Genomic DNA, 72,089 nt, shown 5'->3' with positions numbered 1-72,089 from the left:
TCCCAATAGTATAAACATTACAACATTTTGGGCTAGAGGGCAAATTTCAAGATTCTTGTAATGGCCGCGCCCACACTGGTGGCAGCAATGTTACCGAGGGTGTAACGAAGGTGTCACGCTCTTTGGAGGAGCTTGTAGGCATCAGTGTAAAGGGGCATAACTCTGATTCCTAAATTAATAAACTGGGGTATATCGGCTGAGGCTTCACGTGTCAACCTGTAGTGTTCCCGGGACAGTGGGCGACTGTCGATGTCGCCGTGGTGGAGTTTGTGTCGTCACAGTCTGCTGTTAGCCTGTTCAAGTGTCTCGTTATCCATGGTAGCAATAATTGCAGAAGAAACCGTTAACTCGTTTGATATGAAACAGGTTCAAACCTCTTTTTATCTTTTTTAGTAATGCTTTTTTACAAATATATATTTCCTGACGTTTCATTATGTTGTACAAACTGTCACAACGAAGGGTAAGTCGGACACAGTGATGTGGTGTGATTGTTTCAGATAGTAGAACCATGTCCATCTAATCATCAGAGGGTTGTACGTGACATCCTGTGTCTGAAACATATGTTATGATTATCTGATTTAACCAAAGAATGAGACAGTTGTGTGATTGTCCTAACCTTCTGAAAGACAATGCCTATTTTCATAAATACCTGGTACCATGGCAGATATTTCTATGTAAGATTGTACTAATCTTTATAGAGATGTTTTACTATGTAGGGGTAAATGTATAGAACATATTGTTAACGATTGTTGGGTAGGACGCGGAGTCAGCAATTCACCGCTGAGAGAGGTACTCAAGGGAAACTGTTCTCAATGCTGGTAGCACCAAGGGAGACAACTCACAATGCTGGCGGCACCAAGGGAGACTACTCCCAATGCTGCAGCACTGGGATGTCATCGTACCTTGGTGGGATCAACGTCCGTATCATCATACACTTCAACGTCAGCTGCGATTCACATGATAGGCCTTGTTCATGCACGGTGGTATTGTGGATACTGTAATACACCGACAGGACCGCTCCGCCATGGATGTCCAAGTGTAACAAGACCAGTGACATGTGGTATTGGCAGGGCGGTCTAGAGTGCATGCAGACTATGATGTAGTGTAACAAGTCTTTATCTGAATCGTCTAAGTTAACACCGTGTGTTGGCTGACTGGTGCTGAGCATCATTGTCCCAAGGATGTTTTTGAAAAATTTTTAAACCGTCAACCGTACATGTATTTTTTTACCAGTGTGAGAACACAAAGTGTCATCAGTTTCAAAATGTGTGGATGTTGGTCCATGTGAGTACTGGCGTACGAGATCACATGTAAAATTATTTGTACGCAACGAATGAAATATGAATAAAATACGTTATGACAAGTCTGTCTGTGTGGTTTGTGGATAAGGCTGAGAGAAATCAGCCCCATGGAGAACCCGGTGACAGATTCACAGTAAACTGGAAACACTGAAAGAGGAGTCAGATAGATGCTGTCGGTTGTCTAACTTCTGTATCATCGGACCCCAGTAACGATGATCTAGCTTGTATACATGTCACTATTTACACGGCTTTCTCCCACTTCATGCTCAAATGTCATGATATGACTGAATATATCATCGACGTCAACCACACTCACTCACTCATTGCCCATCAGACGAAATGCTCGCCGCTAACACGTGGACAGCTTGATAGACATAATAGATCATTTAGATGTTAAGTTTGAACTGTAACATGCCACTATGAAGATGTGTACCCTGGTCACAGACCTAACATTGGTAAAGCAAGGGAAGTAATTCCTTCCATGTTAAAACAGTTTCCCACAGGAAGTCATGTATTGGCGACATTTATTTATTAAACAATGATTACACATCACTTTTCATTAAGACGTGTGGAGTACTACGTTTACACTCCAATTACAGAGCATTAATGAGACATGAGGTCACTACTAGTACCACGACAAGCCTCACAACCATAAGTGAAGCATCTGTCTCCGTCCTCTGACTGTGCTGACTGAAGCATCTGTCTCCGTCCTCTGACTGTGCTGACTGAAGCATCTGTCTCCGTCCTCTGACTGTGCTGACTGAAGCATCTGTCTCCGTCCTCTGACTGTGCTGACTGAAGCATCTGTCTCCGTCCTCTGACTGTGCTGATTGAAGCATCTGTCTCCGTCCTCTGACTGTGCTGATTGAAGCATCTGTCTCCGTCCTCTGACTGTGCTGATTGAAGCATCTGTCTCCGTCCTCTGACTGTGCTGATTGAAGCATCTGTCTCCGTCCTCTGACTGTGCTGATTGAAGCATCTGTCTCCGTCCTCTGACTGTGCTGATTGAAGCATCTGTCTCCGTCCTCTGACTGTGCTGACTGAAGCATCTGTCTCCGTCCTCTGACTGTGCTGATTGAAGCATCTGTCTCCGTCCTCTGACTGTGCTGATTGAAGCATCTGTCTCCGTCCTCTGACTGTGCTGATTGAAGCATCTGATGCATATGTTGCGACCTATTTACAAAACACATTCTGGAAAGTGAATAAATATTTTTCTATCTTACGCAATGTTTAATTGACAGTGCTTCTTGTGTGAATAAAGAACAAGGCGAATCAGAATCATAGCTTCAACAGGTAGAAAGAAGTCCTTCACATGAGAGTCCATCGGTTGCTTTAAACAGAAGAATACAGAGGCATTGCTTTACTGTGACCCCTGGTCAGACGCTGCCCTAGGGGTGCGGAAATGTTGACGTCTACAGAGACTTAAAACCGTCACGTGCGTTCCCGGATATACACTCCAGGGCATGGGGGACAACTCGGAGTGTAATAAGTAAATTTTTCATAAATAATATTAGCAAGCCTTTTTCTTTCTCATCAGTACAGTTTGCTGTCTACCTCTTCCTAGCACCGAACCTACCCAGGAATAATGTCAACTACATTCACCAGTCTACACCCACTCTCTCTTTATAAGGTGCATTACCCTTAATCCATGTCTCGTTATCCGGGCGATGTTTCTGTGAATGACACCGTCCGGATTAACGAGGTGCCACTGTAGTGCGAAATCTGTGGATAGCTCTTCTATAAATCAATCATGGAACAAAAATGGAAACAAAGCATTGTCGCTGTTGATATTTATTCAGCTCATTGAAGACAAGAGCTTACATATGAAATTCACGATCGTGAATACAACACGGTGCATTAAGATGGAGAAGCAGACCTATTCACATGTGAATAACTGGAAAAGTGTTCGCATAACAGCCACTGTTTTCAAGACAAACATACCAATGCCAAACTATCATATAACTGAGACTTCAGGCATTGTTGTTATGTTCTCAAACGTTTTGAAATACTTCTGAAACTTTTTGACTTTTGGAGTTTTGTTTGCGCCTTGAGATAACACAAGTATAGTACAATGAACATGACGACGACACAAATGGATGACGAAACACAGAATTGTCCTTAATCATGTATTGTCATGTGCACGCCACTGTGCAGAAATATAGTTAGTTAAGTTAAGCCTTGGCCATGTCTTCGTCATCCTGTTTGCCCAGGGCGATGTCCGGAGACAATCAGTCATAAATAAATAAAACACATATCAAGTAATGTCCTTCACTGGTGAGTACATCAGTCGTTTAAGCTTTGGCCATTTCCTCATCATCCTGTTTGCCCTTGACCTTGGCGGTGAAGGCCACGTAGTTGAACATGCCCTTGGAAATAGGGGCCTCCTTCCACGTCTGTTTGATCTCCTCCTTTGTGAAGTTATCTCCCATGTTCTCCAGGAGATCCTTGATGTACTCCTCGGGCAGCACGCCCTTGCCCTCCTCGTCAAACATGGCGAAGGCGCTACGGATGGTCTCCTCGCCATCCGTCCCTCCCATCTTCTCCCCGAACAGGTTGAGGAAGGTGGTGAAGTTCAGGGGCCCCTTGGCCTCCTTCAGCATCTCCTTCAGCTCGGAGTCGGCGGGCACTTTGCCAAGGTTGCCGTAGATGCTCTTCAGGTCGTCTATTTCGATGACGCCGTCTCTGTTGACGTCGATGAGGGTGAAGGCTTCCTTGAACTCCTGTACCTGAGACTGACGGAACATCGAGAACACGTTCTGGGGTGCCATTGCTGGATGAAGGAGCTGTTGGAAGACGACGTCAGGCTTCTAAACAAGATGGAAGTGAGAATGGTTGGGAATGAGGAATTCTTGTCGATATATATCCAAAAGCTACATCACGTGACATCCGTTACGCAGTATCACGTTACCAAGAGAACAGCATTTACCGGAGAGATCACATGACGTCTGGTTCCCCTATAGTCGGGTTTCACGTTACATGAAGCTGCACGCGCGCGTGTGATCAATGAGATCAGGCTGCAATGCCTGCCTCCCTGCTGTGCTGATGATGTGCATTAAGTGGTATCAGCATCAGTAATGGTGGACAACAGACAACTGAGTTAGGGTTATTTACATATCTTCATTTACCATTAAGGTGTCTTTGTATTTGACACGTTGTATGTCTGGTGCTGGGATGTAAACAATGTAAGACTAACAGTGTGTGTTTCAATAAAGAGGTTTTCATAAATAAAAGCGACAGACCCTTTCCATGATAATTAGAAATCACTGTTGAACAACCCGACTTCATAGAGGCATGTGTTAATATGTCACTATAAAATCGTGATGATATCTGGTGTTCGCAAATAGGTGAGCATATCCTGCGACAATGGTGGCGCCCGTCACAAACCCATACAGAGGCAAGTTAATTCATTTTCACCCTTACCAAAGCATCATTTTCCGTGAAATATATATATATTCAAAACAAACATTCATATTGGGATAGAACAATGTAAACAATGACTCCTATCCCATATTCAAAAGATTCATAATGCTCTGATATTTATTTGGGCTGAACCCTTTTACCTTCTTTACATTAGGATTAATTAAAGTTCAAACTAAATTTCGGCGTAGCAATGGTTTTGCTATGCTGAAATTTCTTGTCATACTTATTTGGTGTGACTTTCGTTTGAACCTGAATGCTCACTAAAGCAGCAAAACTGTTCCATTTCCTAATTGGTCAGTTGTGCACAAAGACGATTGATCAACCTGGACATGTATATTGTCTTTATCTTAAATCCGAATGTGCCAACATCCCAATTTGCCTACACAAATCACTAGAGGCGCATTGGGGACTCAGTTGCATCCCTGCTTATGTAAATGGACTGAGCCACGGTTGTTTGACTTAGGTTGCTGAGCGATAAGCGCCAGGATAAAAGAATAAACTGGCAGTAGTATGCAGCTGTGTGTGATTACAGTTATTTTTTTATTTAGTGTACATTTATTTGGCAATAAATAAGACTCAGGCAACATTAATAACATCCTTATACGTTTCAATATATTACAAATATATATGACATTAGTTTGATTCAACGTTGATATCGTAGTATATAATATAATATACTACACTGGACAACTTACATTCACTTCACAACTCCAACATCAATCTGTATATATATCCTCCCCACTTGTTTGAAGTAAGTTCTTAATTGTTGGTTGCAGTTGGGATATAACAGCCTTGGTACATGATGTACGTGATGTCGTTTTATTGATAAAAATGGTCATAAAGGATTTCCGAGTGAAACCGAGCGCCCCCCCCCCCCCCACCCCCCTGCCCCCGCTCCACTCCTCAAATCCAACCCATCCCCCGAACCCAATGAATAAGCATGTTGCAAACAGCCATATACCACATCTACTGCATTATGTACAATTCAATACAAGTTCGTAATGGTGAAATGATACGTCTGTTCAGTAACTCGAGGTATAAACGCGAGATTACATCAAGGTTTGCTGTTGCCATTTGTCGAAAGAATGCGTGAAGTGAATGACACAACTTCGTACAAATAACTCAAAATATAAAACAGTATGTACGTCGGCCCTCTTTCCAACTCCACTCTCATCAACAATGCTCCACCACCCGCATCCTGCCACGCCCCCCTTGATACCCCACCGAGACCTCATCTCTCCCCCTATACAGCCAGATGTCCATCGATGTTTCTGTAATAAACACTGTGTACATCTGCTGGTGCGCAGCCCCAGTGAACTGTGAACATCTGGGCGAAAGGCGGACGCACTTAACATTACACATAGATTATCACAATTCTAATGAGCTTGAATAAGGGTAATATAGTTTTAAACCATGTCTGTCAATCGTGAATTGTCTGACATTTAGGGTAGATAAATAGACACATTTGAAGAAGTATATGTGTGTTAGATTCTCAAGGAGACGAGTAAAAGAACACCGAGAATCTTCCAAGATCCTGATTCGACCCGTTTCGTTATCTCCATGATAGAAATAAATAATTATATGAATATACATCTTCATGTATGAATAGTTGATTAAAACAAAGTCATTGTCAGGGAATGTGTGAGACGAGACAGGGGTGAAGCGTGTACACATGGTATAAACAAATAGTTTCTTGTAAGGTATCGTCGTCACGATATGGCTGAAATATTGCCGATGTGACGTTAAACTTTAACTCACTCACATTGTAAGGTATCGCTACAAAATATAGTTGCGTTGTTTTGGATTGAGAGAATTCCCTACAATTATTCTCTAATGGATCTAAACATATTTATTTTCGAACGAATCCCTGATGTTAAGGACGCTCCATAAAATATGATACAATTATTACATCAGTGAAGATTGAATATAACAAATGAAATATATATAACCTGGCAGATGTGAATTTTTGATATTTTGTAAGTTTGTATTAATCAACTCATTTACTAAATTGAAAATATACTCTTCAAAAAACGAAACGCAAAGCCAGATTTGTGTGAGGTAGGAAAATACACTTATTCGAGGAACCGTACAAGGTATTGAGCTACCATCAATAACGCGTATGTCCTCCGTTAGAATCTCCTGCCCATGTAAGAGACGAGTATGCAAATCGCATCCTGGAAAATGGTAGCCAACTCGGCCTGCAACGCAAAAGACAACTGCTGCAACGTCTTGGGTTGTGGTTGACGTCGGCGTAACCGTCTATCCAATTCATCTTACAGGTGCTCTATCGGGTTCAAACCCAGGGATGTGAATGGGCCAGGGGAGAACATCAACGTTGTTGTTGTGTAGACAGGCTCTTGTGATCCGTGCTGTATGCGGTCGAGCGTTGTCCTGCTGGAATACACCGTTACCGATGGCTCCAGTTGGGAGGACGTGTTGTAGAAGAATTTTGTTGATGTATCGTTGAGCCGTAAGACTGCCCTGGATATAGATCAAACCTGTCCTGCCACTTCCTGTACGCAGTTTCCGCCGTGACGTTCTCCCCGACGTCTGTAGACACGTGCTCTTCCATCCCCTCGACGGACGAGAAATATTGATTCGTCGCTAAACCAGACATCTCTCCATCGCAGTTGAGGCCATACCCTGTGTTGACAACACCAATGTTATCGTTGTTGACGATGTTGTCGACTCAATATGCCTCGTCGACCTGCTACCCTTAAACGATTTCGTACGGTCTGGTCGGATATTCTGCGCAGTCCGGGTATTTTGGATGCGTTTGAGGTGGCTGTGGTCGTCCTTTCACGTAGGTCGCACAGTCAGATGTAGCGATCTTGGGCGGGGGTGGTTTCTCTTGGTCGTCCCGATCTTGGCCGATCACGTGTTGACCCATGTTGTGGAAACCGATCCCATAGCGTTGTGATGGTGCTGGGCGCTACATTGAAGACACTAACTAGACACTGGTGAATAATCGAGTCTGGACCAGACAATCCAGTGATGGGATATGATGACATGCATCAACTAAGTCAACGAGCCTGACCACCCGATCCTGTTGTCGCCTCTTACGACAAGCATGGGTTGCTGAAGACCTATTCTAAGTGGGATCTTCACGGGTTAAAACAACACTCATGCCCATTACCCGGCAGTATCCATCATCAAAATAACGGTACACAGAATTATAAAATAGTCTCGCGCACTTCTATCTTATTTTCATTGGAAACGGAACTGATGCGAGAAAAACCTTCTACGTTTTCCCATCAACAATACCAAGAAACACAACCGGACACACATTGAACTCGGCTTTTTAGTGCGCTGTCGTTAGGCATGTCATGTAATGTCGGTAGTCAAACATGTCACGCAATATCGGTAGTCAAACATGATATATAATGCTGCTAGTCTAGCATGTAATGCAATATCGTTAATCAAGCCTGTCATGCAATTTCGGAAGCATGTCTAGCATGTCACGCAGTGTTGGTAGTCAAGCATGGCATGCAATGTAGTTTGTCGAGTATGGCATGCAATGTTGATAGTCAAGCACGTTATGCAATGTCGGTAGTGAAGCATGTCTAGCATGTTACGCAATTTTGGTAGTCAAGCATGGCATGCAATGTAGTTTGTCTAGCATGTTATGCAATGTAGGTAGTCAAACATGTCATGCAATGTCGTTTGTCAAGCACGTTATGCAATGTCTGTAGTGAAGCATGTCTAGCATGTCATGCAGTTTTGTAATCAAACATGTCATGCAATGTACTTTGTCAAGCACGTTAGCAATGTCGGTAGTGAAGCATGTCTAGCATGTCACGCAATGTTGTTAGTCAAGCATGGCATGCAATGTTGTTAGTCAAGCACGTTAGCAATGTCGGTAGTGAAGCATGTCTAGCATGTCACGCAATGTTGTTAGTCAAGCATGGCATGCAATGTCGTTTGTCAAGCACGTTATGCAATGTCTGTAGTGAAGCATGTCTAGCATGTCATGCAGTTTTATAGTCAAACATGTCATGCAATGTTGTTTGTCAAGCACGTTAGCAATGTCGGTAGTGAAGCATGTCTAGCATGCCACGCAATGTTGTTAGTCAAGCATGGCATGCAATGTTGTTTGTCAAGCACGTAAGCAATGTCGGTAGTGAAGCATGTCTAGCATGCCACGCAATGGTGATAGTCAAGCATGGCATGCAAAGTCGTTTGTCAAGCACGTTAGCAATGTCGGTAGTGAAGCATGTCTAGCATGTCACGCAATGTTGTTAGTCAAGCATGGCATGCAATGTCGTTTGTCAAGCACGTTAGCAATGTCGGTAGTGAAGCATGTCTAGCATGCCACGCAATGTTGTTAGTCAAGCATGGCATGCAATGTAGTTTGTCAAGCACGTAAGCAATGTCGGTAGTGAAGCATGTCTAGCATGTCACGCAATGTTGTTAGTCAAGCATGGCATGCAATGTTGTTAGTCAAGCACGTTAGCAATGTCGGTAGTGAAGCATGTCTAGCATGTCACGCAATGTTGTTAGTCAAGCATGGCATGCAATGTCGTTTGTCAAGCACGTTATGCAATGTCTGTAGTGAAGCATGTCTAGCATGTCATGCAGTTTTATAGTCAAACATGTCATGCAATGTTGTTTGTCAAGCACGTTAGCAATGTCGGTAGTGAAGCATGTCTAGCATGCCACGCAATGTTGTTAGTCAAGCATGGCATGCAATGTTGTTTGTCAAGCACGTAAGCAATGTCGGTAGTGAAGCATGTCTAGCATGCCACGCAATGGTGATAGTCAAGCATGGCATGCAAAGTCGTTTGTCAAGCACGTTAGCAATGTCGGTAGTGAAGCATGTCTAGCATGTCACGCAATGTTGTTAGTCAAGCATGGCATGCAATGTCGTTTGTCAAGCACGTTAGCAATATCGGTAGTGAAGCATGTCTAGCATGCCACGCAATGTTGTTAGTCAAGCATGGCATGCAATGTAGTTTGTCAAGCACGTAAGCAATGTCAGTAGTGAAGCATGTCTAGCATGTCACGCAATGTTGTTAGTCAAGCATGGCATGCAATGTTGTTTGTCAAGCACGTTAGCAATGTCGGTAGTGAAGCATGTCTAGCATGTCACGCAATGTTGTTAGTCAAGCATGGCATGCAATGTCGTTTGTCAAGCACGTTAGCAATGTCGGTAGTGAAGCATGTCAGCTTGTCACGCAATGTTTTTGTCAAGCATGGCATGTAATGTCGTTTGTCAAGCACGTTAGCAATGTCGGTAGTGAAGCATGTCTAGCATGTCACACAATGTTGATAATAAAGCAGGTCATGCAATGTAGTTTGTCAAGCACGTTATGCAATGTCGTTAGTCAAGCATGGCATGTAATGTTGTCTGTAAAGCATTTTATGCAATGTCGATAGTGAAGCATGTCTCGCACGTTACGCAATGTTGATAGTCAAGCATGGCATGCAATGTCGTTTGACAAGCACGTTATGTAATGTCGGTAGTGAAGCATGTCTAGTATGTCATGCAATGTTGGTAGTCAAGCATGTCATGCAAATCTAGTTTGTCAAGCACGTTATGCAATGTCGTAAGTGAAACATATCTAGCATGTCATGCACGTTTGGTAGTCAAGCATTGCATGCAATGTAGTTTGTCAAGCATGTCATGTAATGTCGGTAGTGAAGCATGTCTAGCATATCATGCAGTTTTGGAAGTCAAACATGTCATGCAATGTTGTTTGTCAAGCATGTCATGCAATGTCGTTTGTTAAGCATGTCACACAGTGTCGGGGGTCAAGCATGTCACACAATGTCGGTGGTCAAGCATGTCATGGAATGTAGCTTGTCAAGCATGTCATGCAATGTCGGTAGTGAGGCAAGTCTCTTCACTATTAATCTGAACATCAGAACTTTGTAAAGACCTGACGACTTGTCAGGAAGCAATTATTTAGATGTTCTCTTATTATTTCGGTGTTTTAGTAATATTCTACATCTTTCCCAGTGACTGGAAAACTTACATTTCAGCGTCGGATGGAACATTTGATTATATGTATATACCAGATATAATATTACGGTGGCATTCATATTTAAAAAAGAAATATTTTGGGGCCATTATCAAGAAAGTATCACAAAATATTAAAAGTTAAAAATTTGCAAGAAGGTTGTTATTTATATCTTCGATTAACTATGACGGAAGGAAGGTCTGATCATGCCTTGTCGGCTGTTTTACAGCCTGTGATTATTGTCAGTGTACATCAAGACGAGTCTTGAATTGTGCGTTTAAACCATACAATCCATTAATTGACAATAGGAGCCACGTCCCGTGCAATCGATTTACGATGATGCTCAATCAACCAAGTCAACGAATCTCACCACCCGCAGTCCACTCGTAAGACAGGAAGAGGTTGACGAAGATCTTTTTCCTACCCTGAATCCAGGATATGAAATAGTATCACACAAAATTTCATATTTTACTACATTTATTGAAGTGAGATGCTACATGTACGTTCTACTACCTAAATAAGCTACCTGCATAGCAATATCATACATTCGGAAAACATTGAAAGACACTCAGTCAGGACAAGGATGTTTTATGACAACATGGTGTGTCTATTGTCCACTGAAGACCCAGGAGTATCTGATGAATCACATCCGTTAATAGTTTACATATAAATACGTTCGCCGTGTCTGTTGAAGACAGTGTCATGACAAGCCACTTTCTGTCACAGGATTCCCAGGGCGATGTCCGAAGACAATCAGTGTTATAAATACAACAAATGGCATGAAAAGTTTCTCACTTGTTCGTTCGCGAATTAGTCAAAACGTATTCACAGTCCAAATTGCAAGGTGGTATAAGCTTATAACATCCAAGGTGTTAATAGTTTTGGTGGTAGAATATGATTGATGTCAACGCTGCGCGATTGTAGTTCAACAGAGGTTGCAGCCGGAAAGTTGTTTAAGACATGAAACAGTATTACACAAGATGATGTTACAACATTTATTGAACTAAACTAAGAACCGCATCACACACAACATAAACAGCGCATCTATACGACATTTTCATACATTCCCGATATACTTGGTAAAACACAGCCATCCGAGCAGATAGGAGAATAACAGATTTATGATACACCTCAAGAAATGGTTTGTCTGCCACTCAGTTGCAACAGTCGCAGTTCAAATTACAAGGTGCTGTTAACTCATGTAACATCGCTGTTACATATAAGGTGTAGAATTAGTCTTTGTGAAAGAATACGGTAGATGACAACAAGGCGTGATTGTAGTTCAACAGAGGTTGCAGCCGCTCGTGAAGTTGTTTGACACTTATATGAAAGTCAGCTATCTACATACAGGACAGAACAAATACAACCACACTTAGTGTCAGACACGTCTCTTGTAGAAGTTGGCACAAGTCACTCTATCACAGTAATGCCCAGGGCGATGTCCGGAGACAATCAGTCATAAATAGATAAAACACATATCAAGTAATGTCCTGCTTTTGAGAATTCTTGAGTCGTTTAAGCCTTGGCCATTTCCTCATCATCCTGTTTGCCCTTGACCTTGGCGGTGAAGGCCACGTAGTTGAACATGCCCTTGGAAATAGGGGCCTCCTTCCACGTTTGTTTGATCTCCTCCTTTGTGAAGTTATCTCCCATGTTCTCCAGGAGATCCTTGATGTACTCCTCGGGCAGCACGCCCTTGCCCTCCTCGTCAAACATGGCGAAGGCGCTACGGATGGTCTCCTCGCCATCCGTCCCTCCCATCTTCTCCCCGAACAGGTTGAGGAAGGTGGTGAAGTTCAGGGGCCCCTTGGCCTCCTTCAGCATCTCCTTCAGCTCGGAGTCGGCGGGCACTTTGCCCAGGTTGCCGTAGATGCTCTTCAGTTCGTCTATTTCGATGACGCCGTCTCTGTTGACGTCGATGAGGGTGAAGGCTTCTTTGAACTCCTGCACCTGAGACTGACGGAACATCGAGAACACGTTCTGGGGAGCCATTGCTGGTGGAGTAAGTCTAGAACTTAAAGGTTCAGGATGATTGAGAAATCTGAATTATCTGGATAACCTTTCCAAATATTTTATACCCAGAATCTTCTATCACGTGACATTCTCTTGTCAAATCGTTGGATGCCACAGTAATATCGGCCACCCCCACCCCGTCCCCCCCCCCCCCCCCCCCCCAACCCCCCACCCGGTTACCGATACCTCGTTCGATCCACATCGTGACGGTCGTGGGTTAGAGGCCCCCTGATGCAGTAGTTACCTGATAGGTATAATGGCTTTCCCCAGAAGAGAGGAGCCCCGCCGTCATGGGGTTCTTGCGGTTTCAGATTATCAATATTGAAGCTAAGTACATGTTGTAATATTGCATGTACAAACAGCTAGAGGCCACGTGGGAGGAACTTGGCAGGAATCAGAAAACACTGCGAGCTGTGATCTCTGAAAACCTGCTTGTGTTCATTCCAGTATCACTGACTGAGCTCCATGCATGTTCCGTCTCATATTCGAAATATTACACGTCAAGGCAAGATAAAACCAGTCTTGGTTGTTCACCAAAAGAAATTCCATTGGGAGTTAAAGGCAAAAAGGCGATTGAAATGATATAAATGGATCACTAAAATTCAGTGATAACACCAGTCGTTTGGGAGAGGAGGGTGGCGTGGGGTCGGGTGGATTATGGCGGGAGGAGGTATATCCGAGGAGTTGTTAGGATGCGGCATGGTTTAGTTTGGAAAACGTACACCGTTACCTCGGTGTGTTATTGATGTAGTTGACGTACAATGATGTCGGTGTCCTGTTCAATGTGTTTTTGCAGTTGATAGTTGACAGAGTTATAACAGCTGTTACGTTGATTAAATTCAACCGTTGTGACCTATTGTTTACTTTACACATGTGTATGTTATATAAAGAAAACACAGTGATCATTATAACATACTCTGATTTTAGAGATCTGACCTATCATCCCGGTATAATTAAAACGACCGACTGTTAATTCAACAGTAATATATACAGATCAGTTCATGCACAACTATATACTGTCTACGAATAATAATATATGCCTACAAATCAACAATCAGCTCTTACCATTTTTGTTAGGAAGGTCACATGAACATCGGAAAGCTTTAAAATGTATGCTAAAACTGAACAGAAGTAGAAAAGTACAAATGTCGGGGATTGTTGTTGGGGACTGGGAAGGGTGGGGGGGTTGGTGACCTGTCTTGAGTTTTTTGTGCTAAGCTAAGTGACCTGAGCCTTGAGTGAATGTTTTGGGCTAAGTAGGGGCGAGTGACCTGAGCCTTGAGTGAGTGTTTTGGGCCCCGTAGAGGCGAGTGACCTGAGGCTTGAGAGCGTGCTTTTGCTCAGTAGAGGTAAGTGACCTGAGCCTTGAGTGAGTATTTTAGGCCTTGTATAAATAAGTGATCTTAGCCTTGAGTGAGTGTTTTGGGCCCAGTAGAGGCGAGTGACCTGAGCCTTGAGTGAGTATTTTGGGCCCAGTAGGTCGAGTGACCTTAGCAGTGAGTGAATGTTTTGGGCTTTGTAGAAATGAATGACATAAGCCTTGAGAGCATGTTTATGGTCCAGTAGAGGCGAGTGACCTGAGCCTTGAGCGCGTGTTGATGGTCCAGTAGAGGGGAATGATCTGAGCCTTGAGAGCGTGCTTTGGGCCTTGTAGGGGGGAATGATCTGAGCCTTGAGAGCGTGTTTTGGGCCTTGTAGAGGGAAATGACCTGAGCCTTGAGAGCGTGTTTTGGGCCTTGTAGAGGGGAATGATCTGAGCCTAGGCTGAATGAACTGTAGAGTGAACTCTTGAGGGATTGATTCGAGCCTGCTACACAGGTCGATTATACAACCAGATGTATAGGAAACTGGATTCAATATCAAACGTCCATATTAGTTCCTTGGGTGACACAGTCTTTTAAAATATAATACAGGCATTTGCAAGTACCAGTAGTAATACATCCCCAACTGCTGGTAACACACATCCGCCGTATTTAAATGATGCATACAAGCCACGCAGAAGCTTATTAACATTAAAATATGAATTGCAAAAAACTCGAAATCCACATTTTTGGTGGGAGAGGCAATAAGCCTAGCGGTTAATTGGTTTGCTCGTCCCACTGAAGGCCCAGTCTCGATTGCCCAGATGGGTACAATGTGTGATGACAGAGGTTTGAGTGTTTCCGTAATATTGCTACTGCGACGTGAAGCACTACTCACTTACATCTTTAGCGTACCTTTGCAGGGATCATTACTGACACATTAACACCATTTACATGTTCTGAAGAATTGCATAGAAGAATTGTATACAATTAACCAGTATATTTCGTTCTGAAAAACCCTATTTAAAGTAATTTTGTCAAAATTATCAAACGATTGCCTTAATCATGAATGCCCATTAGAATTAACCTTTAGCTTTGCAGAAATATTTGTATTCATGCAGCCATTATATTTTTTATTCATGGTCTGATTTCTTTTCGGTCCTTTGTTACTGTTCCAGAATAACAATAGATCTTCTGACATCAACGACAAAAACTAACTGAGATGGTTGGCACGTTAATATATACACAGTTATACAGAGTAAGACCAGACGTTAATAAGGTCAGTCTGTCTACCCGACTGCCACCCTCTGACGCTACATTCACCGCGTGCCACCTGTAGGTCAGAAACCGCCCAACCCCAACTATCCACAGAGTATGAGGATTATAGGCCATTTATCATGACGCGAACATTTTAATCTGTCCATCCAAATTACTGGATTTATCGTATACTGTGCAACATTTACCTCTGTTACGGGAATGCGTTTATTTCGACGATGACCGCGTTATTGAAACATTAGGACGTATGCAGTATATATACTAATCGAAAAATAGAAATACGTAAATTACGTTATTTACATATTTTATTTACATGACAACATTTGAATTACAACATAACGAGTATGCAGAATGCGAAAATACGAATTCAGAACAAACGAAAATACGTCCGTTACTAGATTAGAAACCGCCTGTAATCCACTCGTGTTACTGGTGCCGAAGTCATAGCAGCAGGGATCCATGCATTAAGAAACGTAATCTCATTGCGCAAAAGTGCGAGTGCAGATTGCCGCTATGTCATTCCAGGTTACAGACACGAGACCACGTGACGTCCCCGAAGCAGGAAACTGTCTGGTACAACCTTTGGTAACGTGATACCGCTTAACGGACGTCACGTGATGTAGAATATAGACATAAATCTACAGCAATTCCTCATTCCAGTCATTCTCACTTCCATCGTGTTTAGAAGCTTGACGTCGTCTTCCCACAGCTCCTTCATCCAGCAATGGCGCCCCAGAACGTGTTCTCGATGTTCCGTCAGTCTCAGGTGCAGGAGTTCAAGGAAGCCTTCACCCTCATCGATGTCAACAGAGACGGCGTCATCGAAATAGACGATCTGAAGAGCATCTACGGCAACCTGGGCAAAGTGCCAGCTGACTCCGAGCTGAAGGAGATGCTGAAGGAGGCCAAGGGGCCCCTGAACTTCACCACCTTCCTCAACCTGTTCGGGGAGAAGATGGGAGGGACGGATGGCGAGGAGACCATCCGTAGCGCCTTCGCCATGTTTGACGAGGAGGGCAAGGGCGTGCTGCCCGAGGAGTACATTAAGGATCTCCTGGAGAACATGGGAGATAACTTCACGAAGGAGGAGATCAAACAGACGTGGAAGGAGGCCCCTATTTCCAAGGGCATGTTCAACTATGTGGCCTTCACCGCCAAGGTCAAGGGCAAACAGGATGATGAGGAAATGGCCAAGGCTTAAACGACTGATGAACTCTCCAGTGAAGGACATTACTTGATATGTTTTTTATTTATTTATGACTGATTGTCTCCGGACATCGCCTTGGGCATCACTGTGATAGAATGACTTGTGCCAACTTCTACAAGAGACGTGTCTGACACTGAGTGTGGTTGTATTTGTTCTGTCCTGTATGTAGATAGCTGACTTTCATACATGTGTCAAACAACTTCACGAGTGGCTGCAACCTCTGTTGAACTACAATCGCGCAGCGTTGTCATCTACCATGTTCTACCACAAAGTATAAATGCTGCACCTATGATGTAACAGCGACTGTGACCATTTCTTGAGGTGTATCATAAATCTGTTATTCTCCTATCTGCTCGGATGGCTGTGTTTTACTGAGTATATCGGGAATGTATGAAAATGACGTATAGATAGGCTGTTTATGTTGTGTGTGATGCGGTTCTTAGTTTAGTTCAATAAATGTTGTAACATCATATTGTTTGATACTGTTTCATTATGATAAGAATCTCTAAAAGTGTTATTTGGAATTTCCAATGTGAAGACCTCCCAACATACAGTTCCCCATAAAGACACAACTATCTCCTCAAAGCCAGTGGTATAAATAATATGACACACAAAACATTTAATCTATGTCTTGTATACATCTCTGAAGTGAGTGAAAACAGAAGTAGAGCGTCTATGTAAACACTATAATAACTTCTTGGTTCCTTGTTACTTATTTGAAAAACATTTCAACTACAGTTATACAAGCATCCAACTTTAAAGTGGGGATTTCTATCAGACATCAGGCACAGGGCCATAGCACAGAAGAAAGCCACAACATTCAGAGTTACCTCCCTTAAGAACAAATGCAATTTGAAGAAGAGTGAGTAAATGTTGCTTTAAGCCGCATCAGCAATATTCCAGCTATTCGCGGCTAGAATTTGAAGAAGAATGTCCCCACGCAATGTTACAGTTGATGATTTGTAGTTCCGTTAAGTATGCCATGACAACAAAATAGAACTTTTATATAAGCATCCATTATATATATATATAATTAAACTGCCATAAGCCCGACCTTATACAAGAGACGACACACCCACGTGCATGCATGTCGCTATGCAAGTGCAGTAATTTTGAACGCACTGCTAAACCCAATTTCAACTCACCGAACCTCTAGTGTGTTTAACAAGAATGCAGGGCGGTCGGGTGGCCTAGTGGTTAAAGCGTTCGCTTCGTCACGCCGAAAACCCTGGTTCGATTCCCGCCATGGGTAGAGTGTGAAGCCTATTTCTGGTGTCCCCCGTGGTGATATTGCTGAAATATTGCTAAAAACGACGTAAAACCATACTGACTCACTCACTTACCTGTCCTCCCGGGACTTTATATATCTAATACTGTTCAGATCACATGTGATGCCACACTGGGCTATGAGGCATTAGCAGCAGTAACTATTGACGTCACCGCGGCCCCTTATTCTGGTTCTTCTGAATGGGGAACACGCACACACACACACACGCACGCACACACACACGCACGTACCCACGCACGCATGCACGCACGCACGCACGCACGCACGCACGCACGCACGCACGCACACGCACATACACACACACACACACACACACACACACACACACACACACACACACACACACACACGAAATCCGGTCCTTAAATAAAACTGTTTGTCAAATAATCAATTAAAGTATGACAGTGCCACCATCAGTGTCGGGATCCTTGTTGTGTGACGCCGCGCGCTCAGCAACGTCCCAGTCCATGATGGCGGCCTGAGCGTGACATACTCTGAAACAGCAAGCCATCGATCTATGTTATGATCAACGGCTCAGGTCGTCTTGGTCTGGTCTGATGACGCACAATTCAACAAGTCACCAAACCGCACCATCAGATGAACTTGTCGCGTTTTAAGGCACGCACATGTCTCTGCGGCCTTCACCCAACCCGGATCACTCTGGGTAAATCATCCTTTAATACCAGACATATGACGCATTAACGATTTACAGCGTTCTGCAAAAACTTTAAATCTGTAAATGAATTTGATCAACCAAGTCAGCAAGCCTGATCATCTGTTCCCGTTAGTCGCCTCTTACGACAAACATGGTTTGCTGAAGACCAATTCTAACCCGTGTCTTCACGGGTTGTGCAAGATGATATGAAACGGTATAGATAGGTATGGAAATTATGATATGGAAATGTATGATTATATGTGTATTAAGATATGGTAAGATATGTATGTGTGTGCACTAAAATATGGTAACGTATGTATGTGTGTGCATTAAGACATGTAAAGATATGTATCTGTGTGTATTATGATATGGTAAGGTATGTATGTGTGTATATTAAGATATAGTAAGATATGTAAGTGTGTGCACTAAGATATGGTAAGGTATGTATGTGTGTGCATTAAGACATGTAAAGATATGTATCTGTGTGTATTATGATATGGTAAGGTATGTATGTGTGTGCATTAAGATATAGTAAGATATGTAAGTGTGTGCACTAAGATATGGAAAGGTATGTATGTGTGTGCATTAAGACATGTAAAGATATGTATGTGTGTGTATTATGATATGGTAAGGTATGTATGTGTGTGCATTAAGATATGGTAAGGTATGTATGGGTGTGTATGCTGGATAGTATGCATGTGTGTTGTTTTGTTGTTTGTTTTTGTTGTTTGTTTTTTTGTTTTTTTATGTGTGTGTGTGTGTGTGTGTGTGTGTGTGCGTGAGCGTGCGCGTGTGAGAGAGAGAGGGCCGCTGATGCGTGATAGTATGCATGTGTGTTGTTTTGTTGTTTGTTTGTTTGTTTATTTTGTTGTTGTTATTATGTGTGTTTGTGTGTATGTGTGTGTGTGTGTGTGCGTGCGTGCGTGCGTGCGTGTGTGTGTGTGTGTGAGAGAGAGAGAGAGAGAGGGCCGTTGATGCGTGATAGTATGCATGTGTGTTGTTTTGTTGTTTGTTTGGTTTTTTTGTTTGTCTATGTGTGTTTGTGTGTGTGTGTGTGTGTGTGCGTGCGTGCGTGCGTGTGAGAGAGAGAGGGGGCCGTTGGTGAGGGGGGGTGTTGGGGGGGGGGGGGGGGGAGGGTCGGGGTCTGCAGGGTGACTGGATGCGGGGGTAATGTGGTCTCTAATGTCCAAAATGAAACGCAACATTAAACTTACTTCATTCTATAGCATGTCATGGAGTTTAAGCATAGGATTAAAGATCAAATACATATATATTTCTTAACACTCTCTGAAACTTTCGATAACTTAAGATATACACAATCATACAGGGGACACATCACAACACCAAGCTATTAATTGTCAGATGTCCTGAGAAATTCGACAGTTTAACCATACACACATAATGTATACCCATGCGTGTTGTTGTTCAGAATGTATTGCGCTACTTGTGCTTAATATACAGTGATTCGCTCTAGTTATCAGGTTGTGTACAATGTATTCGACGCCCTTCCACCTACTGAACAATACTGTGTATTAAAATTACTACATCCATTGGCATGATCTGAAAAACAATTTACATATTCCTTCTGAAACAGATTGTACCAAAGAAATGTCCCTTAAACGTACTGCATGTATCTAATTGTGGAGAGTATAAACGTTGCTAAAAGTCTTCTAAACACAAGTGCTGACATATGCTGTCACGGCTAAGCAGAAATAGAATTAGCAAATACACACGCCAATAAGACCTGGTTGAGTCATAATTATTATAACTCAAGAAGCAATTAGACAACATTACAGATGCTGAGATAGATTCTAAGCTCATGATGAGGGACCAGGCATCCTTGCATGTGTACTTACACTACAGGGCGTCCTGGTGCACGCGCAGCTTCCCGCTGTGTAATTGGGTCGCACGTACATTATCATCATATGACGTCATGGGAAGGAGCTGTTGGTAACGTGATACCTAAGGTCACGTGATACACATTTCGGACATATATCGACAGGAATTCCTCATTCCCAACCATTCTCACTTCCATCGTGTTTAGAAGCCTGACGTCGTCTTCATCCAGCTCCTTCATCCAGCAATGGCGCCCCAGAACGTGTTCTCGATGTTCCGTCAGTCTCAGGTGCAGGAGTTCAAGGAAGCCTTCACCCTCATCGACGTCAACAGAGACGGCGTCATCGAAATAGACGACCTGAAGAGCATCTACGGCAACCTTGGCAAAGTGCCCGCCGACTCCGAGCTGAAGGAGATGCTGAAGGAGGCCAAGGGGCCCCTGAACTTCACCACCTTCCTCAACCTGTTCGGGGAGAAGATGGGAGGGACGGACGGCGAGGAGACCATCCGTAGCGCCTTCGCCATGTTTGACGAGGAGGGCAAGGGCGTGCTGCCCGAGGAGTACATCAAGGATCTCCTGGAGAACATGGGAGATAACTTCACGAAGGAGGAGATCAAACAGACGTGGAAGGAGGCCCCTATTTCCAAGGGCATGTTCAACTACGTGGCCTTCACCGCCAAGGTCAAGGGCAAACAGGATGATGAGGAAATGGCCAAGGCTTAAACGACTGATGAACTCTCCAGTGAAGGACATTACTTGATATGTGTTTTATTTATGACTGATTGTCTCCGGACATCGCCTTGGGCAAACAGGATGACGAAGACATGGCCAAGGCCTAACGTAACAAACTATATCCGCACAGTGATATGCACAGGACAGCACGTGACAATGGCATTTCCTTATTCCTTTATCAGTGTCCTTTCCTTGTCATGGTGCAATGTTCCATTACTTCTGCTAATCCACCGTGTCGACTGAATCCAACAAGTCATTTAATTTCAGAAGTATTTCAAGACGTTTGACAGCACAACTATGCCTAGTGTCTACGTTACATGATACCTTGACATTAGTATGTTTGTCTTGAGAAAGATGTCTGTCATGCAAACACTTTTTTTCAGTTATTCACATGAGAATATGTCTGCCTCTCCATCCTAGAACACTGTGTAGTATTCTCGATCGTGAATGTCATATGTGAGTTCTTCAATGAGCTGAATAAATAACAACAGCGACCATGCATAGTTTCCATTCTTATTCCATGATTGATTTAAAAACGAGCTGTCCACAGACTTCACAATACAGTGACACCTCTTTAATCCGGACGGTGTCATTCACAGTAATATCGGCCGGATAAGGAGACATGTATGAAGGGTAATGTCCGCTGTAAAGAGACTGTCGTGACAGGAGATGTAGTTGAGCTGGGCATTATTCCGAGTAAGGTTCGGTGAAAAAAAATATGTAAAAACAGCAAACTGCTCCAGATACTGTTTGTAATTACACTTCGAGTAGTTCTCCCCGCCCCTGGGGCAGTGTCCGCGAGATGAGGGTGACTGCGAGTGTCTGCCACCCTCAGTGTTTCCCTCACCCCTGGTTAAGTATACTAGTGCCCCTGGGGTGTATCCGACGAGAGGACGGAGGGGTCAGTCTCAGACCCTGCCTCCAACAATCACATGAACACTGTCGTTAGAGGCGACTAACGGGATCGGGGGGTCAGGCTCGCTGACTTGGTTGATGAATGTCATCGTACCCCAATTGTGTGGACAGATGCTCATGGTGTCAATCACTGGATGGTCTGGGCCAGACTCGATTATTTACAGACCGCCGTCATATAGCTGGAATATTGCTGAGTGCGGCGTTAAACAACAAACAAACAAACAAAGCATACAAAACGTATTTTCTTTCAAAGCATACATTCTATCTTATGAATACAATGATTTCAACGTCCAGACAAAATCTGTTTAAAATGTTTAATGTGTGCAATCATATACAACTTATACCATATACAGAAACAACGTGAACACTAGGAATATCCGCATAAGTTCAGCAATCACGTTTAATGTCACAAATAAGTCACTATTTACAAACACAGGCACAAACACGCCCGAATCTATCACGTGACAACGACACGGGACAAATCAATTTAATTTGAGTGATTCTGGATGCGATTCATTTATACAGACAAGTCACATGTCGCTATATACCCGAGGGGTGGGGGTAGCCATGTGGTTAAAGCGTTCGTTCGTTCGTCACGTCGAAGGCGCGGGTTCAACTTCCCCCGTGTGTACAATGAAGTCCAGCCCGTGCTGTGGCAGGAAAAGTGCAAAAAGCGGCATAAAACTCACTCACTCACTCATTGACTATATGGCTGAAATATGCTTATGTGGTGTTATATTGTAACTCACTCACAAATTCGGTTTTAGTAACTCTGGTTACAATAATGCTATAGCAAGCATTTGTCAAGCGTACAATAACCGTTAAACCAACTGAAGATGATGAATATATGGACCTTTCACGGGAGGAAACTTCCTTCCTATCTTGTCCCTCCGCACAGGCAGAAACAGCAATCTTTATTATATACAAGGTGACCTGCGTAATCGGGACACCGTGCAATACGGACTGAAGTACGTGATGACATGACCTCATGTAATAGACAGTGTAGAACATGTTTGATTAATAAAAGATACACATGGGCCTATGCTTGCATCGTATAGGTTTCTGCGTGTACGATGTGGATTGTCCAGGGTGGATTATACGCCCAATGAAGTCTGTTTTAGCGGATAATCGAGACTGGTTAATCTCTGGCGTTGACGTTTTATTTTTATCATAATCATAGCGTGCCTGTTAAATGATGGACCTTACTATAAATTGTTTAAATAAAATGTGCTTAATTGGATAGAATTTGTGGTGATAGATTCTCATCATTTCCCCACTTTCTCTTTCCATTGGAGTTGATATTGTTACCAGACACTATTGTGCCGTAACCAACTACCAGCTTGTTAAGAATGAAATAAGTACTAAGTCTTGTCATGGGAAGATTTGTTTTTTAAGTTATGTAATATTTTGTAATCCGTTAGTTTACAAGATATTTACACGTACAAAGATAACATCGACATTTGCTTGACACAGAAGTAAATTACATCATCATCTTAAAAGACACTATTTAGTTTGCCATAAGCGTAAATACATGATACATGTGCTCGCAATAACCGTGTTCAACTGTACACTCCGTGTTCATAATGGCCACAACGTCTTGTACCAAGATTGACGTTACATGATCACTAGTAACCAAACTAACGAACACCTCACCGCCGATAGGGGCGCTCAGTTGGTGTTCCCATAGCAAACGGAAGAATTACTGAACAGGGATAAATATATACTGGAATGATATAGAATTAAAAGCTGGATGTCTAAATATTGATACGGTCGACAAAATGGCGGTTGGGTGACGTGGTGCACGTGATGTCATTACGTCATGTCGACCCAAACATTCCCTGTACATCCTGCTGATGTTATTCCCTGCACGGATATGCAGGTCCGCAGATTCAATTGTCTGATTGTTCTTAGCCTTTTGTTCAGCGGTAATCTCAATGAGAGCTGGAGAGATAGGGAGCCGTTGGTCCCGTCTCTTGATAATTCGTGAGGTCAAGGTAGGAGGCAGTCTCGGACTGGGGGGTGTCGTAGTCGGGGACGGGGGACTCGTTGTTCATCATCCTCCTCCTCGTGTTGGGGGTAAAGCTGGACGCGGGGCGTGGCATGGGGACGGGCAAGCGGTTGCCCGTGCCGTACATGGGGTTCGGGATCTCAGAACCATCTGCAAAGTTTTTTCTTTGAGGATCAGGGCTGATTTTTCGAAAGGAAATATATCTATTTGCTGTCTCGTCTGAAGGACCAATCTCATCATATACTTCATCTGGTTTGGTCACTGTGATGATGGGGTCCGTGGAACACATGGCGGAGAGCGACGGATGCCTTCTATTGTCAATTCTACGCCTGGGACAGAATACATAAAGGACGGTATTAACAACAGTTGACTTAATAATGTGATTAAATTGCGTACTTCAGTTCGGATTTGTTGACTGGTATTTCCGGTGTTACATGATAGCAGTGATCAGCTGATAATGTTTTTTGAAATTAAGAAAATCAGTGTAAAACTTGAGTTTATTAAAAATGTAAGTAAATGTTTGGAGCCGATTTATATGGAAGGGCGCAATAGCTCTGTAGGTTGATAAGCAACTGTGTAGAGAATAGATACATACTTAAAACATGATAAAACAGCTTGATTAGAGAAACAAGATAAATTAAAAATTACATTTATTACGTAAACTAACATCAATTAGTTTCTTGTTAAAACGACCCCCTTCGACAGAGATATGACTCCTTGTATTACAACTGTGGAGTCATTATGACCCCTAGTTTTAAGAGGCTTGGGCAACCCCTATTAACGACGTACCAAAACGGCACGAACATGGGGTCCAATAATAACCTAAAACAAGGATGACTAATGACACACAAGATTTGGAGTCTCTGTTTCGTGTGAACGTGGGACTCTTGGACTTGTCATGGTCTGAACTTGTACAATTATGTATTCATTAGAAATATTTGTTGGGCAAAAATTCCAAACATAGAAGACGTTAATTTGAGTTGTTGATGAGAAGGTAGAGAAGATAGTTTGCCTAGCATCCTACCTTCTGATGTAGATGATGACAGCGAGGATGATGATGACAACAGCAACTGCTGCAACGCACCCGCCGATGATTGCACTTGTGTTGGAAGACGACGGCTGAGTTGTTACTTCTGTAAAGGCATTTGTTTAACTTACTTATTTCACAAGTACATTCATGTCATTTCTCTGTATTTGTCAATATATCTGCACCAGCTTATCTCACCACGCGGGCGGAATGAAAGCCTTGTGGTTAAAGCGTTCGCTCGTCACGCCGAAGCCCCGGGTTCGATTACCCACATTGGCAAAATGTGTGAAGCCCATTTCTGGTGTGCTAATACATTTCTAATAGTGCTGGAATATTGCTAAAAGCGGCCATAAACCATACTCACTCACTAACACCACGCTCTCTATTTCACCATCAATGGAACCCAATCAACACCAACCAACCGTACCTATCCTAACGCAAAAAATCCATCCCAACCCAGTCCACCACAGCCCGACACATTTAGGTTTGGACGATTCCGCCTATACTACACGGGTACTCGACCCACGGTTCCCCGACCCGACCCGCTACCTGCTGACTTACATTCACAGATAAGTATGGTTTTACGCCGCTTTTAGCAACAGTCCAGCAATATCACGGGGGGGGGGGGGGGGGGGGGCACAAGAATTGGGCTTAACACGTCGAACCCAAGTGGGAAATCGAACCCCAGTCTTCGGTGTGATGAACGAAAGCCAAGACCAGAAGCCACCATACTCCACTCCGCACTCATCCAGCCTCATCACCTTGACCCTTGTGCCGCTCCAGCTTCCTGGTGCCATGTGACTCTTTCAAAAACTCATAAAATCAGGCTTCGGTATTTGAATGTACAATGATATTTAGAGGTCCCAAATGTCACCGGTGTTTGGACAGTACAACATCACACAAACGTTCATGGTTAATCTACCAATCACGGGGTTGTGTCATCTGAGCAGGCTGTGCGTTGTAGGGGGACTGTTTTAGTTTATTAGTTTATTATTTTGTCATTATATGACTTGCAGTGATTATTATAATGTGTCAGTGCTATCATCCCTCAGATATGTTTGATATTACAAACAAAGAAATCAAAGCTTAAACTATATGTTAACTAACTGCCACTAAGACACACTACAAGGAACGAAGCATTTCTCTCTACAGAACAGCGACGCAATGATCAATGCTCCTCTGCAGGGTCATAATGTCAAGCGTGTCCCACTATTTTTAGGACCTATGACGATCAGGCGTAGAATAGGTCTTCGGCAACCCAAGCTTGCCATAAGAGGTGACTATGCTTGTCGCAAGATGTGACTAACGGGATCGGGTGGTTAGGCTAGCTGACTTGGTTGATGCATGTCGTCGTATCCCAATTGCGTAGATCGATGCTCATGATATCAATCACTGGGTTGTCTCATCCAGATTTGAGTATTTATAGCTAAAATATTGCTGAATGCGGCGTTAAAAAATAAACAAACAACAAACATTATATAGAATCCCCGAGTTTACCTGCACAGAGCAGCTCCTGTGAAACATTCCACTGTCCGCTAGCCATGCAGGAGATCCGAGAGGGGAGGGCAGACCTGTATCCGTCACTACACGTATAGCTGCACACCCTGCTGGGATATGGGCTACAGCCTTGTGTCAGTGCTCCATTCGTCATGGACGTAGGACACACGGTGGCTGTTGAAATAAACTTGATCATTTGTTTGGTTTCTAGGTCAACTCTTACCTTCTTGTTTAGTTTCATTGTTGTAGCTAAATCAAAGAGAGAGCAACGGGAAAAACACTTAGATTTTTAATCTATTTGTTTTCTTCTGAAAGCGTTTCTGTTTCCTCCGGCAAATTCCTAATTTTAATTCTTTATTCAAGACATGGTTAACGCTTCAGCCATGTCGACGCTGACTGGGCATAATACATAAATACGCACCGACAAAAGAAGCGCGAATACCATACATGTTGGTTAATGTATGAAGAATTATTCATATTCAAGAGATATTAGATTGGATATTATATGCACAAACGAACATACTGCTCTTGACGTCATAGATCCATGACTCGAGATGCACCATTTGCATCGTGCAGGACTAGCTGTAAAGTTTGGAAATCACGTGCAGCATATCGTAATAAGAATAGTGAGTGAGTATGGTTTTACGCCGCTTTTAGCAATATTCCAGCAATATCGCGGCGGGAGACACCAGAAATGGGCTTCACACATTGTACCTGTGTGCGGAATCGAACCCGGGTCTTCGGCGTGACGAGCGAACGCTTTAACCACTGGGCTACCCCACCGCCCCGTAATAAGAATAAAGACACTGTAGCAACATTTGACTGTAAATTTTGTCAGTGCTACGCATTGGAAACATATCTTCTTAACGTACATGCTGTTTCTATGGTTCGCGTTTCTTTTGGCGGTGAGTATACTTGATGCCGGCGTCGAATGCTTATGGCGTCGAATGTATATGAGGTATATACGCGTCTTCGTCTTATACATGGAAACAGATACAACTATATGTACATAACTGCTTACCTCCGTCACAGGTCTTCCTGTCGTCTTTCAAGTCAGTTCCGTCTGCACATGCGCACACCCTATCGGAAGTTGTAGGCAGACATAGAGTACTGCAGTCGCTGTTACTGGCCAGACACCTGTTGTTTACTGGAATAGACACCTGATTTAGTACACGCCATTGCTCCCATCTTGACACAATCTCAATGTGTGTAGGAGGATCAACCGTGGTTGCATTGTGTAGACCGCATGAATTACAGAATGACACACAGCCTTGTTTACTGCATGAGATATTTCTGAGTTACTGCATGAGATATTTCAGGATTAATGCATGTTTTATTTCTTACTTACTGCATGGGATATTTCTGAGTTACTGCATGAGATATTTGTGAGTTACTGCATGAGATATTTGTGAGTTACTGCATGAGATATTTGTCAGTTACTGCATGAGGTATTTCTGAGTTACTGCATTTTTTTTTCTGACTTACTGCATGAGATATTTCTGAGTTACTGCATGAGGTATTTGTGAGTTACTGCATGAGATATTTGTCAGTTACTGCATGAGGTATTTCTGAGTTACTGCATTTTTTTTCTGACTTACTGCATGAGATATTTCTGAGTTACTGCATGAGATATTTCTGAGTTACTGCATGAGATATTTGTCAGTTACTGCATGAGGTATTTCTGACTTACTGCATGAAATATTTCTGAGTTACTGAATGAGATATTTCTGAGTTACTGCATGAGATATTTCTGAGTTACTGCATGAGATATTTCTGAGTTACTGCATGAGATATTTCTGAGTTACTGCATGAGATATTTCTGAGTTACTGCATGAGATATTTCTGAGTTACTGCATGAGGTATTTCTGGGTAAATGTATGTTTTATTTTTGAGTTACTGCATGAGCTATTTCTGAGATAATAATGCAGGAGACACATTTTGAGACATTACTTGACACGCTCCACTGGTTACAGCTTGCGCAACTTCGGGATGGCATGATACTCTGCAGAGATATTGCAGCCTGCATCACACACTGCATGGCAACCTGCAAGACAACCTGCATCACACACTGCATGACAACCTGCATGCAGCACTAAATATTGTTTGTTTTTGTTTTTGTTTGTTTTGTTTAACACTTAGCAATATTCCAGCTGTATGACTGCGGTTTGTAAATAATCGAGTCAGGACCAGAACCAGTGATTGTCATCATGAGCATTGATCCACGCAATTGGGATACCATGACATGCATCAACCAAGCCAGCGAGCCTGACCACCCGATCCCGTTAGTCGCCTCTCACAAGCATAGTCGCCCTTTACAGCAATCATGGGTTCCTGAAGACCTATTCTACCCCGGATCTTCACGGGGTAACTGCACGTGCCTGGGGACACGTGTGAGTGCAGGATGCAATACCTACCCAGGCGGGTGTCGTCGTTGTAGTCGTACAGAGCGATGAGGTGACCAAACTCCGCAGCATTAGACGCGGGAGATCTTTCAGCTCCAGTAGTCTTGTCTATAACTTTTATACTCCTTTCAGCAAAACAATGTGTAATTAATCAAAGTTACGGAAGTATAACTATTCATATATTCATAATATTAATATATATATATATATATATATATATATATATATATATATATATATATATATATATATATCTGTGTGTGTGTGTGATATATTAAACTTAAAATATTTAAACACTGCCGTTTTAACTTAAATCACCCGAAAAGGAATAACCACCTGTTTGAATGTATAAATCACACCCCAACTAGTTGTTATGAGTGTGTGTGACATAGCCTACCTCCCAGATCTGGTGATGTAGTACAGGTTGTCTCCCCTTGCCGCCAGGGCAACGGGGAACTCCTGGGTAGTCTCGCGTAGTTCCTTCAGTGATCGAGTCTGCAGGTTCATACTTTGTATCTTGTCTCCGCCAGAGTCAGCTATGTACAACGTTGTTCCTGAAACACGTTCACGTTCACTAACATGTCAAGGTCATGTCAAGGTCATCCACTCATGACGGCGCTATTGTTTACTTTGAAATATTATGGCTTAAAGCACACACCTTGCATTGTAGTCGGAAGTCACTCTTTCAAGACCTTCATGTCGGACAGGTAGGCAGAATTGCCTCTGGTCGTCGTTTTCTCGTACCTTAGATTCGTTTATAATGAGGGACGGTAGGGTAGCATTGCGGTTAATGCGTTCGCTCGTAAGGCCCAAGACCCGGGTTCGATTCCGGTGTACCCTGCCGTGGTGTTGCTGGAATATTGCTAAAACGGCGTAAAACTATACTGACTCACTCACTCCTATTTGTGAGCTGCTGTCACCACTATTCCACAAGAAATTATTTCAATATGACCTTATTCCTTCTCTGTGATGCTTACATGTAGAGCTTATCAACCATATTATTATACACTTGGTGTTGAAGAGGATATCTTATCATTGTTATGTATAGTTCAGAATGCGTACCGTCAGGGTCGATCTTAAGGTCGCTGACGTTCGTGAGGTCTGATGAACTCAAAGTCGATATGCCGCTTCCACTCATGTCTGCCATTTTGATCTCAGTTCCCTCGACCCAAACAAGCAGCCTGAAAACAATAAATATAGATCCACCCTTTACGTTGTCTCACATCGTGTCTGAAACACTGACGATTTGTTTTCAATCGAAATTACGATTGTTCGTTTTCGTTACTTCGATTATTTTCTCCTACTTTCAAGTATATTTTCCAAAAAAGATATACAATATTAAAACAGTATTAAAATTATGAAAGCATAGTAGATGTAACGAGAAGTAAAATCAAAATTTCGAAAAAAATGATAAATAATTGATTAAAAGGAAGTTTTGAATTAAAAACAATTAATAGTATGCTACCATAGTGGCACCATTAGGCTTTCACTACACATATACACAGTGTACATACAGCAGACAAGGAAACTCATTTAGACGGTGATGCAGTCGTATTTCCATCTAAGTGGACGTTAGATATACATTGAACCTCCTTGAACAATAGACCCGTGAAGATCCGGGTTAGAAGAGGTCTTCAGCAACAAGTGCTTGCCGTAAAAGGCGATTATGCTTGTCGTAAAAGGCGACTGACGAGATCGGGTTGTCAGGCTCGCTGACTGAGTTAATGCAATGTCATCGATCCAAACTGCGTGGATAGGTGCTCGTGATATTGATCACTGGATTGTCTGGTCCAGAATAGATTTTTTACAGACCGCCGTCATACAGCTGGAATATTGCTGAGTGAGGTGTTTAACAACAAACCAACCAACCCTGAATATTAGATGCCACTGTGTTTACAATTACACAAAGCCAGCAAGACGGATTTGTATTTCGTTAATGTCTTCATCCCACAGCATACGTCTCTGGTCAACAAATTTAAGTGCTAAAAAATTTTAGCCGCTGCCCCAAAATCTGTAAGGTGATGAAGGGCAGAAGATGGGACCGATGGTTATTTATTTATTTCACAAGCGTTGCTTTTTATTGGAACCCCATTCTGACGGAATTACTGGTTCGCCTTGCGGACGGTGGGTTACACCAGGTCCCCAACCTATGCTGGTCGAAAGAGGCGATTTCATGAATCCAGTGGTCATGCGTACCCCGACGGCGCGCATCGTTGCTCATCAATCACTGGATTGTCAGACTGGTATGTTTACAGTCATATACTCATTCCGCCCTGACATATTTGTGAGTGCGGCTAAACATCAACAGGAAAACAAACAACAACAAACCTCAGTATATGGTCAGACATCTGATGGCGCTACTGTCAGCACTTACCCTGATCGGGGGTAGAGAGTTAGTGCCCCGGGGATCTGCGTGGTGGTTCTAAGGGTCCTAGTCGTCGCGCCGTCGGGGGTGACGACGTATACTGCCCCGCCGCCGCGAGGGGACGACACGGTGTAGAAGATGTTACTTGTGGAGGGGTCAATCTCCATGTCCTTCACAATCAGCGTTTCTAAACAGGGATACTCGAAATATTTTTACACATTTACGTATCTTGAGATTCTTCGTAATAATAATTCATCAAATACCAATTTCCGATAGAGAGAAGAGAAGAGTGCTCAGAACATAACTTACATGACAGGCAGAGAGTGAGTGACTTTAGTTTACTGCCGATATGAAACTATTTCCGCTACTGCGCGTCAGCCTGATGTGAGAGGAAAGCCCAAAGCCTTAGATGTTTACCTCGATGGTGAAACACATGAAACATACGGCTTAGCTGATGTATATTTGTACTCTGTGTCTTATGATCTGTTCCTCGTGAATTAACAGTTAAATGTTGGGGATGTAAGACACATTACGCCCTCGTTCATTCACTGACATCATCTACAGGAAGTACAAGCTGGGTGAGCCCTGAAGACGAACGTACCGGTACTTAGGACAGTGTTTTCGTCTGTGCCGTCCAGATTTGCCTTCTTGATGATGTGTCTCGTCGCGTCATACCACACCACCTTCCCCAGCCTCACGTCGAACGTGACGACACTGGGGTTGTTGTCCTTGAGAACGGGAACGGCATGCACGGTGTCATCTGCCTCGACTACTTGATGGATACCCATGGTGGTCTCGTCCAACACCAGGAAGAAGTCTTTCCGAACAACATCTGAATACAACATGCTGACTGAGTTAATGTCGTCAACACAAATAGTCATCTTGCCCTGATAATGCTTTAAGTCATAGAAGGTAATCACTAGTAAGTTGGTTTGGTTTGTTGTTTTACGCCGCACTCAGCAATATCCCAGCTATATGACGGCGGTCTGTAAATAAGTCTGGACCAGACAACCCAGGGATTGATATCATGACCATCGATCCACGAAATTGGGATCGATGACATGCTTCAACCAAGTCAGCGAGTCTGACCACCCGACACTACTGTGATGGGAACATTCACTGTATAATGTAAAAAACAAACTTAAAGACAAATGCCACTTACACATTATGAGTTCTAAAAGTGACATGGTATTAAGAAAGGTCAAGATTTCGGCTAAGACGCGTAGGATTCTGTTTTTAAATATTTCAGGCGACCCATATGTTTTGTTGGCAAAATCTGAGGGTAAATGTTTTTCCGAGTATTTTGTGGAACAACTCCTCCTCTCGCCAAACTGACTTGGATGGAGGCAGTAAGTTTTGAAAATATATAGTAAAAATATTTATTTTCAAAATTTATTTTCAAAACTTACTGCCTTCTTCCAAGTCAGTTTTTCGAGAGGAAGAGTTGTTTCTCAATTTCAATATTGAATTTGAATCTCAATCATCTGAAATTAACGTTATATATTATTGTGTACCATTGAGCACCACATAACACTGTTGACGCGGGGACACGTGCAAGTTGACATATTCAAGGACCTACTTGAGCGACACGTCTTCTGGTCCGACTGTAGCCTGTAGCCAAAGTTACAGTAGCACTCGACGGTGTCCTGTACTGGAAGACAGAGCTGATCACATCCGCCGTTGTCAACGTCGCAGAGGTCTGTAACATCGTATACATCGGCATTATTACAACACTACAACGGTTACGTCAAATCCTGATTCCAATGACCAAATATTTGATTTTCATCGGTTTGTAAGAGACGGACGTCTGTGGTCGGGATTGTGGAGAGAACGGATGACACCATTACAAGGGAACTAGGTAGCGTATTGGTAGCACGAGCAACGCGTGAATGTTGTTCACTGTCGTAGTCACCACTATTCCTGACGTTCACAGCCGCTGTATATATCGGGTCTGGGCAATGCAAACCGTTGGTTAACATTATGAGAAAAGTCTGGCGCCGTTGTGTTACGATGACAACCAAATCACTGTGCAATGTAGTCACTTATTTCCTCCCACATGAAGAAGAGTGTTGGGCCCCGATCATAAAAGCGCTCGTATGCAAAACAACGTAGTCGTACGACAGTCGTAAGTCAATGCAAAATAACGACAGCCGTAGAACTACGAATGATTTGTGGAAGGGCCCTGTGCAGGATCCCAAAGGGGTCACATAGAAGGCAGCTGGTAAGATACCGAAACATCTTCCTGGGTGGCGTTCATGTCACTGTTCAGACACACTTCCGAATACACTGTGAATGAAGTGGATGTACAGAAGGTCAGTGATTTCGTGAGACTTACTTATTACAGAAGGATTGTCGTCGATGTCGTAGGCCACGATGTCCGTCACGAAGGTCATCCCGGGGACGATGAAGGGTGTGCTGGCCTCGAGATTGTCACTGTTGATAACCGACACATTTATCTTCACTTCATTGTCGAAGATGGCCGCCCACAGGAGGTAGTTCTTCAAGCAACACACAAGGTCAGGTCAGCCACAAGGTCATGTAAGACACAAAGTCATTTCGCACACAAGGTTATGTCAGGCAAAAGTTAAAAACATAAACTTAAAGCGTAAGGTCAACTTACACATATGGTTATGTCAAATTCAATGTCATGTCACATACAAGGTCATGCCGCAAGGTAATGTGACACACTAGGTCATGTCACACACTAGGCCATGTGACATACTATTACGCTGCTTTGTGTATTAACAAGGTTCTCCCACGGACTCCATTACGATGATGCACCCTTGCTGATATATATATTGCACAACAATACATATGACGATGTATGCGTTATTGTCCAGTATATTTCATCAGAGAAGCATCTTTTTCCATGTAAGATATCTGTTACAATTGCAATGAGGATAAAAGGGAATAAATTGAAAACATTTTATTTTTGGAAAATTATTTTCGCTTCTTTGAAGTTAAAAACGATAGATACCGCTTGAACTCAGGAGGAAGGTTTCATTGACTTACCTTGAAAACCGCCACCCCAGTGTATGCAGGTAGAAGGTTGGATAGGCTTACCTTGAACACAGCCACCCCAGTGTATGCAGGTAGAAGGTTGGATAGACTTACCTTGAACACCGCCACCCCAGTGTATGCAGGTAGAAGGTTGGATAGACTTACCTTGAACACCGCCACCCCAGTGTATGTAGGTAGAAGGTTGGACAGGCTTACCTTGAACACCGCAACCCCAGTGTATGCAGGTAGAAGGTTGGATAGGCTTACCTTGAACACCGCCACCCCAGTGTATGCAGGTAGAAGGTTGGATAGACTTACCTTGAACACCGCAACCCCAGTGTATGCAGGTAGAAGGTTGGATAGGCTTACCTTGAACACCGCCACCCCAGTGTATGTAGGTAGAAGGTTGGACAGGCTTACCTTGAACACCGCAACCCCAGTGTATGCAGGCAGAAGGTTGGATAGGCTTACCTTGAACACCGCCACCCCAGTGTATGCAGGTAGAAGGTTGGATAGGCTTACCTTGAACACCGCCACCCCAGTGTATGTAGGTAGAACGTCGGAGGGGTAGGCTCGCTTCCCGCTGCCGTCTGCACTGATCGTCCCCACCCGACCGTCCTCGGTCCAGTACAATCTGCATGTACACACAGTTGATTAATGAACAAGAGGAAGTAGCTATTTGGGCCATGGTAACTACTGTAACGGTGTATCAAATCTAACAGTCAACACTGTTGTGAAGACATGGCGCACAGTTGAGACTCTATGACGATATCAGTGCGATAGTAAGTTGCACAACAGTGAGTGCGTGAGTGAGTATGGTTTCACACTGCTTCAAGCAATATTCCAATATTACTGACGGGGACACCAGAAATGTGCCTCACACATTCTACCCATTTGGAGAACTGAAAAAATGGACGCTTTAACCACTAGATTACCACACCTCCTCCGTTGAACTGAAGTGTAACGGACATAAAGCGAACTTATGAATTATATAATAAACATAATTATTTTTCTTACAAATATTACCTTACATAAACAGATGGCGTTAGTTAAGGTAAGCTGTATCCCTGTCCCCCACGGTAATGTACGCACCTGTTCATGTGACGGTCAAACGTGAGCCGGACTGGTTGTCTGAGGTCAACACCGACCAACTCCGATGCCGCACCCCCTTCCACGCCCCCCTTCATAATCCGGGCCGGGACAGACGCAGATATCCAGTAGAGAGTGCTGAAACATGCCACCGTTATTGACATGGAACAGTACTTTATCATACAGTTGGAGACATCTGTGTCGTACTGGCTGAAACAAACCTACGTTATTGACATGGGACAATACTTTATCATACAGTCGGAGGCATCTGTGTCGTACTGGCTGAAACAAACCTACGTTATTGACATGGGACAATACTGTATCATACAGTCGGAGGCATCTGTGTATTACTGGCTGAAACAAACCTACGTTATTGACAAGGGACAATACTTCATCATACAGTCGGAGGCATCTGTGTATTACTGGCTGAAAAACGACACCGTTATTGACAAGGGACAATACTTCATCATACAGCCGGAGGCAGTCGATGCATGCGTTTTAGTTTTTATCTTTGACAAAGAACTAATACAGCCCGACGTCGTTGAGTGGAAGCCACCGGGACAGTTTTACTCACCGGTCCTTCGAATTGAGGGTGAGGTCTGCTGGGGACGCCAACCCTCCGAACAACGTCCTTGAACTTGAGTTGGCGGTTGTTCCCAGCGCCATGATGGCGCCTCCTCGCTTCTCCGACCAGATGACGGTGTTCGACGTGTAGTCCAATACCAAACCTGCAAATGTTATAATTCTATTATAGTCAGTCAGTGAACTGGTATGACGTCACTGTGGACAGTATTTCAGTCTCAGTTGTCAGCTTCACGTGGGAGACAAGCCTAACATAACGTAACGGTCTACACCTTGGCTGACACCCGCGTGGACAGATTAATTGAACAATGCACCATCTAAGCATGTTGCTAATATAACGGACAACAAAACATGAATAGTTTTGTGCATTTTGTGATTAAACATATAGTAGGTAAAGGACAAAATTAATTATATCTATTTTCTGTCTTTCTTTGTTGTTTAACGCTGCACTCAGCAATATTCCAGCTGCATAACGGCGGTCTGTAAGTAACTTTATATGGACCAGAGAATCCAGTGATTGATATCATTAGCATCGATCGACGCAATTGGGATACATGCATCCACCAAGTCAGCGAGCCTGACCAACTTATCCCGTTAGTCGCCTCTTACATGAAGGGTAAACAAAGTATCGTCTATGTCTCGAAGTTACTTGTTACCAGTGATCTCATTGGTCGTTGTTGTGACGAGGGAAACTGTTCCACCAATGATCTGTTTCAGAACAGATTTCCCCGAGGTGTAGTATATGGCCGACGACCTGACGTCCGGCTGCATGAAGGTGATGTTGACCCCGGAAGCAAAACACGTGACGTCTGCGGTGACGTAGGGATGGCTGTTGATTGTGGTGACGGGGATGGAGCAGATGTTGGTGCGGTTGGAGTAGATAATGCCCTTCCATAGCGTCGTGGATGTGCTTGCTGCAGGAATAATTATGTTGAAAATAATTGCAATAATTTATTTTTCTGAATGCCATTCACCATTTCCTAAACGTTCCTTCGCAAAGTTCAAACACATATTATCCCAGTCTTCAGCAGCCACTGCTTATAGTATGAGACATTAACAGAATCGGGAGGTCGGGCTCGCTGACATGTTTGATACATATCATCGTATCCCAGTTTGATAGATCGATGCTCATGATGTAATTACTGGATTGCCTCGTCAAGACTAGATTATTAACAGACAGTCGTCATTGAGTTGAATATTGCTGAGTGCGGCGTCAAACAAACTAATAATAAATAACTGCATGTCTTGAGCTATGTCCCATAAGGTCGTACTTCTACAATGCACGTTACAATTATGAGATCGTTGCGACACAGGACAGATGTAACAGATGGCAATAGAAAACGCCAAATTGCAAGCTTCCCGTGGTCCGCAAAACTTGATATGCGCTCTCTTAGTCGATTTCGGCCCAAATGAATTGTGACATATCCTTTGAAAATTGCCGTGACCGCAAATCTGCATTTTATATCATGTAATTGTAATAAGTTTTAATGTATGGCGACAATGACTTAGAAAGAAGTATTTTTCTATAAATATTAGCTTCCGCGGCGATGCTACAATCAAAGGTGGTTATTGTGATTTGAAACCTCTAAATCCTGGTAGATTTATTCATATTATCCACGACCACAGTACACATTAGTAGAGAAAGTACATATCGTGAAATCACGTTCTTTGGTGCATCAAACATACAGAATGAATCTCACCGAAATTCTTTTGATATCGTATATGTCAACAGTCAGGAAGAGTTTAAAACGCCGCAATCTCACTCAGATTAGATGTTAGTGCTCACTACCGCAAAACAAATATATTTCCTTATCGGTAGCGAGAACCAGGACCTGATTTTAATGTGATTTAAAGAGGTTTTAGTGTGTAGAGATATCTCTGACCTGTGCATGTCTTCTGATCAGCTTGTAGAGTGAAGCCCCCTTGACACAGGCAGGTGGCGCCACTAGGTTCATCAATGCAAATATGGCTGCACCCCCGGGTGTCACAGTCGCCTGCAGCACAAGGAGTCATCGATCTGAACGGGTGACAATTGTCACTTCGACTTAAACAAAAGTTCAGTCATGTCACGACGCACGACACAATGATGTTTTCCACATGTGGAACAATGACGAGCCAACTCATTGTGAATTTTAGATATCAATATATCTATTTGTGATATCTGTAAATAATCTTTTGGAAAAACGCAGATTAGGAATATCATAGAAGCAGAATATCATGTTTAGCGTATTAAAGGACAAAATGACTTGACATATAGCGTTAACAAATCACATACAAAAAATATATCCAAAACGTTCAATGTGTGGTAGACATGTGTGACAATATTATTAATATTATATATCAATAAATGAATCATTCATATTTTTAAACAGGTAATAAATAGTGAAACGGCGTTTCATACAGGCATGCATCAGAGTGTAAGTATCCGCTGAATAAAACATTCACCTCGAAAAAGGTTCAGCAAAGTTTACTAATAATTTCAATTTTACATATTTAATAACACAACACATTTAGTATTGTTTACAAGGTGACATGCCCATAATAAAAAATAAAATATAGAATCATATATCGATTACCTAGTGTCTTATATCTCAATTCTATTCTCACAAATATCCTGGACCTATTGGGACCGTTTGTGACCGATTCGATGGCGACATGGTAAGGAGATACGTCCAATGAAAGCGCGCGAAAATCCGTGCTAAATTTACGATTTTAGCGGTGCATGTGGTGACGTCACTTCCGATACGAAGCTATGATGGCGAAATAGAAAGGAGATATATATAGTAGACTGGGTTACCGATGATGCTGACTGTCGAAATCTGGTTTTTGTGGCTGTGTTTGGGGTTTCAAATCAACTCTACCCTCTGCATTGAAGAATAAAAAAACCATGTTGTGACTTACTTTGTGTAAATGGCTGCAAGGACTGCGAAAACACCGCCACACCTACAGGCACTTCCGGCAAGACCAACTGACGTGCTGACGTCACGCCCGAGTTCTTGTTGACAACATTGATGGATCTATTATTGGCCTCCGTAAACACGAGATGCTCCTGAAACAGGTGGGGGTGTACTCAGGTATCACTTGCCCACACATTGGAAGGACGCAGCTAGGATAATTCGTAACGCCCCCTTCTAGTTTCGGTTTGTTAAATACTTGCTGTAACCAGGGGAAAGATGACCCTTCGTCTTCGGTTTGTCAGCACCATACCCAAACACGTGTGTTTCACCGAAGTCCTCTGCATCACTTCGGATTTCCCCCCGCATCAACTTACATCCGATATCAGTCACATAATATCAACATCGACATCGAACCCCACCCACTCACTGACTCGCTATGGTGTACCATTTCGGGAGTTTGTTCGGCTCATCTTTTGCCCTCAGCTTTCCTTGCCTCACAACAATTAACTTTGCTCACTTGTCTTGGGTTTACGTTACTTCATTTTACTTCACCAAACTTAAATACCTGTAACTTTATATCAGTCTACTTCACTCTACTTAAGTACGTGTTACTTTACTTCAGTCTACTTCACTCTACCTAAGCACGTGTTACTTTACTTCATTTTACTTCACTATACTGAAGTACGAGTTGCTTTACTTCAGTCTACTTCACCATACCTAAGCACGTGTTACTTTACTTCATTTTACTTCACTATACTTAAGTACGTGTTACTTTACTTCAGTCTACTTCACTATACCTAAGCACGTGTTAATTTACTTCATTTTACTTCACTATACCTAAGCACGTGTTACTTTACTTCAGTTTACTTCACTATACTTAAGTACGTGTTACTCACTTCAGTCTACTTCACTATACCTAAGCACGTGTTACTTTACTTCATTTTACTTCACTATACTTAAGTGCGTGTTACTTTACTTCAGTCTACTTCACTATACCTAAGCACGTGTTACTTTACTTCATTTTACTTCACTATACTTAAGTACGTGTTACTCACTTCAGTCTACTTCACTATACCTAAGCACGTGTTACTTTACTTCATTTTACTTCACTATACTTAAGTACGTGTTACTTTACTTCAGTCTACTTCACTATACCTAAGCACGTGTTACTTTACTTCATTTTACTTCACTATACTTAAGTACGTGTTACTTTACTTCAGTCTACTTCACTCTACTTAAGTGCGTGTTACTTTACTTCATTTTACTTCACTCTACTTAAGTACGTGTTGCTTTACTTCAGTCTACTTCACTATACTTAAGTACGTGTTACTTTACTTCAGTCTACTTCACTATACCTAAGCACGTGTTACTTTACTTCAGTCTACTTCACTATACTTAAGTACGTGTTACTTTACTTCAGTCTACTTCACTCTACTTAAGTGCGTGTTACTTTACTTCATTTTACTTCACTCTACTTAAGTACGTGTTGCTTTACTTCAGTCTACTTCACTATACTTAAGTACGTGTTACTTTACTTCAGTCTCCTTCACTCTACTTAAGTGCGTGTTGCTTTACTTCAGTCTACTTCTCTATACTTAAGTACGTGTTACTTTACTTCAGTTTACTTCACTATACTTAAGTACGTGTTGCTTTTTCTTGGCGATTTAGGGTGCGAACAGGTCCATGTTTGTTGGCCAAATATATACGGTGGGCAGGTCAAACGAATTGCAGAATTTGCGTGTCATCGTTCTCCATGACCCAAGCCTTAGCCCATTTAGTTTGTCCAGGCTCGATTAGTTTCAGGCGACAAACAACAAACATTTTGCAGTTTTGAGTTTCGAAATTTCGAATTTCTTTTGCGACAAGCTTTCACTTTGGGTATACTGACTCGCTCTTACACGCAGTACAGTTTATGTTTAAGCGAAGCCCTAATATCCGGTATGTAAGTTCCTGGACATATAGTCCGGGTTGACACATGTAACGGTTTTTGGTAGTCAGTACATGGACGTTCCGACGAGAAGGGTTTCTGAACTAACTAAGTCTGGATTAGAGAGGTTTCATTGGATAATTTCGATTTGAGTTGAATTTCATTTAATGCCCTTGTGTCATCAATGATTTTCAGGGACCAATTTCACATATGTGTCTCCACTATTTTCCCTTTTATAATCACGCCTAATCGAGTTCGGGATCATAATCGCGAATAATCATACTTATTCTCTGGCGTGTACATACAAGTACTGGATGTCTCACCTGGAACACCGTCACACTCGTCAGACTGTAGCCAACACGTTGTAGTATCACCAGACGTCCTTCACCCTCAAAATTGCACGTCTCCAGGGTGGCACGTGCATGGTCGATCCAGAACAGCATGTTGGTTTGGGGGTCGACGGTGATGGCCATGGGACGCTGCAGCCCTGTCCAGATGAGCGGCCGTCTCCCCCCGCCCTGCAGAGTCGCGCGTTCTATCCGAGGCTTGCTCCCATGGTCCGTCCAGAAAATAAATCTGAGGTAAAATAAGTAGAAGGTATCTGTCTTAGATGCTGTTAAAAGTGAGTGAGTTGGGTTTTACGCCGCTTTTAACAGTATTACAGTTATATCTCGACGTGTCAGCTTAATGTGGGAGCAAAGTGATGCAGGTCTCAGACGTTTACCACTTCGGCGAAACCCACGAACACGGGTATGGTGCTGACAAACCTAGAAACATAATTGGGGGGAACCGGGATTCGAACCCACAATCATAGGTTTCTGGCGTGCCCAAGGGACGCAACTCTACACAGCGAATCGCGGCGCCTTAGACGACTAGGCCACCCGTGCCCCAGATGCTGTTAATAACGAGGGGTAGAGGATTACAATGATAGTGTACATGAAAACATATGGTCACCATTGTTGTGTTTCATTACACATGACTGTCTGAAAAAAGGTTATTAAAAAGTCCAAATCTAATAAGGCTTGATGATATTGGAGATCGGTATTGGAAGCTGCTTTCTTGTATCCAAACACGATAAGTTCACTGTTGTGGATGTAGGGGATGTTCTGCCTTGGTTCAGCAAAGGTCAAACAAGACTTCGGGCCTATTACTTGTGTGAATACACAATACAAAATATTCACAGGGTGTCTTACAGATCTTGTGTCATCCTACTGTGCTTCCAATGACATGACGTAGAACGGAACCAGAAAGGGACCAGAAAGGGACCAGAAAGGGATGTTGGGGTTGTAAGGATGGCTAGTTGAGAAAATGATCCTTGAAGAGGCTAAAACTTACCACCGTAACCTCTCAATGTGTTGGACTGAACAGACAACCTTATGATTCTGTACCTCATGAATGGATTTTAAGGTCACATGAATGTATTGACCTCCCCGAGCGACTACATGTTTTTACTCAAGTCTTTGATGAATTGCTGGTCAACTCAACTTGAGATATGTTCGCAGGGGCAGGTGGTGACTTCGGAACCTATTTGTGTTGAAAGAGGAATGTTTCAGGACGATTCTCTTAGCCCTTTGTTTTTCTGTTCGTCACAGAGCAAAGAGGAAAGTTATCAGCCCGGACCTTAGCACAGATCCCGAACACCCCTTACTCACCTCCTTTATATGGCTGACCTTGAACTTATTGCAAATGGAGGAGGATCCACACTAAAAAACAGGTTCTCATTGTCGAGTCTTTTTCTAATGATAATGTCATGTCATTTGGACTCGACAAATGCAACAGTCTTCATCTTAACTTCACATGCTTGTTACTTATCATGATTTCACTCCAATTTGTTCAAGAATGGCAGCCATATAGTAAACGCTATTTATGAAAATCAATTTTCAGGAAGGGATGACACTGGGTACATGTATACTACAACGCAAATTCCGCGGATAATTGGAAAATGATTTGCGAATATTATTATTGTTAGTTTATGATAATAAATAACCAGGTTTAATTGTTCTGACGTTTGGTATTTACGTATTGATTATACACGATATACATGTAGTTTGTACACTCCAGTGAAAATTCTTAACTTTCGCAATCCCCCTATTTATATTTCGAGTTAAGCCATTGAACTTGTTTTGTGATTCAGTTATCATCACCTCCCTTATAGGAACATTTGATTTCCACCCATGTTCATTGTGCTGGAGAACTTGTACACTATCACACGTAACCGAGTCACAGACACAGGTGACAACAACTCCAACAACAAGATAAGTACACTGGAGTTGACACTGAACTTTACATTGGAGGCATACCATGTACATCGGCAATATCTGGGTGCGGGCATGCTACACCATTGGTGATATAACATTCCGCCTACTGATGAAAAGCTGAATGAATATCGGTACACGAATGAAACATTTTTATGCATTGCCACTTTTGATTTAAAATTGGGAACAATTCAGAAAAAACAAACAGCTTTCTTATGATCATTTCCATAATTCTCCTTAGTACGTTGTATGTCTTATCTGTAAGTGAGATCCTTTATAGTAGAAACTGTCTATAGTTTTTAAAAAAAAATTTTTAACGGCTTTATAATTTGTTCATGAATACACGTACATGATGTCAGTAATCGGAATTCTCAGTATGTGCGGATTGATTAATGCCTTCAGTACAAATCTCTTCTTATAATTAGGTCAATTTACTCTTGAATACACAAAGTAACTCGCCTAAGAGAAAATTGTATCTAATTACAGAGTCGGCCTTATTTACAGGTGAGTCTACAATACCTACTCTCGTTCAATGACAATCTGCCACATCACACGTGAAAAAACAGTTATGCAGGTGTTGCTGTGGGCAAATACCTAGCCTGTATATTTTTGTTGATACATGTATTACATATTTTCGTTATTGGGGATATATTAGGCACAAAGACACAAACATTTATAAAAGAGGAATTGGTGCCTTCATATACAACAAAGAAGGAATCTTGTTTTTTTCTCAGCGTTCCTGTTGTGTACCATCGTTTAGCGGTTCATTCTAATACATGTATGTTTGGAGGCGATATCAAAGTCGCAGCCAGGCAGACACAGACAGATTTTGCGTGAACTACCATCCCATTTCCCCACCATGTCAGTAAAAGTTATGTAATCGGTACACAATAACTTTGTCAGTATGGGAGGAGTTTGAATCACGTCAGTCAAGGCCACAGAAATTCTTAAAGCACAGTAGCATTCTAGAAGGCCACTGTCGTTCAAATATAAACTCTCGTCCACAACGGCTGGCAATCTGCCTGCTTCGGCTACCATACAATCCTCCCTGTCACAACTGTCGTTTAAGTGACTGACGTATGTCGTGTACAGTCCTCGAATTTAATTTTTTTTAAAACAGTAAGAAAGATAACCAGACGATGAACTGGATTTTACATCCCTTATATCAGCTAACGTTCCTGTTTTCGAACATGTGCACTAGACATAAGATCTGAAGACTAATAAAATCAATTTTAAGACCGTACAGACAATAAATACAAATAAATTATTCCTTGGCATCATTTGGTGTGTTTTAGATGATGGTTATGATCTAAAATGTTATAAAGTTAGAGTAGGAAGGAGAAACATGAAAAGTGTTTGATGATACACAAGATTTGGGAACACTGACATGAGCAATAAATTAAGCAACATAAACATGCCTAAAAGGACATAGAGAAAATGGTGGAAATATACTGAAATAGATTTTAATAAAAACATCTTGTGCTTAACAACTTGCCTGTGCAAGGTTAGGATATTGCATAGACGACACAAACTTGTTTGACTATTTTCTGGCCATGCGTTTTCTTCCATATGCACATTACACATTCAGATATGCCACCTGTGTGAAGCATTATGAAGCTGAGAACTGAGATGTCAAGTATTACGTGCATTCACACACAGAAGCAATATAGTTTTTATGTGTATGCCCTTTCCTCTGAAAAATGTAACACTAAAGTATTTTGAATTGTAGTACATATATTAATATAAATATAGGCAGCTTTGATTAATAGGGATTGTGTACATGTAGTCACTTTCTCTAATTTGTCTGCTAATTAGAATTTTAAGTTGTCATGTTATAGCACTTTTACTAAAATCCGGCTGTTTTTGTTTATCGGGTGTGAATAAATGATTCGCCTGGTCATACTTTTTACGACTCTTACCCGATCAAATGATTAGTACCACATCATCCCAGCAGAGAGATATTTTTTATTATTTACATGTATTGTTAATTGTAGTTGATATTGACATCACTGTATCTTAGAACGCAGAACTGATAACATCCAAACATAAAAGGGGCAATTTATCTCGCAGAAACTCCGCAGTAGCTGCGCGGAGTGTCTGCGTAGCTACTCAGAAATTTTACAAACATTCTGCGTAGACCCCGCGCAGCTCCGCAAAGTTTTACAAATTATTATTATCTACACCAAGCTAGGCGTGCCTGACGGTGACGTGGAAACAACATTGGGCGTACCGCTGGATGAAGTGCTCCCTCTACCATCATGGTTCTGCCACTAATCGGTCTCGTCCCAGGAATTGATAGAGCTTTTAATGTTGCAATCTGTCAATGCACCAACCGAATATGGTTGTCTTGGTGAGACGTCACAAGTGGACGACCGGCCACTGGCAAGTCATGAGTGTTGCACTGTTGTAGAAAACGTCTCCAAAGAGATGATAATGTGTTTCGATGAGCATAAAAATGTCTGCCAACTTCGTTTTTCGACATTCCTGTTTCCAGCATCTCCACAGCGCGTAGACGTTGATTTCAGCAAGCCGTGGCATTGCGTAAGCGTTATTGATGGTTAAACAAAAGTGTTTTATGAGCATCAGATACCTAACCAACCCTTGCGAGCTGTTCACATGAGCATCATGCTCCGAACAAAAACGCAAGCATTCAAATTGTGAATCACAATTTTAAAGTCGAGGGGATGTCTTTATGACTATGTATTGTAAGATGCATCATATAATTTCAGAATACCTTTTTTTTAACTTTCTATGAAGAACGTTCCTTTGTTTCGTTAGTATAGATAAAGACAATAAGATATAAGGTACAATATTTTGGGTCACACACTTGCTCACTGCAACAACTCCGACCTACCGAGCAGGGTGTTAGAGTGTGTGAGTATGGTTTTACGCCGCCTTTAGCAATATTCCAGCAATATCACGGCGGGGGACACCAGAAATGGACTTCACACATTGTACCCATGTCGGGATTCGAATCCGGGTCTTCGGCGTGACGAGCGAACGCTTTAACCACTAGGCTACCCGACCGCCCCTAAGGGTGTTAGAGGCGAGTTTATGGATTGTGTGTCAATTTCAGTGACTTGAGTGAGTTTTGGATATTGAACTCAACAGTGTCGATCGCTGCTCATAATATCATCCCCTGGTTTGGATTGCTGGATTTACAAGCAGTCTTCATATAACAACAAACAAACCCAGTTTTATTGTATGAGTTGTACGAACCTGTGTTTAGGGGCCACGGCAATACCATACGGCTTCTCCAGCGACTTCTCCACAACAATCCTCTGTTTATCATTGAAACTTATCCTGCTCGGGTCACGTGGAAGGGCCTGTAAGCCAATCCACGAATAGACACTGTCACACCAGTACACGTTGAAATTAAACCAATCAACGGCAAGTTCTCCTATTCCATGGGACGTGCCGACATGGGCGTATGTAGCAACAACACTTGGCTTGTCCTTGTACAGGAAGATAGTCCCGGCGCCCTTCTCGCCGAACAGCAGATAGTTGCTTCTGTACAGAAAGGATGCTGAGGCAAGGTCAGTGTTTCCGAAAGTCACCGTCTGATGGCCAAGGGATGTATCCCCGGAGAGCCAGTCGAGAGTGTTGTTGATATACCGAAGGTTGTTGCCATCACACCAGAAGAGGGTGTTGTCTCGAAAACCTGAAAACAAGAAAACATGATACCGTGTTCAGATGTCATGGACATTTTGTTGTGAGAAAATATTAAAGTGTTTCTGCTCCTGTCAATGAAAAGGGTTGGATGTCCACAAATTAAATGGCGTGTCCTTAGAACGATGCTGATCACTGTTCGCCCTGCGCCGTGATGCTAAAATGAAGAATGTATTGCGGTGACTGACCCACACTATTCACCCTGCGCCGTGATGCTAGAATGAAGCACGCATTGTGGTGACTGACCCACACTATTCACCCTGCGCCACGATGCTAGAATGAAGCACGCATTGTGGTGACTGACCCACACTATTCACCCTGCGCCATGATGCTAGAATGAAACATGTATTGTGGTGACTGACCCACACTATTCACCCTGCGCCATGATGCTAGAATGAAACATGTATTGTGGTGACTGACCCACACTATTCACCCTGCGCTGTGATGCTAGAATGAAGCATGTATTGTGGTGACTGACCCACACTATTCACCCTGCGCCGTGATGCTAGAATGAAACATGTATTGTGGTGACAGATCCACACTATTCACCCTGCGCCAGGATGCTAGAATGAAACATGTATTGTGGTGACTGACCCACACTATTCACCCTGCGCCATGATGCTAGAATGAAACATGTCTTGTGGTGACTGATCCACACTATTCACCCTGCGCCATGATGCTAGAATGAAACATGTATTGTGGTGACTGACCCACACTATTCACCCTGCGCCATGATGCTAGAATGAAACATGTATTGTGGTGACTGATCCACACTATTCACCCTGCGCCATGATGCTAGAATGAAACATGTATTGTGGTGACTGACCCACACTATTCACCCTGCGCCATGATGCTAGAATGAAGCATGTATTGTGGTGACTGACCCACACTATTCGCCCTGCGCCGTGATGCTAGAATGAAGAATGTATTGTGGTGACTGACCCACACTATTCGCCCTGCGCCGTGATGCTAGAATGAAGAATGTATTGTGGTGACTGACCCACACTATTCACCCTGCGCCGTGATGCTAGAATGAAGCATGTATTGTGGTGACTGACCCACACTATTCGCCCTGCGCCGTGATGCTAGAATGAAGAATGTATTGTGGTGACTGACCCACACTATTCACCCTGCGCCGTGATGCTAGAATGAAACATGTATTGTGGTGACTGACCCACACTATTCACCCTGCGCCATGATGCTAGAATGAAGAATGTATTGTGGTGACTGACCCACACTATTCACCCTGCGCCGTGATGCTAGAATGAAGCATGTATTGTGGTGACTGACCCACACTATTCGCCCTGCGCCATGATGCTAGAATGAAGCATGTATTGTGGTGACTGACCCACACTATTCACCCTGCGCCGTGATGCTAGAATGAAGAATGTAATGTGGTGACTGACCCACACTATTCGCCCTGCGCCATGATGCTAGAATGAAGCACGTATTGTGGTGACTGACCCACACTATTCGCCCTGCGCCATCAGTAAGAATAGTAGCGCATGTGCCCTTGGGATGTTACTGCAGTTTAGGACATAAACCCGAAGATGCATACAATAGGTGTCGGACCGAATGGTCGACGAACCCCCAAAAACCTGCAATACCAGACTGTAGGCTAACTATGGCTCGATCACTTCTCTTCTAATGACGTGTCTTGAGAAATAGGGAGGCCATGTTGGTGTTTATCTGTATACGTGCAGTGTTTGAGGTCATAAAACTTTAGGCTTTTGTTTCTTGTTGTGTATATAATTGATTATTTGATAATGGTTTTGGTATTTGCTACTAAACCTGTCTCTGGCCTTTCTGTTATCGTTTGGTGCGGGATCAGCATGCATTTTTTTTCCGTACTCGTTCTGCTAAAAGTCGGATGTCTTTACTATAAACACACGCGACAACACTGCCCATAATCATACACAATCTCTGCTATGAGCTACACAGGTTTGTCATAAGCATGTGTTTATGAAACGTTATCGATTAGTGATGATACCTGGTGTCTTCGAAAAGGAAAGCCCTTGGTTCACCTCAATAACCACGGGAACATATGGTACAAGTGAAAACAGAATTGCATCAGGCATCATGTCACTTATTTGTCAAATTTGGAAATTGTATCCACGGGTCTATCATAATTCTAGTAGCTTGAATGTTGTAATCCTGACCAAACAAATTGTGTTTATGCGTATGTCTCTATGACTCAAACAGCCTGCTTTGTTATTATAGTCCACAGTCACACACTTGTATCATCTGACACAAACCGTCATCTTTGTCGCCGCTCGTAAACCAGCTGTGAGTGCGAGCTCCCCATTCTAGACTAGGAAGTGTTTTAAACATATTTATTTCACAGAATGCGTGAAGCTGGATTGGTAAACAAGTAAAGACTTATGTCAATACCGCTCCAGTAGTCATAATATGTTATCAGTTATAACGCAGTCATAACGGGGTAAGCTGGGCGGTCGGGTAGCCTAGTGGTTTAAGCGTTCGCTCGTCACGCCTAACACCCGGGCTCGAGTCCCGACATGGGTACAATGTGTGAAGCCCATTTCTGGTGTCCCCCGCCGTGATGTTACTGGAATATTGCTAAAAGCGGCGTAATACCATACTCACTCACTCTCAAGGGTAAGCTCTAAGGTAATCATTTTGCATAAAACCACACTCTGAACGTGAAGTAAAATGCTGAAGCAAGAATGAGTTACGACAGTTTGCATTTAGACCAGGAAGTTGTCTGATAATACATCTTATCATATAATGGGCAGGTTTCTCGGCAGGATAAAGCCAACCGATAAAAACGATATCCGTTGGGGTCATATGCGGATTGAGATGCAAATATCAAAGGTCAAGTAGGACTACTTTCACTGTTTATAAACAAACATGGCGTCGCCCTCGTCATTCGGCGATCGAGTCAAAATTAACCATCGGGAATCTGGATAAACTACAGGGATAATTGCTATCATTATCAAAAGAACAGTCTAATATACTGAAAATCAGTGTCTAACTGTGACGTAGCTAAGGCATTTTATAAGTTTTGGCTACTTTGGAGGTATAAATTTCGAAACAATTTTGCGAGGGCGCGAGGCCTAGCCAAGTGGGATCAGTAGCAATATCTTGCTTGTAGACCTCTGCGACTTGAAACCTTCTCCACAAATTAAAACAGTTGGATTTGGCCGAAATATGTTTGAATCGTTACCTTGTTTGGTGTTGTCGCTGTGTGTACATCTGACTACACCTCGTTATCACAGGACAGACCGACTGTCAACAACGTCTGACCTTGCCCGTGACGTCTCATAGACTAGGGTTAGAGTAGCTTCCCTTTGACAAAGGGCAGTTACTCTAGCGGACAGACCGATGGATTGCCGCGAGAGGCAATTAAAAACAATTGTTGTTTTGCGTATATGTTGCTTCGCCACTGTATAAGAAACAGATTTCAGTTGGAACTATATTGGCTACCGTCACTGTCCGACTGACTCATCACTTACCCTGTGACGTAATAAATATTAATGCGCGCATTCCAGGAAAACTCGCAATGTTTCGGTAATGTTTGTGAGAGAGGGATAGCGATTTTAAAGCACAGAATTAAAGCATGACATTATATGATAAAGAGGGTATCACGCTTGTGTGTTTGGGGCTGGTAAATATCCTGTATTAGGAGTAATCACTATATATTTACTGTTTATTCCTAATGCAGGATATGTACCATCCCCAAACACACTCGCGTAATAACCTATATATATTACTCACAAATACGCCACTATGCCCTCGCACTCATGCATGATATCCGGATTATTAGGTTACCGAATTCACACAATACCGGGATGCTACCGGAGAAGATCTCACGATCTTAGACTGATCTTTGTTAAAAGGAGGAAGTCACGTGACAGATGCACTTTATATATCTTGTGTAACACCGTCAGTAGTTGCACACTTAATGTAACAACAGTAGGCATTGTTTACTATGTTTCGGATAACACAACGTTCTCGCAATATTTAGTAAAACGATTTAGTCAAAAACTAAAATAAAGTTGAGCTATACTTCGTGGTCATGGTGACACGTTTGTCATCTCCACGTAGTGTTGTTTGTTAGTTTGTGGTTAAACGCCGCCCTGAAAATTCCAGTTACATGACGGCGGTCTGTAAATAATATAGTATGGACCAGACAGTACAGTGATTGACATCATGAGCATTCATCTTCGCAATAAGAATAGATGACGTGCATTATCAAGTCAGCAAGCCTGACCACCCGATCCTGTCAGTCGCCTTCTATGAAAGGCAAATGCAGGAGAGGTGGTTAACGGAACATTGCAAAGCAGCATACCGACACGAGGGGAAGCAGCATACCGACACGAGGGAAAGCAGCATACCGACACGAGGGGAAGCAGCATACCGACACGAGGGGAAGCAGCATACCGTCACGAGGGAAAGCAGCATACCGACACGAGGGGAAGCAGCATACCGACACGAGGGGAAGCAGCATACCGACACGAGGGAAAGCAGCATACCGACACGAGGGGAAGCAGCATGCCGGCACGAGGGAAAGCAGCATACCGACACGAGGGAAAGCAGCATACCGACACGAGGGGAAGCAGCATACCGACACGAGGGGAAGCAGCATACCGACACGAGGGGAAGCAGCATACCGACACGAGGGGAAGCAGCATACCGACACGAGGGAAAGCAGCATACCGACACGAGGGAAAGCAGCATACCGACACGAGGGGAAGCAGCATACCGACACGAGGGAAAGCAGCATACCGACACGAGGGAAAGCAGCATACCGACACGAGGGGAAGCAGCATACCGACACGAGGGGAAGCAGCATACCGACACGAGGGGAAGCAGCATACCGACACGAGGGAAAGCAGCATACCGACACGAGGGAAAGCAGCATACCGACACGAGGGGAAGCAGCATACCGACACGAGGGGAAGCAGCATACCGTCACGAGGGAAAGCAGCATACCGACACGAGGGGAAGCAGCATACCGACACGAGGGGAAGCAGCATACCGACACGAGGGAAAGCAGCATACCGGCACGAGGGAAAGCAGCATACCGACACGAGGGAAAGCAGCATACCGACACGAGGGGAAGCAGCATACCGACACGAGGGGAAGCAGCATACCGACACGAGGGGAAGCAGCATACCGACACGAGGGAAAGCAGCATACCGACACGAGGGAAAGCAGCATACCGACACGAGGGGAAGCAGCATACCGACACGAGGGAAAGCAGCATACCGACACGAGGGAAAGCAGCATACCGACACGAGGGGAAGCAGCATACCGACACGAGGGGAAGCAGCATACCGACACGAGGGGAAGCAGCATACCGACACGAGGGAAAGCAGCATACCGACACGAGGGAAAGCAGCATACCGACACGAGGGAAAGCAGCATACCGACACGAGGGGAAGCAGCATACCGACACGAGGGTAAGCAGCATACCGACACGAGGGAAAGCAGCATACCGACACGAGGGAAAGCAGCATACCGACACGAGGGAAAGCAGCATACCGACACGAGGGGAAGCGCACCACACTCATGTCAAGGTAATTATATTCATAAAATGTATTATGTGTAAAATAAATTATTTGGATGCAGTGTAGGTTATATTAATCACATTTATCATGGGTAAACTTGTTTTTTGTATCTAGTGTAGAATACATTGATTGTAACGTATCACGCAGTCAGTGTAACGTATCATGCAGTCAGTGAAACGTATCATGCAGTCAGTGTAACGTATCATGCAGTCAGTGTAACGTATCATGCAGTCAGTGTAACGTATCATGCAGTCAGTGAACCGTATCATGCAGCCAGTGTAAGGTATCATGCAGTCAGTGTAACGTATCATGAAGTCAGTGTAACGTATCATGCAGTCAGTGTAACGTATCATGCAGTCAGTGAAACGTATCATGCAGTCAGTGTAACGTATCATGAAGTCAGTGTAACGTATCATGCAGTCAGTGTAACGTATAATGCAGTCAGTGAAACGTATCATGCAGTCAGTGTAACGTATCATGAAGTCAGTGTAACGTATCATGCAGTCAGTGTAACGTATAATGCATTCAGTGTAACGTATCATGCAGTCAGTGTAACGTATCATGAAGTCAGTGTAACGTATCATGCAGTCAGTGTAACGTATCATGCAGTCCGTGTAACGTATCATGCAGTCAGTGTAACGTATCATGCAGTCAGTGTAACGTATCATGCAGTCAGTGAAACGTATCATGAAGTCAGTGAAACGTATCATGAAGTCAGTGTAACGTATCATGCAGTCAGTGTAACGTATCATGCAGTCAGTGTAACGTATCATGCAGTCAGTGTAACGTATCATGCAGTCAGTGAAACGTATCATGAAGTCAGTGAAACGTATCATGAAGTCAGTGTAACGTATCATGCAGTCAGTGTAACGTATCATGCAGTCAGTGTAACGTATCATGCAGCCAGTGTAACGTATCATGCAGTCAGTGAAACGTATCATGCAGCCAGTGTAACGTATCATGCAGTCAGTGTAACGTATCATGCAGTATCATGTAGTCAGTGTAACGTATCATGCAGTCAGTGAAACGTATCATGCAGTCAGTGAAACGTATCATGAAGTCAGTGAAACGTATCATGAAGTCAGTGTAACGTATCATGCAGTCAGTGTAACGTATCATGCAGTCAGTGTAACGTATCAAGCATTCAGTGTAACGTATAATGCAGTCAGTGAAACGTATCATGCAGTCAGTGTAACGTATCATGCAGTCAGTGTAACGTATCATGAAGTCAGTGTAACGTATCATGCAGTCAGTGAAACGTATCATGCAGTCAGTGAAACGTATCATGAAGTCAGTGTAACGTATCATGCAGTCAGTGTAACGTATCATGCAGTCAGTGTAACGTATCATGCATTCAGTGTAGCGTATCATGCAGTCAGTGAAACGTATCATGCAGCCAGTGTAGCGTATCATGCAGTCAGTGTAACGTATCATGCAGTCAGTGAAACGTATAATACAGTCAGTGAAACGTATCATGCAGTCAGTGAAACGTATCATGAAGTCAGTGAAACGTATCATGAAGTCAGTGTAACGTATCATGCAGTCAGTGTAACGTATCATGCAGTCAGTGAAACGTATCAAGCATTCAGTGTAACGTATCATGCAGTCAGTGTAACGTATCATGCAGTCAGTGAAACGTATCATGCAGTCAGTGTAACGTATCATGCAGTCAGTGTAACGTATCATGCAGTCAGTCTAACGTATCATGCAGTCAGTGTAACGTATCATGCAGTCAGTGTAACGTATCATGAAGTCAGTGTAACGTATCATGCAGTCAGTGAAACGTATCATGAAGTCAGTGAAACGTATCATGAAGTCAGTGTAACGTATCATGCAGTCAGTGTAACGTATCATGCAGTCAGTGAAACGTATCATGAAGTCAGTGTAACGTATCATGCAGTCAGTGTAACGTATCATGCAGTCAGTGTAACGTATCATGCATTCAGTGTAGCGTATCATGCAGTCAGTGAAACGTATCATGCAGCCAGTGTAACGTATCATGCAGTCAGTGTAACGTATCATGCAGTCAGTGAAACGTATAATACAGTCAGTGAAACGTATCATGCAGTCAGTGAAACGTATCATGAAGTCAGTGAAACGTATCATGAAGTCAGTGTAACGTATCATGCAGTCAGTGTAACGTATCATGCAGTCAGTGAAACGTATCAAGCATTCAGTGTAACGTATCATGCAGTCAGTGTAACGTATCATGCAGTCAGTGAAACGTATCATGCAGTCAGTGTAACGTATCATGCAGTCAGTCTAACGTATCATGCAGTCAGTGTAACGTATCATGCAGTCAGTGTAACGTATCATGAAGTCAGTGTAACGTATCATGCAGTCAGTGAAACGTATCATGAAGTCAGTGAAACGTATCATGAAGTCAGTGTAACGTATCATGCAGTCAGTGTAACGTATCATGCAGTCAGTGTAACGTATCATGAAGTCAGTGTAACGTATCATGCAGTCAGTGTAACGTATCATGCAGTCAGTGTAACGTATCATGCAGTCAGTGTAACGTATCATGCAGTCAGTGTAACGTATCATGCAGTCCGTGAAACGTATCATGCAGTCAATGTGACTGAAATACATCACCTGGACAATATATGTTCTGTTGTTCCCTGCTTCTGTACGACCTACCTGAAGCACAAGGCTTAACTTGTGAAAACCTCTCACCTCTCATTGTTTAAGTCAGTTGGACAGGGAAGAAATTCGGTCCATGAACAGGACGTCGACCTTTCAATAATTTGGTATTAGGAGAGTCGGCGACAGGGGGAAAGGTCTACTTCGTGTGCATGGCTCGACTTGGGGATTAGGAAAGACAAGAGGTATCAATGTGTAATACCTGAAAAGTTTCTGGATTATGTAAATTCCCATCAGTTATTACATGTAATCCCTGACAATTTCAGGGATAATCCCTGATTTGATATATTCCCTGTATCATATATACATACTCTCTATATGATACAATATCGGAAGGAGAGGAAGGACATTGACGGACATGTACATTTGATTTATTAATAATATTTAATGTGTGGTCAGGACAAGTTGAAGACGTGAGAAGCCGCGTCAATGAACTGATTTGTATCTATCTCCTCTCTTTGCAGAGATCTTTATAGGTGAAATTAAATTAAACTTACATTTTCAAATCAAATCAAAATTATATTTTCATATCAATTCAAAATTACATTTTCAAAATCAAAGTTATCAAATTAAAATTATTTTTCAGTCTAATTAAATACATTTTACCATTCAATTCAATGAGAATTTATTTTCAAAAATTTGATTAGGTTAGAATATAACATTCATATAATTCATGACTGAAAAGTGTTGATATCGAATGATTGAATATCAAAACTCCGGACTAAGTGTACCATATTTGATGACCGGACGTTGAACACCGAAGTTCGCTTAGGAGAGATCAGCAACACCGACACAACACAACACATCAACACCAAAGCACACCGCAGGTCAACTTCCTATGCAGACCTTCAAAAGGTCAACACCAGAATTGGGCAGGAAGGCGACGAGCCACCAGGTTCTATGTGGTTACATTGGATAAAAAGTCGCTTTTTTGCGAATGAATTCGAACCGCTGAAGCCCAACTCTAACCCTGATGTGCACGGGTCTACATCTACACGTAGTGATCAGCATCATCAAACATATCGCTCAAGTACATGGATAACATTACATTACGACTCAGTCATGTTTGATGACACAAAATAAACACGATGAAAAAAAACTAATCTGAGACATGCCGTTCATTGTTGGAAACCAGTTTTGGGATACAGTGATAAGAGCAAACATGGTATGTGTACTTTAGATGTTTTCAATGACGCACGGTCAAACATGTAGATTATGTCCACTTTTACGTGACTTTCAGATGAGAGTTTCTGTCATTATTGAAATAATTTCGTCGCGTGTATTTAAAATAACATAAAGCTCACACGCACACGGACCGCACCTTGAAATGCATTGTTACATAATACCCACAGCGCCATGGGGACAAATACTGAGACGTGCCTGGCGGCTGTTGTGACTATCCAACACATCTACACTAGATTTATCATCCAAAACTGGCTCCCACAGGAGATATCGCTTGGATGAGATCAAGCGATATCTACACTGTAGATATCGCTGCAATGAAATTACATCACAATGCTTTGCAGACCATTGTGACGTCACTGGTTACCATGACGTCACAATCAAATGACATCACTAATGGCTCTGCTACTGAAGCTGTTAGCAGTACTTTTTTCACTAAAGACACTGCTAATTACTGTCTACAAATTGAAAAAGTTGGAAGAATGATGTTGGATGATAAATAAAATCTCACCCTCGTGTCTTTTGATATCAAATATATCAACACTCGTTGATAAAAGTGGCAAACATCCTCGGCAAGCCTCGGAATTTTTCCACTTTTATCAACTCGTGTTGATATATTTGATATCAAAAGACACTTGGGTGAGATTCTCTATTTAACCACTAGACTATCCCACCGTCCGGATATATAAAGACGTCTTTTCTACTAAAATCATGTTTCGGGCATAACATAAGTTATCAAATGTTTATCTCTTATTGGAAATGTTTAGTCAAGTAATGTGTATGTTTGTCGACATCTAAACACGTGACGTTTATGCTAATGTGTCGGTTCGCCAGGGGTCATTATTACGTTCAAGACGTCAATACTGTTCTTGGTGTTACAGAATAGGGCTTGGGTTAGGTAGGGTTGAGAAATGGTGGGTTAGTTCAGCTATTATAAGACTTTTAGTACAGAAATTCTACCTAATGGGGTCAGGTCACGTCCTAGCCAAGAGTTCATGATAACTTTTAAACTTTTAAGTTTGTCTTTGTAATTTCTTTCTAGCATTTCTGCCAAATTGTGAGTAAAAATAATACCGAGAAGAGTAAAACTTGTTCTTGAGCAATCTAAATTCCAACTTTTGCACATAGTTTTATCAGAGAAGCGTTGTGAGCCAACACTTGCGTTTTGCTTGTGTTAATTGGTAGGCCTGAAAAAGACGCATATGTTTGAAGAGGTATCATGGTGTTTTGGAGAGTTTTCAGTTCCATCTTATATGAGAGATGTGTCGTCTGCGAATTGGGAAATTAGTTATTCTATCTCATCGATCGTAATTCCGTTTATATTTTTTAATAGTGCGTAGCATTATAGTCAAAATTGTAGCTAATAACAAGAATATATAGGGAGATAACGGGTCGCCCTGTCTACATCCTCTTGTTACTTTAAAAAAATCTGAAGCAAAACCTTTAACTAAAACACAAGATTTTATGTGGTGATAGAAAGTTGTTATCCAGTTTTTAACTGAAGGTCCAAACTTGTGATGTGTATGTTTATACATATGCGGGACACTGTTCCCATCTTTGTGATGTGTATGTATAGGTAGATAGATCATCTTTATTTCCTCCAAGTGTTGAAAATATATTGATATGAGATATTACGGTATTCTACAAATGTTTATAAACAACGGGTGATATATTGTATGTACAGGCAGTTTCACATCGTTATCATGTAATGTTTCTTAGTAGGTTTTTCCACATTTTAACAGTTTTACATACAAGGAGCATTATATTTGTCCATACGTTGTATTCAATAGCCATAGTACTTTCTGTTGGCAAGCCGCCAAGAAAAAGGTACAGAAAGGTGTCGTCTTCGTCGTTCCAGATACAAGAAAAAGTTGTCACATCCAGTAAATCAATAACAGACTCAACAAGAATATTTCTTTGTTGTTGTTTTTACAATACATAAACACATGTTTGATAATATCAAAAGCAAATGTACCGCATAAACATTCATCGGATTGTATACTGTAGGTGCTCAGACATAATAAATATGCTAAATCATAGAAGTGTTCCGACCTTTCAATTGTTAGTAACCATATTCTGTGTACCTTAGGTGATCGTATAAGAAAGTATCATTTTAGATATTCTGTTGAATGAAGCTGTGCATAAATTACGTTATGGTCACATACGCTTATTTGTTCTTTAACTTGACTCGCCCATGCATGTCTGTTGGGAAATTAAGAAGTGGTGGTATGTGTGTTTATATCATTATTGAGTTCATACTTGTTTACTAGTGATAGCATGTGGTCTACGGGTGACATTTTACATTTATCATCTTCTTATTTAATTGTATCGAGTTGATACTGAACAAATCCGGGCTGTAATAGTTTTTTAAACGCAAAGTTACTGTCACTATTACATTATCTTCCAAGGAATAAGGGAGCTCGTTGATCAATGTACGCCTGGAGAGAAATTAAGCCAAGACAATCTCTGGTGACGACGAAAGGAGTGCGTCTAGACAATCCTTAAATCTTTTTACAAACATAAAGCTGAATAATTTCAAACATTTCGCATTCCTTTGACTACAGTTTACCCCATAAACTACTGGCAAATAATCCACATGGTAATATCACCCTTTCCCATACACGAACAGCTGGGACAGAATTTAAACCACCAAAATATTGACTAACATTGAGTTTTTCACATATATTTAATGGGTACGTTCTAAGGTTTTCTTACTTAAAAGCAATCCAGCATAAGTTACATTTTCCTTTTTAGGAAGTACTTGTGAACCAGTGTAGAGACGTTGACAGACCTATTTGCGAATATTCCCAAATAGTAGAAATGCAGTTTTACTGGCATTATATTTCAACTGTCATCTATTAGCATATGTGTATATATCATTCAGTAGACACTGCAGCCGTCAAGGAAGCAGCTCAACAGTGTAGTGTCGCCTCCTTATAGGATGTCGGGTGTATTACCCAATGGAAGACACAAACCACGCCCTGAAACATCAAGTGAATACAACAAGTCATTAATATACAGAGTTAAAAGCCATGCCGATAAAACGCGAACCGCCACAATACCTCTCTAACACTCTGTGTTGTGTGAAGACTTTGATAAGCATTTGGAAGTTGGGAAGCATAAATGCATGACACAAAAAAGCGTCATGTATTCACGTTGTGCTCAAAATCATGACTATAACATTTAGGGAAAAGAAGCAAAATTGATTTAGTAGCCACGTAGTGTAGTTGTATACCATCTGTGTTATTCTGGACTTGATATGTTAATTCATTTATGAAAAAGGAAAATCGAAATTGACTTAAAAAAACCTTGGCGGACACCGATGTTACTTATAAAAGTATCCGATATAACGCCATTTCTTTACAAACATTCACCTTTACATGTTTATCTAAAGTAACAGTAACATCCCAGTCCTGTTGCTGAGTCCGTGTCTTAAAACGAAGGATCCTAAGTTTAACATTTTCACCAGTCAAAAGCCTACTAGGCAGGCCTCAGAGCTATATGGCTTTTCAGAGGTGAGTTGAAATGAGGCATAGCCTGATGTGATCTCATGATCTGGACATTGACATATTCCGTGTCATGTTTTCATGATGGACACGTGTCCACTGTTGTTTCGATGTGCAATAGATGTGTTACTTCTCACACGCAAAATGCATTTTAGGAGTATATATATGCATGTCTATTGATCAGTCGTCTCGCCCAACCCGTCTTGTGACAAGGATGGAGGAGGTAATTATGGAGTTACAACAATTGTGCTACCGTCACGTACGTGGTGCGTGTGGTCCTGCTCATTCAGCATGTGGGCTTGTGCGTGCGTCTTTCGCAAACACTTGATATCATCACTATTTGATAGTGATTCATGAACACTTGCTTAAGACATTGTCGGACTCGCACTCTCGACTTTGCTGAATGTAGATATTTCTATTGGATATGGAAAGGGATTTGACGCTTATTTATCTCATTATCATTTTATCAGATTTCAGTTTGAATTTTCGTGCCCGCTTCCCTTCATTTTGCAAACGGCGACAGAGCAAAATCGCCAAATCGCTTTTTTCGCCAATTCGTCATGTCATGTTGTGTTACCACCATGTCCGGTCGTGATATTGTCATGTCGTGTCGTCATCCGTCGTGTTTGGCTGTATCGTAATATGGCTATATATTGTCACTATGTAGCGATCGTGCTTACGTCAGGACGATATCGCTATAGCCCTCTCAGCCACCATGTCAGAGTGATGGTTGAGGTTTAAATGTTGTGACGCCAGGGTTTTATACTCCAGGACTTGATTGGAGGGCATTAGTCATACCTGTACAGTAGCTACAGGGTTCTCTGACGCCAGGGTTATTAACGCCAGGACTTGATTGAAGGGCGTTATTCATACCCGTACAGAAGCTACAGAAGTTGTAACGCTAGGGTTATGTACACCAGGACTTGATTGAAGGGCGTTATTCATAACGGTACAGAAGCTACAGATGTTGTGACGCCAGGGTTATATATGCCAGGACTTGATTGAAGGGCGTTATTCATACCCGTACAGAAGCTACAGATGTTGTGACGCCAGGGTTATATATGCCAGGACTTGATTGAAGGGCGTTATTCATAACGGCACAGAAGCTACAGATTTTGTGACGATAGGGTTATATATGCCAGGACTTGATTGAAGGGCGTTATTCATACCCGTACAGAAGCTACAGAAGTTGTAACGCTAGGGTTATGTACACCAGGACTTGATTGAAGGGCGTTATTCATACCGGTACAGAAGCTACAGATGTTGTGACGATAGGGTTATATATGCCAGGACTTGATTGAAGGGCGTTATTCATACCCGTACAGAAGCTACAGATGTTGTGACGCCAGGGTTATATATGCCAGGACTTGATTGAAGGGCGTTATTCATACCCGTACAGAAGCTACAGAAGTTGTAACGCCAGGGTTATGTACACCAGGACTTGATTGAAGGGCGTTATTCATAACGGTACAGAAGCTACAGATGTTGTGACGATAGGGTTATATATGCCAGGACTTGATTGAAGGGCGTTATTCATACCCGTACAGAAGCTACAGATGTTGTGATGCCAGGGTTATATATGCGAGGACTTGATTGAAGGGCGTTATCCATACCCGTACAGAAGTTACAGATGTTGTGATGCCAGGGTTATATATGCCAGGACTTGATTGAAGGGCGTTATTCATACCGGTACAGAAGTTACAGATGTTGTGACGCCAGGGTTATATGTGCCAGGACTTGATTGAAGGGCGTTATTCATACCCGTGCAGAAGCTACAGATGTTGTGACGCCAGGGTTATGTACGCCAGGACTTGATTGAAGGGCGTTATTCATACCCGTGCAGAAGCTACAGATGTTGTGATGCCAGGGTTATATAGGCCAGGACTTGATTGAAGGGCGTTATTCATACCCGTACAGAAGCTACAGATGTTGTGACGCCAGGGTCATATATGCCAGGGCTTGATTGAAGGGCGTTATTCATACCGGTACAGAAGCTACAGATGTTTAACACCAGGCGGATCTGAATGAGTTCTCTGACGCCATGTTGAATGCTTAACGTGTCACGACGTTTAACCCGTGTCTGTTGACTCGGCGCGATTTAGTAACCATATCCGAGTAAACACTGCCTCGGACGCACAAAGTTTGAATGCAACGACCAGATAAAGACAGGGATACACTATTTTAAACACATTCATGCATCAGTCGATTTTGGCCTCGAAAGAAGAACTGCCCGTTTTAGTTTAGCCGTATCCCGTGACTAGTTCTCCGGAAGTGCAGGAAATGTTAAGTTACAGTTCAACCAACTTCAAATTAAAAACACTGCTCTGAGGAAAGTTAGCTGCTGTAAAATGAAACGCTGCAGTAAAACAGTATTAGTGATAAGTTTTTAAAAAGTTATTTCTTTTGTGGTTGTATGATTTTGTGTGAATGTTGGAGCAAGTTTAGTCGGAACCACTCAAATGCATTCTATATAAGGAACGGGATTAAAAGTACGAAGTATATATATATAACCGAGTACAACATACCACCTGAAGACAGCCACTAGGCAGGTGTCACACACACACACACACACACACACACACACACACACACACACACACACGCACGCACGCACGCACGCACGCACGCACGCACGCACGCACGCACGCACGCACGCACGCACACACACACACACACACACACACACACACACACACACACAAACAAACACACACACACACACACACACACACACAGCCAAACCCGTCCCACGCAGGAAATATGAGTTAGAATTGGTCCCCCGCAACCTGTACTGGTCGTAACATGTGACTTCATGCTCCAGATGGTCAGGTTCGGTGTTCGGTGATTTGGTTGTGGCGTGTGACCGTAGCTCACATTATCAATCGCTGGATTGTGTGGTCCAGATTCGAAAATTATACAGGCCGCTATCATGAGAGAGAGAGAGAGAGAGATGGGGGTACAGGTGCAATGGATTGACTGCTGAGCACGGCTAAAGTCACCAATCATGTGAGGGTGTGGTTGCTGGTATGGAACGAGCCTTGGGAGTGGGTATTGTGTAGATATACAGGGGCGCTCTGTTGTGAGTAAAGTAGATATACAGGGACGCTCTGTTGTGAGTACAGGGTGTTCCCACCGTGCCGCTAGAGCGCCAATGATCTGCTCCAGTGTCTCGTCGGCTTGTGTCACACCAGACAGTTCATCCTCCCGACGCTCCATGCTAAACGTTGTGTACTTATCTACCCCAGGCTGGTATCAGGAGGCGGGATCTGAGACTGTCACGTTCTTTTGTACGCCTCCATATGCTATGGTGTACTGTTGTTCATGGGGAGTCCCATGTTTGATGTCGTATTTGTGACATTGCATTGTTGTCCTATGACGTAGAAGATGGGTATCGTTTATGTAGTGTGTCCTAATTAGGTAACGTTTAGGCGTCATTATCGACCTGTATATACAAGTATACAAACATGTTAAATTAACTTAATCTTTTGAAGGATGTTCATAAATTAGCAACATTTGTATATTGTTTGAAAAGTGTAACAAATTAAACCTTGGATATCTTAAAGGATATGGTTGCGTTGCACACAGAGTTCGTGACAGAAAATTTGGGTTCAGATTTCCACGTTGTCGTGATTATTTAGTGAATCAGAGAGGCAGAACATTAGCTTACTGATTTACAAGTTCCCTGTTCCCTGTCAGTTGGTGACAAATGTGAATCCAGCTCAATTTTGGGGCAAGAGGGGTCAAGCTGGAGTGGATTGGATGATGATTGAGTTATAAGAACGTGAGGTGAATTTGTGAAAATTTTACTAGTGAGGAATCAAGATAGTTCAGATTTTTTAGCCCAACTATTTATTCAAACAAAAGCTTGCAATAACCTATTCATACCTTTGAAAGGTGCCTCTATCAGGTAAACGTAAATCTGGGTGGGGCGAAGGAAAAGAAGGGTGGGAACGACAATAGGAAACTAGATTTGGATCGTCTTAAACCTTTTGTTCAAGAAACACCCGCATACTCCACCATGTCGTAACTGCGTTCTTGGGTTACCTGGTCCCTTCTACAGCTGCCTACTTTATTGTTAGGACTCTACTACTAAGGGTCATATAAGTCGGGGGGTAATTGGTCTATCAGTCCAGACTCCGAACTGTCTCCATCAGCATTCATCTGCCGGCCCTTGCTCTCATTGATCAACACAAAACACGGGTTATACTCACATCTTTTTAATAACGCTTCAGTCCATCTTCAAAATACGTCTAAACATGACAGGCATGAGTCGTCACAGAATAGGAAAACAGGAATAATCGATCTGCTTCAGTCGCTGAAAAAGCCCGCTCTACTCAGTACTAATAGTATCTTTTAAGGACACCGAGTCTGACCTTTCTTTGTCACATGTAATAATACCTCAATTTGATTCGTTAACAGTTTGATTTGGCCATGAACTCATTCATGTGTGTCGTGAACGGAAAGATAGCGGACCCTGCGTGGCAGATTCAACATATCTCTATTGTCTCGATTAGACAGATGAAAAAGTGTTTCACCTCTCTGCTAATTAATTAAATAATCGACGACAACGTGGAAACAATCTGATAATAACTGGGAAATGGCCTTTCTCTATAGATTCCCTTCTAAACCCAAAGTTTCTGTCACGAACTTTATGTTCAATGCAACCATATCCTTTAAGATATCCAAGGTTTAAGTTGGCGCAATTTTCTAAAGATTTTAGTTGCATTGTAACCTTTTAACAATATCATATTCCAGAAATTATACAATGTTATAGTTTAAACTGTTCATGAAGATATTGTCCGAAATGTAGGGTCTTTATGGAATAAAGGTTTGGGCGAAGGAGAGAGAGACACAGAAAGAGAGGATGGGAGGATATTGGTGGTCTTCAGTCGTACCAACACATGTTCATGTATAGTTATGATGTAATTCCTCTGTGGCCTTTGGCCTACTTGAGAAGTATATCACAAACCAATCACATGTCTTGTTATGATGTAACATTTTAGTCCCAGTTATGATGTTGTTGATTTTCAAAGCATTTTATTCACTTCAAGGGTGGTTACATGGCAAGATAGACATCCTTGGTAGACAATAAACATTTGTGGCACAGACGCCAGGTGTTGGCGAAAGATGTACATTCTTTTTATTATTCTAAATGTACATAGGTATTATTGAAACTTTCTTCTATTGAATAGTCTGTTCTAATATATCTTCCAGCTATGATGTTACATTGTGGTCCTATATATAATGTAACATATTGTGGTCCAATTTATGATGATGTTACGATGTGGTCATATTTATGTTATGTTGTCGTTATATTTTTTGATGTTACAAAGTGGTCATATATTTGTTATGCTGTCGTTCTATTAATGGTGTTACACTGTAATCATATTTATGTTATTGTTATATTTATGATATTACATTGTGGTTCTACTTATGGTGTTGCATTTTGGTTCTATATATGATGTTACATTGTGGTCCTATATATGTTACATTGTGGTCTATATATGTTACATTGTGGTCTTATATATGTTACATTGTGGTCTATATATGTTACATTGTGGTCCTACATATGTTACATTGTGGTCCTATATATGTTACATTGTGGTCCTATATATGTTACATTGTGGTCTATATATGTTACATTGTGGTCCTATATATGTTACATTGTGGTCCTATATATGTTACATTGTGGTCCTATATATGTTACATTGTGGTCTATATATGTTACATTGTGGTCCTATATATGTTACATTGTGGTCCTATATATGTTACATTGTGGTCTATATATGTTACATTGTGGTCCTATATATGTTACATTGTGGTTCTACTTATGGTGTTGCATTATGGTTCTATATATGGTGTTACATTGTGGTCCTATATATGTTACATTGTGGTTCTACTTATGGTGTTGCATTATGGTTCTATATATGGTGTTACATTGTGGTCCTATATATGTTACATTGTGGTTCTACTTATGGTGTTGCATTATGGTTCTATATATGGTGTTACATTGTGGTCCTATATATGTTACATTGTAGTCCTATATATGTTGCATTGTGGTTCTACTTATGGTGTTGCATTATGGTTCTATATATGATGTTACATTGTGGTTCTATATATGTTACATTGTGGTCTTATATATGTTACAACGGGTTCTACTTATGGTGTTGCATTATGGTTCTATATATGGTGTTACATTGTGGTCCTATGTATGTTACATTGTGGTCCTATATATGTTACATTGTGGTTCTACTTATGGTGTTGCATTTTGGTTCTATATATGGTGTTACATTGTGGTCCTATATATGTTACATTGTGGTCTATATATGTTACATTGTGGTTCTGCTTATGGTGTTGCATTATGGTTCTATATATGGTGTTACATTGTGGTCCTATATATGTTACATTGTGGTCCTATATATGTTACATTGTGGTTCTACTTATGGTGTTGCATTATGGTTCTATATATGATGTTACATTGTGGTTCTATATATGTTACATTGTGGTCTTATATATGTTACAACGGGTTCTACTTATGGTGTTGCATTATGGTTCTATATATGGTGTTACATTGTGGTCCTATATATGTTACATTGTAGTCCTATATATGTTGCATTGTGGTTCTACTTATGGTGTTGCATTATGGTTCTATATATGATGTTACATTGTGGTTCTATATATGTTACATTGTGGTCTTATATATGTTACAACGGGTTCTACTTATGGTGTTGCATTATGGTTCTATATATGGTGTTACATTGTGGTCCTATGTATGTTACATTGTGGTCCTATATATGTTACATTGTGGTTCTACTTATGGTGTTGCATTTTGGTTCTATATATGGTGTTACATTGTGGTCCTATATATGTTACATTGTGGTCCTATATATGTTACATTGTGGTTCTACTTATGGTGTTGCATTTTGGTTCTGTATATGCTACATTGTGGTTCTATATATAATGTATTTAGTATGTAAGAAGTCACATTTTGGTCCTGTATATGATGGTACATTTTGGTCCTATTTATAATGTATTTAGTTTGTAAGGAAGTTACATTTTGGTCCTGTATATGATGGTACCTTTTGGTCCTATTTATGTGATGTTGTTCTATTAATGATGTTCTATAACATTGTGCTTAGTATGGCACACATGGTAAACGTCTTCTTTACAGAATGGTGTATCTCTATTATAACAATATAATTCTAGTCATGGTGTTACTAAGTTTATGTGGTTACATTGTAGTTTTATTTATATGGCTAGTGTGTAGTACCAATAATGACACCACATTGAAGACCAAACCATAATGGTTAAGATCCTTACATACACACCAACACCATGTGACCGTATATGAACCAGAATCTCCTTAACATGATATGACATCACAAGTACATATACCCTCTAAACACCAACACCGTGTGACCATATATGAATCAGAATCTCCTTAACATGACATCACAAACACACGTACTCTCTAAACACCAACACCATGTGACCATATATGAATCAGAATCTCCCCTAACATGACATCACAAACACACGTACTCTCTAAACACCAACACCGTGTGACCATATATGAATCAGAATCTCCCCTAACATGACATCACAAACACACGTACTCTCTAAACACCAACACCATGTGACCATATATGAACCAGAATCTCCTTAACATGACATCACAAGTACATGTACTCTCTAAACACCAACACCGCGTGACCATATATGAACCAGAATCTCCTTAACATGACATCACAAACACATGTACTCTCTAAACACCAACACCATGTGACCATACATGAACCAGAATCTCCTTAACATGACATCACAAGTATATGTACTCCCTTAACACCAACACCGTGTGACCATATATGAACCAGAATCTCCTTAACATGACATCACAAGTACATGTACTCTCTAAACACCAACACCGCGTGACCATATATGAACCAGAATCTCCTTAACATGACATCACAAACACATGTACTCTCTAAACACCAACACCATGTGACCATATATGAACCAGAATCTCCTCAACATGACATCACAAATACATGTACTCCCTAAACACCACATGAGCAATCATGTGACACGTACACGCACCACGAATCTGCAGAGGAATACAATAGTATTCTACTCCATACGAGGATTTTATAGCCATTGAACACTATCAAAAACACAACAACTGATTAATGCGCACTTAATAACTCCTTCATTCTGTGCCCACAACAATGTAGGTCAAGACTGGGTACGTTCTGTGTTTACAAGATGAAAACCCTATGTCTTGTGTATCTATGGGCTACATATGTTTAAATACTGTGGTGAGGTTTAAAACGACGAATCCTCAAATGACAAGTTCATATTGGTACACTGCCGGACAAAAGAAGGTATACACCGATACTGCCGGGCAAAAGAAATATGTACCCATGTTTGATGATGGCTAACCAGCAAACAACCAAGAAATGGTTATTCGATAGTGATACATTTGATACGGCATCATAGGCGAAACCCCAATTCACCTTACCAATGCGTCTCTCCCAAGGGGTCAGCCTTGTAACGTTTTGGGTCAAATCCAGTTTTATACATACATTCTTTTGTCAGGCAGTTTAAGTAGTGGGGCACTGATCCGATCAAAATGTCCTTACCTTGAGTCAGACAGATGTGATACAGCGCCAGGAGGTGTGCGAACAGTAGCCCTCCCTGCTTCATCGTCGACAGTATCCCTGCGCGTCCTCCACGGACCAGCACAACGGTGTCTTAAACAGACAAGGAAGTAGAAGCCCGGCAGCACGCCCCAGTGTACACCTAGAGCTAACTAACCCCTTCACTGTGTATGTCTGGGGAGACGGGTAGAGTGACTGAAGCAGTACTGAATTACCAGTTAAGCCTATCCTAGTTGGAATGCGCTAAGGACAAAACATAGATTTGATTTCAATGGGCGAGGTAAGTGTGTGTCCCAGAGGCAGCGATCCATGGCCAGACTCCAGAAACTGTTCAACTGCTCAGTGAATGTTTCAGTGACAGGGGAGCAGCTTGGGTCGGCTTAGTAACACACTTGAGGTACATTACACAAATGTAATGTAAATGTACTTGTTGTAAACAAACAAATCATCTCAAAGACGACCATCCACATTTCTCTCAATCAAGGAACAACAGTTACAATGATCACGCGGCTGCTTTATTGCGTGTGTTTGCTCGAGAAATGTGATACGGTGGGATTCATGACAGCCGACTGGTACGATTTATTGTCCAGAACCTCGTACTTAAACAAACAAACAAACAAACCATTTCTTAACAAAGTAAAGCATATGAAGGAGTGTGGATCAGAGCAGGTATGTCAAACTGAATATACCTGCCTCTACAGTCGGCATTAATAGGACCCTGTGTTAGGGGCTAAGCTCTGTCAGGTCGGCGCACACCAACATTCGGGCGCGCACTTTGTGCTCATCTGAATTTTCTTTGATTGTTGTTTAACGCGACACTCAGCAATATTCCAGTTATATGACGGCGGTGTGTAATCAGTCGTGTCTGGATCAGACAATCCAGTGATTGACATCATGAGCATCGATCCACGTAACTAATCCCATGAGGACGGGTATAGTGCTCTCAAAGCTGGAAACCCATGAAGACAGGTTTTTGTGCTAACACACCTAGAAACCCACAAGGACGGGTATAGTGCAGATTCACCTAGAAACCCACAAGGACGGGTATAGTGCTGACACAACTAGAAACCCACAAGGACGGGTATCGTGCTGACACACCTAGAAACCCACAAGGACGGGTATAGTGCTGACACACCTAGAAACCCACTAGGACGGGTATAGTGCTGACTTACCTAGAAACACACTAGGACGGGTATAGTGCTGACACACCTAGAAACCCACTAGGACGGGTATAGTGCTGGCAAACCTAGAAACCCACTAGGACGGGTATAGTGCTGGCAAACCTAGAAACCCACTAGGACGGGTATAGTGCTGACACAACTAGAAACCCACTAGGACGGGTATAGTGCTGATACACCTAGAAACCCACTAGGACGGGTATAGTGCTGATACACCTAGAAACCCACTAGGAAGGGTATAGTGCAGACACACCTAGAAACCCACTAGGACGGGTATAGTGCTGACACACCTAGAAACACACTAGGACGGGTATCCTGCTGACAAACACACTAGGACGGGTAAAGTGTAGACAAACACACAAGGACGGGTAAAGTGATGGCAAACCCAGAAACCCACAAAGATATGTATAGAGCTGACACAGCTGACACACCAAATTGGTATTTGGTATTGAGCCAAAATTTTGTGGAGAGAACATTTGGTGATTGTAGTAATCTCAGTTATCGGTACAAAGGAAAAGTCCAAGGGGAAGGTCACCTCCTACAATAACGCGGATGTCCCCCGTTGAAATCGATAGCAGCCTGACACCTCCTGCCCATGGAAGAGACGAGTATGCGAATCACATCCTGGGGAATGGTGGCCCATTCGGTCTCCAACGCAAAAGCCGCAACGTCTGGGGTTGCGGTTGACGTCGGCGTAGCTGTCTATCCAATTCATCCCACAGGTGTCTATAGGGTTCAAATTCGGGGATCTGATTGGCAAGGGGAGAATATCAACCCAGTTGTGTAAACAGGCTCTTGTGATCCGTGCTGTATGCGGTCGAACGTTGTCCTGCTGGAATACACCGTTAACGCTGGCTGCAATTGGGATGACGTGTGGTAGGAGGATTTCGTTGATGTTTCGTTGAGCCACAAGATCGCCCTGGATATGGACCAAACCTGTCCTGCCATAATGAGATATAGCTGCCCACATCATAACGCTACCCCCACCAAACCTGTCCACTTCCTGTACGCAGCTTACGGCATAACGCTCTCACCGACGTCTGTAGACATGTGCTCTTCCATCCCCTCGACGGAGTAGAAATCTTGATTCGTCGCTGAACCAGGCATCTCTCCATCGCAGCTAAGGCCATACCCTGTGTTGACGACACCAATGCAGTCGTTGTTGACGATGTTGTCGACTCAATATGACGCGTCGAACAGGTTGTCTTGCTCGTAGACAATCTGCTCTTAAACGGTTTCGTACGGTCAGGTCGGAGATTCTGTGCAGTCCGGGTATTTGGGATGCGGTTGATGTGGCTGTGGTCGTCCTTTTACGTCGATGGCGCAGTCGGATGTAGCGATGTTGGGCGGGGATGGTTACTCTTGGTCGTCCCGGTATTGGCCTTGGCCGACCGACCTTCATAGTGCAGCCGGACTTTTCCTATGTACCGATAACTGAGATAGCCACAATCACCAAGTGTTCTCTCAACGTGCACGTGCAGTACGTGCAGCTCCATGGCCCATTTGTTCATGCACTGCGTTTTTCCGAATCGTTCGTGTTTCTCGACTAATGGTTTGCATGTGCTTGTTGTGATCATTAAACCTCTTCATTTTACATCTTTTGGTCCGCTTATTTTGTTTTCATGGCCAAACATATCCATATTGCGTTTCTTTTTTTGAAGAGTATATGTCAACTTTGTATCATATGGTGTGCCGTGTCACAAATCAATACTCACTCAGACGAGCAATTAGAAGGAAACATATAGACAACATGTCGTGAACTCCCCATTGCTGGATCTGAAAACTCAGTGACAATGAAGGTAAGTGTTGAGATTGATGACGTTGATTCGTGCAGAAACATGCTCAGGTCATCAGCCTTTAATGAGGTAACGCCTATAGAAATTACAGTCAAAATGTCATACATCGTTTATTAATATAAATTTTCAACAACAAAAATAATTTTCGCTTATCTCTAGCGGCACGGTGGGAACACCCTGTACTCACAACAAAGCGTCCCTGTATATCTACACAATACCCACTCTCAAGGTTCTTTCTATACCAGCAACCACACCCTCACGTGATTGGTGACTGTAGCCGTGTTCAGCAGTCCATCCATTACACCTGTACCCCCATCTCTCTGATATTGACGGAATATTGATAAAAGCGGCGTAAATCCATATTCACTCACTCACTCACTCAGTAAACTAAAGAGGCGGTCGGGTAGCCTAGTGGTTAAAGCGTTCGCTCGTCAGGTCGAAGACCCGGGTTCGATTCCCAACATGGGTACAATGTGTGAAGCCCATTTCTGGTGTCCCATGCCGTGATATTGCTGGAATATTGCTAAAGCGGCATAAAACCATACTCACTCACTCACTCACTCAGTAAACTTAAGATAACTCTGCTTTCAATTTTTTTTCCATCGCTGACTGATCTGCTCATATAATTTGCACTGCTATTTGGCCTTGTACGCCAAGTGGATTATGTTTCGATGGAGGATCGAGATCGGCTTGTCCGGCGTTGACAGTTTACTTGTGCTCCCTTGTCCTGCACCTTTGGTTTAGAGATGTCACTACATCTATATTCACCACGGCTAATGACAGACGAGGAATGCACATGACCTTAGAGTCCTGTCAAGAGTCCTGTCAAACGTTGCTGGTACTGATGCGTGATTTGGGCAGATGTCTTCACCAGTTGACATACTCGCCTTATTTGCAGCATCATTTGATGTCATTTGTACCACGTCCTCTGATCAAACAACTTATGTCGTGGTGCTTAGATTTAATGCACACTC

At 42.4% G+C, this 72,089-nt stretch overlaps 6 protein-coding genes across 7 annotated transcripts in view; 3 read left to right on the top strand and 3 right to left on the bottom strand.

The window, feature by feature from the left end:
* The window catches only part of LOC139448253 (uncharacterized), a 20,122-nt gene extending 18,764 nt beyond the window's left edge, over positions 1-1,358 (top strand). For both annotated transcript variants that reach the window (XM_071229780.1, XM_071229779.1), the window contains exon 4: positions 1-1,358. This exon is cut by the window's left edge and continues 2,862 nt beyond it. The gene's annotated coding sequence lies outside the window, so the exon portion shown is untranslated.
* Positions 1,359-3,592: 2,234 nt separating this feature from the next.
* On the bottom strand, positions 3,593-4,069 carry LOC139448256 (myosin regulatory light chain, smooth muscle-like). The gene has a single exon (XM_071229782.1). The coding sequence runs from the start codon at positions 4,067-4,069 to the stop codon at positions 3,593-3,595; it is 477 nt and encodes a 158-aa protein (XP_071085883.1).
* Positions 4,070-12,196: 8,127 nt separating this feature from the next.
* LOC139448255 (myosin regulatory light chain, smooth muscle-like) lies at positions 12,197-12,673 on the bottom strand. Its single transcript, XM_071229781.1, has one exon. The coding sequence runs from the start codon at positions 12,671-12,673 to the stop codon at positions 12,197-12,199; it is 477 nt and encodes a 158-aa protein (XP_071085882.1).
* A 3,321-nt stretch (positions 12,674-15,994) lies between these two features.
* Positions 15,995-16,471, top strand: LOC139448258 (myosin regulatory light chain, smooth muscle-like). The gene has a single exon (XM_071229785.1). It carries the CDS (start codon positions 15,995-15,997, stop codon positions 16,469-16,471), a length of 477 nt encoding a protein of 158 aa, XP_071085886.1.
* Positions 16,472-20,503: 4,032 nt separating this feature from the next.
* LOC139448257 (myosin regulatory light chain, smooth muscle-like) lies at positions 20,504-20,980 on the top strand. Its single transcript, XM_071229784.1, has one exon. It carries the CDS (start codon positions 20,504-20,506, stop codon positions 20,978-20,980), a length of 477 nt encoding a protein of 158 aa, XP_071085885.1.
* Positions 20,981-22,222: 1,242 nt separating this feature from the next.
* On the bottom strand, positions 22,223-68,388 carry LOC139448236 (low-density lipoprotein receptor-related protein 4-like). The gene is made up of 20 exons (XM_071229756.1): positions 68,124-68,388; positions 46,173-46,614; positions 41,022-41,274; positions 38,776-38,923; positions 37,758-37,868; positions 36,531-36,788; positions 35,867-36,020; positions 35,296-35,430; positions 34,726-34,837; positions 33,539-33,701; positions 32,783-32,902; positions 31,805-32,035; positions 31,213-31,390; positions 29,901-30,019; positions 29,236-29,392; positions 28,851-28,963; positions 27,458-27,583; positions 26,437-26,610; positions 24,937-25,045; positions 22,223-24,241 (listed from the first exon to the last, which is right to left on the bottom strand). The coding sequence occupies exons 1-20, from the start codon at positions 68,185-68,187 to the stop codon at positions 23,836-23,838; spliced, it is 3,573 nt and encodes a 1,190-aa protein (XP_071085857.1). The 5' UTR covers positions 68,188-68,388; the 3' UTR covers positions 22,223-23,835.
* Positions 68,389-72,089: the final 3,701 nt, after the last annotated feature.

Source organism: Haliotis cracherodii, unplaced genomic scaffold (genome assembly GCF_022045235.1).
Source record: "Haliotis cracherodii isolate W230 unplaced genomic scaffold, xgHalCrac1.p SCAF_7, whole genome shotgun sequence".
NCBI lineage: Eukaryota > Metazoa > Mollusca > Gastropoda > Lepetellida > Haliotidae > Haliotis > Haliotis cracherodii.
This window is presented reverse-complemented; position numbering and strand designations above follow the sequence as displayed.

What these genes read in the sequence shown, in the direction of transcription:
- LOC139448256 (XM_071229782.1), bottom strand. Translation starts at nt 4,069, where the DNA reads ATGGCACCCCAGAACGTGTTCTCGATGTTCCGTCAGTCTCAGGTACAG.
- LOC139448255 (XM_071229781.1), bottom strand. Translation starts at nt 12,673, where the DNA reads ATGGCTCCCCAGAACGTGTTCTCGATGTTCCGTCAGTCTCAGGTGCAG.
- LOC139448258 (XM_071229785.1), top strand. Translation starts at nt 15,995, where the DNA reads ATGGCGCCCCAGAACGTGTTCTCGATGTTCCGTCAGTCTCAGGTGCAG.
- LOC139448257 (XM_071229784.1), top strand. Translation starts at nt 20,504, where the DNA reads ATGGCGCCCCAGAACGTGTTCTCGATGTTCCGTCAGTCTCAGGTGCAG.
- LOC139448236 (XM_071229756.1), bottom strand. Translation starts at nt 68,187, where the DNA reads ATGAAGCAGGGAGGGCTACTGTTCGCACACCTCCTGGCGCTGTATCAC. An exon ending in TTTGACCGTCACATGAACAG is followed by an intron (nt 34,838 to 35,295) that starts GTGCGTACATTA and finishes GTGTACATGCAG; the next exon opens with ATTGTACTGGACCGAGGACG. An exon ending in CCAGAAGACGTGTCGCTCAA is followed by an intron (nt 32,036 to 32,782) that starts GTAGGTCCTTGA and finishes TGTTGTATTCAG; the next exon opens with ATGTTGTTCGGAAAGACTTC.